This window comes from Lactuca serriola, chromosome 8 (genome assembly GCF_051521515.1).
Source record: "Lactuca serriola cultivar US96UC23 chromosome 8, Lser_US96UC23_V15, whole genome shotgun sequence".
NCBI classification, from domain to species: Eukaryota; Viridiplantae; Streptophyta; class Magnoliopsida; order Asterales; family Asteraceae; genus Lactuca; species Lactuca serriola.
Window position 1 is genome coordinate 6,608,581 of NC_136415.1, and position 72,089 is coordinate 6,680,669.

The window sequence follows — 72,089 nt, forward strand, 5'->3', positions numbered from 1 at the left end:
ATGATTATAGTTCACAATGAATTTAATGCTAATGGAATTGAAAATAGAACTTCCACATATTGTATTTAATTCTCACAAAGTTAACAAAATAGAATAATTTATCGGCGGTTGCAACAGCCCATAAGCAAAATTGGATTGACGACTATGAAGGGTTGAAGTGTCATGTGTTGTGAAACGACCTTGTTGATTTGTGGTTCACGTTTATTTTTATTATTTTTTAGTTTAACTTGTATTGGGCTATGAATATTGGATTATATCTTAAAAAATATTGGACTATTTAAGTTAGAATGTGAGCTTTAAAAATCGGATTTATATATTTTTTTTTGTCAAAAATATTAAGTTGGTTCATTAAAAAATTTTAGGTAGGTCACAAATTTTAAGTTTTATAACTTATTATTTTTTTTAAAAAAAAGTGGGTCAAGTTACCCACCATGGTATCAAATAGCCTCGCCTCTAGATGGTCTCCATGCCTCTCATGGGGTTTGTCTAACGGTGGACAGAGTCCATATCTCCATTAACTCTCCCAATGCATTTGTCATCGTCACATCAATTTTTTTCTATTCTTTCACATCCATCCCTTCCAACCCATAACACAAACAGTTCATATCTCTATCCTCCCTTAACTGATGGTCAAGGACAACAACCTTGGAATATATTTTCTGTGGACTAATTCCTTTATCAGGATCGACATTAAAAATGCGCCATGATCCGATTTTGTACGTGTTTTCTAAGCTTGGTCTTATTGGCAATTTTTGGTTAAACAACTAGTATCGTCTCTTGAATTTGTTTAACTTAATGATAGAAAGTAATATAGGTTATGTTTAGCGTACTAGCTGAAAAGCTAGCTGTTAAATAAAAAGCTAGCTGATAGCTGAAAAGTTAGCTGATAAAAAATAACGTTTGGTAAAACTAGCTGAAAAGCTAGCTGAAATATATAAAATTACATAAAAAGACAGGTAATAATATGTGTTTCTATAATAAATTAAGGGTGTATTTGGAAAATTTTAAAAAAGCTCTTAAAAAGCTAATCTAAGTAGCTTTTCAAAAAGCTAGTTTATAAGTTATTTTTTGGCTTACCAAACACGACAAGTAACAATTAACGGGTGGTATCTTTGACAAGCAACATGTCCCTTGCAACTCGATCAATAAATTAATAAACCTCGTATGTGAACAATTGTTATCCATAATAGACTTGTTTAACTCGAGATAAATAATGCATATTCTTGCCATCCTTTTCCATAAATAAGGTTGGAGCTTCTCATGGTAAGGTATTTGGTTCAGTTGGGTAAATCCTTTGTCACAACTCTTCAATTAAGTACTTAAACGATGCATGCATAATTTTTGCCAAATCCATTCTTAGATCAATATGAAACTCTACTTAATAATTGGGTTGCAAAATAGACGAAAATCCCCTCATAATACATAGGGTAGGTTCGAAGATTTTCTATGCCTTGCGCAAAAAGCTTAATGATGCATTATATATGTATTGAACAACTATAATAAACACATTATATGATACATTTGCAATGAACACATACAACATAAGAATATAAACTACTTGAATAAAGCATTTAAATATTTATCTAAAATACAAATATTCGTACAGAATAAACAAATTTCTAATGAAAAAGAAAACCTAAAACCATTACAAGCATAAGGAACTAAGGTGCTGACCAAAGTAAGTTGCATCAACAAAAAATTAAACCATAACAAGCCTATGCAACAAGTTTACTCAATTAGTCCTGCTACGAGCATAATAGATTGCCTCCAATAAAAATAAGTTGTCTCATCTAATCAGGATTTGTATAATAGACAAGCTTACAACTAAAAAAAATGGGTTTTTGCTATAAAAGCCCCTAATTTTACACAAATAAATCGGTTATGCTCAAAATCAGATTTTTGGTGCACTAATGTCTCAATTACCAGAAAATATGTTCAGTTTTTCCCCCTAAACGTTTTTTACCTTTAAAGGCCGGTTACCCCTTTGACTGGAAAGAGATGTTGAATTGGACAAGTCCATGTCAACATTGCTGATTTCAGAAAAATATAACACACAAAAAGGGGCTACAGGGATTCGAACCCACACCTCCTACCACAATAAATGCAACGCTCTTAACCACTAGGCTGAGATGAATTTCAATTATTACTGCCTAACGAAACGTATTTAATATGTATCACACCACAACAATTTAATAATATGTATTATTAACACTATTATTATTATTATTATTATTATTATTATTATTATTATTATATTTTTTTATGATTTTAAAAATACATTTTAAACATATAAAAAAATTATTTATATATTTTAAATCGTATTTGTATTATGAATAATATTTTATACATTTTTATGTATGTTTTATACAAAATAAATAATATTATGATATGTATTTTTATTTAAAAATATATAAAGTTTGTATTTATATATAAATACGTATATGTAAATGCGTTTTTATATGTATTTATATATAAAGACATTATTATTATTATTATTTATATATAAAAACGTTTTTTATGTGTATTTATATGTATAAATACATATACACATGTATTTATATATTATAATAATAATAATAATAATAATAATAATAATAATAATAATAATAACACATTTATATATGTATTATACACATAAATGTGTATAATAATAAGATTGTATTTATAAATAATAATAAAATCGTACGTAAAAAAATATTTATATTTAAACATATAAAAACGTTTTGAATACATATAAATACAAACACACACAATTTTAAATGTATAAATACATAAAAGTAAGCATACAAATTTATATTTACGCACTTTTAAAATGAATAAATGCGTATAATTATGTTTATAACTACGTTTTTTATATGCATAAAAATGTATGTATAAATTATATAAGAATAATAATAATAATTATGTATATAATTTTTTTATAATAATAATAACAATAATTACGTATATAACATTTTTATAAAATAATAATAACAATAATAATAATAATAATAATAATAATAATAATAAAACGTCATTTTACATAATAAGTAAAATATTTTCAGAAACTATTTCAAACATATTCTTGTAGTCCAATGGTATAGTGCTTGGTTTTGTGGGAAGGAGACCTAGGTTCGAAACCTGGCTCCTCCCATTTTCGCCTAGGCCTGGCAATCGTGTCGTGTTCGGGTTGGCGTGTCGCGAGTTGGCGGGTTGGCGTGTCAAAATGTGTCAACCTAAACACAACCCATTTAAATATACAGGTCACGGGTTGGTGGGTCACGGGTTGGCGGGTTTGGAACATAAACCCATATATGACCCACCAATCCATTTATTTAAACGGGTTCATAAGTTGGCAGGTTCGTGAGTCAGATTTGGGTTCATGGGTCCGAATTTTACATATTTAAGTCTTAAACATCCAAATGAAGATTAAAAACATTCATAGAAACATGTTACAAACTTAGCCTTATAGCTTACGACTTATGACATTAGACCATTCACCACGAGTCATAATGTCAAAACAGTCAAATGGTCTATGAATAAATGGTATATTTTTGTAATACTTATTAAATATCAATACTTGATACATAAATACATTTAAAAATATTTTTTTTTATTAAGAATATAAACGGGTTGGCGGGTCAACCCGTTTATTTTTTGAGAAACCCATATATGACTCGTTTAATAAACGGGTTGGCGGGTTAGCGGGTTGGCGGGTTGAAAAACTCAACCCAAACCCATTTATTTCGTGTCGTGTTGCGGGTCGTGTCGAGAATTGTCAGCCCTATTTTCGCCCATTTGTTTTTTCCTATAAAGTCAGCTATGCTGATGTGTCTGCCATGTCACATCCTACTCAACATTTCCTTCAATCAGCTTGGGGGTGACCGACCATTAAATGTGAAATTCGGCTAGGGGTAAAAAATGAACAGATATACCGGTATTTGAGGCATTTATGCACAAAAAAACTGACTTGGGACATAACCGGTTATTTTATGTAAAACTGAGGGTTTTTATGACAAAAACCCTAAAAAAATCATGCAAGGAGGAAGACTTAATGCAATGCCCCTTTTGAGAAAAAAAAATGTTCGTCTAGATGTCATTTATGAATTTGGAGACTATTTGGTAGAAACAAAATTATTCATGCTGAACCATTAAGAGATTAGAATGATTCATTACCATTTGGTAACGTGGTTGAATGTGTAAAATCACCATTTTAGCCTTCTAATAAAAACAAAACGTTTATTAGATTATAGATGAACATTTATTAAACACATTTCAACAAAAGATTTTAGCAAAACATTTATTAGATTTCATATGAACATTTCAGCACAAATCAACATCAACATCATAAACGAATAACATAAACCACCACTTTGTACTAATCAACCAACAATATGAAAAGAGAAAAAGAGAAGGGTTTTGGGAACTTTAGAAATGATTTTGAAAAGAGAGTATGGTGGTGGCTACGACGTCAAGGAAGGTGGCGATGATTATAGATGTTGTGGCGTCGAGTTTTTTTGTTTAGACTCTAGCACACATATAGCATCACTGTTTTATGTTCATATCCAACACAGACACATAGACATCAACATCAATGGTAGAGTTGGTCAATGGTGGAGTTGGTTAGAGTAACATCGATGGTGACCGAGTATAGTGGTGTGGGTGGTGGCTGATGGTTGAGGTGGGGAGGGTGGGGGTTGATGGTGGAATGATTGTTTTTAGAATTTGTAGAGAGTTTTGTTTAAAGAGAAAACGATAATTAGTTTCTCACCTCTTTGTTAATGGTGGAATGATTGTTTTTAGGGTTTGTAGAGAGTGTTGTTTAAAGAGAAAACAATAATTAGTTTCTCAGCTCTTTGCTAACGTTGAATTGTTCAGAATCTCTAACCGATTAAGAGGTTAAAATTTGATGAATCAAATTTTTAATGGTTGAACAATTCAATGGCTGCCACTTAATGGTTTCATTATGAAGCTATCAAACAAACCCTGGATATGTACAATCAATGAACCATTTTTGAAATTATAAATACAAATGCAATTTCTTTTTAACAAAAAAAAAATTAAAAAATTAAAATAAATTTTTTGTTGGTCAACGTTGCAGTTGTAAACCATCACTTGATGGCTCATATTTATGGGGCTCTCTATCTAACAAATATTATAAATTATTTCAGGTTGCGTGGATTTGTGCTTAAATGTGAAATACAAAAATACGCGAAAGATAGAATACGCAAAGACGTAAAATAGCCGCATATTTGGTCGTTTGAAGACAAAACAAATTAGGGCTAAAAAATGTCAAGACTTCAAAACTTCAAGGGACTATTATGGAAATTCAATTATCTTAATTGAATCAGAGAAGCAAAAAGAAACCCACACATCCTATGCAAAGAAAAAAACCCATGTATCTTTTCCCTACTACAACTTGCACTTCACACCTACAACTTCAAACCAACTCAAAATTAAGTGCAATAGATATTTTTCTTTTGTATACATATATGTATGTGTGTATGTAATATGAGAGTGTGTGTGTTCATTTGTTGTTTGTAATACTTCCTACAACATCACCAAATACTCCCCAAGAACATCACCATCTTCTTCAAGAACAAGCTTCATCCCTGGCGATAACCAAGAACATCAAGATCAACAACAACCAAAAATGAAGAACATCATCAACCATCTTCATCTTCTTCATTCAAACTCAAGGTATTCATCTTCAACCCATTAAACATCATCATCTTCATAAACTTTCACCACCATCACCACCTTATATCAACCTCCTTCCAACCTCAAAATACTCTCATAACACCCTCCAAATACCCTCCTTAAACCTCCTCTAAAAACCCTTTCAAATGACCACAACCATCACCACCTTGTTGTTTTTCGACATCAAAATCTTCAAGTCAGAAACGAAGAAAACTGGGCTCAGTACAAGCACAAAAAGACTATGGAGATTTTCACCATCAATTCTTCAGAACCTTACCTATATCTAGAAATTTTTATGGACGATTTTGAACACGGGAAACCCCAAAGAGACTCGAGAGAGAATTGGCTATCCAGAGAGATTTCTGTTTTCAAGTTCAGAATCTTCATGTCAGAAAACAAAAAATTGGGTACAACACAACCAAAATTCTACTAGGGGGATTTTCACCATCAATTTTTCAGAACTTTACCTACATCTAGAAATTTTCGTGGATGATTTTGACAACGGGAAACCCAAAGAGACGTGAGAGAGAATTGGCTATCCAAAGAGATTTACTGTGTAAATCTACATTAATCACCACCCTAAGCTCTTTCAACATCACCATCTTTGCTACCTTACACCACCAAAACTACAACATTATTACACTTCCTACCACCCTCCAAATACCCACTTCAATCTCATCAAATCTCCTCAAAACATCCAATACCCGTATACAAATACATGACTCGTGTACTTTGCACTGTTTTGTAAACAACCTGTTTTACATAAAAATGAACTTTGTGTTACTTATCAAATACCGGATTGATCTTAGAACAAATATCGACCAGTCGTTCCAAGAGTCCCAATATCGACCAGTCGTTCCAAGAGTCCAAATATCGACCAGCCGTTCCGTCAGTCCAGTTCAGTCAATTTATTGACGAACCTACTTGATATATATTTATATACTTTATTACAGCTTTATGTCATTTAAATACAATCATTTATATTATTTATAGCTTTACGTCATTTAAATACAGTCATTTATATTATTATAGCTTTTAGTCATTTATAGTTTTCATATTTATACTTATTCTGCAATTATATTTTGAAGATCTTTTCTTAAATACTTTAGATTTTGAAGTAGACGGACCATTTAAGGGCTGATAACCATATTGTTGGCAAAAATTTCCCAATTCATTTTTACTGTTAATTCTATCTTTTTTCAGTTTTTCTTTAAACCTAAGATCAGCACAAACTGCTAATCCCTCTTTATTAATATAGTTTATTAAATCTCCATAAGTTAAATTTTGATAAGGGATGGTATTATTAAAATTTTCTCTTAATTTTTGTCTAACTCTTTCCGCAAAGAGTTTTGGAAGGCCAGCAATAAAACGTTCTTTCCAATAGGACTCTTTACAATCAGGTCTTGAAAAAACTTTAACAAGATAATTATCTTTATACCATCTAAAATCAGTAAGTTTTCTACAATGTAAATTCATTAAAATTTCTGAAGTTTTTTCTTGAAAAGTAGTAGGATCTCCTACAAAGTTTTTGATAATAGCAAAAATTAAAGTGTTAACCATATCATCTTCAAACGTTTGTATTTGTTGATTATTTTCTTGTTTTATAATAGTTTTCTTAGCAGATAAAAGTCATTAGTGAGTTGATTAATGTCATCATTTGTATCAAATTGTTGAGCAAGAGTTTCAAAATTTGTTTCATTATTAATATCACTATTTTCAGATTCAGATAAGAAAAATTACCATCAATTAGTGAAACAAATTTTGAAACTCTTGCTCAACAATTTGATACAAATGATGACATTAATCAACTCACTAATGACTTTTCAAAACTTAATAAAATTCATCAATCAAAGCAAAGCACTTTCGGAAAAAATCCAAAACAAACCATAAGAAAATATTGGAATAGACCCTCTCTTCCAGATGTTCAACTTGAAGAACGAACTTTTCAATTTGATCGTTCTCAATATGATGGTAATTCTGTTTATGAATGGAATATTGATGGCCATTCTGAACATCAAATTATGAATATTGTACAAGAAATGACTATGGCTGCTAATGCTTATAAAGTTCATAATAATACTCAACTCCAAATTGTTAATATTATTACTTCTGGTTTTACTGACAGTCTTAAAGGCTGGTGGGATTTCTATATTTCACAAGAAAAGGATTATATTTTATCTGCTAAGAAAACTATTATAAAACAAGAAAATAATCAACAAATACAAACGTTTGAAGATGATATGGTTAACACTTTAATTTTTGCTATTATCAAAAACTTTGTAGGAGATCCTACTACTTTTCAAGAAAAAACTTCAGAAATTTTAATGAATTTACATTGTAGAAAACTTACTGATTTTAGATGGTATAAAGATAATTATCTTGTTAAAGTTTTTTCAAGACCTGATTGTAAAGAGTCCTATTGGAAAGAACGTTTTATTGCTGGCCTTCCAAAACTCTTTGCGGAAAGAGTTAGACAAAAATTAAGAGAAAATTTTAATAATACCATCCCTTATCAAAATTTAACTTATGGAGATTTAATAAACTATATTAATAAAGAGGGATTAGCAGTTTGTGCTGATCTTAGGTTTAAAGAAAAACTGAAAAAAGATAGAATTAACAGTAAAAATGAATTGGGAAATTTTTGCCAACAATATGGTTATCAGCCCTTAAATGGTCCGTCTACTTCAAAATCTAAAGTATTTAAGAAAAGATCTTCAAAATATTTCAGGAAAAAGAGATATAATCTTCCAGAAAATTATAAAAGGAGCAAAGATTACGCTTCAAAATCTAAAAAACCTTATAGACTAAATTATAAAAAATCTAAAAGAAAATCAAAAGATATTATTATTTGTCATAAATGTGGGCGTAATGGTCATACAGCTAATAATTGTTATGCTAAGACAAAAATAAATAAGTTAAATGTCTCTGAAGACTTGAAAGAACAAATAAGAAAAATTATTTTAAATACTGATTCAGATTCCGATGAAAGTATTTCTGACTTTCAAACAAATGATTTAAATATTCTCGAAAATACTACTTCAAGTTCTGAAGATTCTGATATTTGCGAGTGTATTGGTAAATGTCACTGTAACAATTTAATCAATGTAATTACTAGTAGCTCCATTAATGTTTTTTCACAAGATGATAAAGATCTTTTAAACTCTCTTGATTCTATAAAAGATAAAAATATCCAAGAATTGCTAATAAAACAGATGCTTAATAAAACTAATAATATAACTCCTGCTAATAATGAAAATTTTAATTTAAAAAATATATACGAAAGATTTACTGAAGCAAAACCAATTTCTATGCAAGAACTTCAAGAAGAATTAAAAATAGTAAAACAAGAAATAAAAGAAAAGAAAAAATAAAATTTTTATTTTAGAAAAGGAAAAACCTTCTACTTTTAAAAACAAAAATATAGAAATTAATAACGAAGAAGAAAATAAAATTGAAAATGTAACTATTGGTAAACTTATAAATAATCAAGTTTCTCAAAAATGGAACACTCAAATTACTTTAGTCAAGGATAATTTTAAAATCAACTTAACTGCTTTAATTGATAGTGGTGCTGATATGAATTGTATTCAAGAATGAATTTTTCCTACATAATTTTATGAAAAAACTACATCTAGACTTACTGGTGCCGGAGGTACAAAATTAATTGTAAATTATAAAGTTTCTGATGTTCATATTTGTAATGACCAAGATTACTGTTATAAAACTCACCTAATTTTAGTAAAAGATCTCTCTTCTCCTTTAATTCTAGGAACGCCTTTCATTACAAAACTATATCCTTTTATGGTTCATGATGATGGTATAAGAACCAATGTCTTTGGAAAGGAAATTATATTTAAATTTTGTGAACCTCCTCTATATTCAACGATTAATGTCCTTAATTATAAAACGCAACAAGCCAAATATCTTATTAACGAAATAAATAATGTTCGAATAACTAATCAATTAAATGATAATAATATTCAAAATAAAATAACAGGTTTAAAATTAAAATTTGAAAAAAATGTTTGTTCTAATATTCCTAATGCCTTTTGGAATAGAAAGCAACATATTGTAAAACTACCATATATAAATTTTTTTAATGAAAAGGATATTCCTTCAAAATCTAGAGCCATTCACATGAATAATGAATTAGAAAGTCATTGTAAAAATGAAATTCAGGATTTAATAAATAAAAAACTCATAAGACCTTCTAAATCACCATGGTCTTGTTCAGCATTTTATGTCATGAATGCCACAGAATTAGAAAGAGGATCACCAAGATTAGTTATCAATTATAAACCTTTAAACAAAGTTTTAGAATGGATTCGTTATCCTATTCCTAATAAACAAATTTTGCTAAAAAAGCTTTATGATTCAAAAATATTTTCAAAGTTTGATATGAAATCAGGATTTTGGCAAATACAACTTCATGAAGAAGATAAATACAAAACTGGTTTTAATGTTCCCTTTGGGCATTTTGAATGGAATGTAATGCCTTTTGGATTAAAAAATGCTCCTTCTGAATTCCAAAATATTATGAATGATATCATAAGTCCTATAAGTAGTTTTGTTATTGCTTATATTGACGATGTCCTAATTTTTTCAAAATCAATTGATCAACATTTTAAACATTTAAATCAATTTCATGACTTAATTTATCAAAATGGTTTAGCTGTCTCTGCAGCAAAAATGCATTTATTTAAAAATGAAATTCGTTTTTTAGGACATGATATTGTCAAAAACACTATTAGACCTATTACAAGAAGCTTGCAATTTTCTACTAAATTTCCTGATGAAATTAAAGATAAAAAGCAACTTCAAAGATTTTTAGGATGCTTAAATTATATCCATGATTTTTTCACAGATTTAGGGATCATATGTAAACCACTTTATAATCGATTAAAAGACAATCCTGAACCATGGACTCAAAAACATACAGATATAATTAGATATATAAAACAAAAGGTCCCTACTTTGCCATGTTTAAATTTACCTCATCCCGATGCCAAAATCATAGTTGAAACCGATGCTAGTGATATTGGATTCGGAGGAATTTTAAAACAAAAATTTGTTAACTCAACTGAAGAACAATTGGTTCGATATTACTCTGGTGCATGGAATGATACACAGAAAAACTATTCAACTGTCAAAAAGGAAATTTTAAGCATTGTTTTATGTATTAAGAAATTTGAAGATGATTTATTTATGAAAAGCTTTTTATTAAGAATAGATTGTCAATCTGCAAAAACTATTTTGGAAAAAGATGTAAAAAATATTATTTCCAAGCAAATTTTTGCTCGTTGGCAAGCCCTCTTAGGTAACTTTGATTTCGAAATAGAATTTATAAAGGGAGAAAATAATTCGCTTCCTGACTTTCTTTCTCGAGAATTTTTGCAGGGAAAATGAGTTCGTCGTCCTCTTCCAAACATGATGACAAGAAGCCAGTCTCTCAAAATCTTGTTCCAGTCTCTCAAAAGCTAGTTCCATTTCAAAATCAAAATCGTTTTTCTCCTTTAACTCCTACTTCTAAGAATTCACAACTTTATTCTAATATCCTTCAATCAAAGCTTGTTACTCCAAAAGTTACTTCAACCGACACAATAAGCCCTTTTGCAAAACCTATAACTCCTCAAACTCAAAAATCTATTACTCCTAGCCCTTCTACAAAAACTCCTTATGTTCTTAATCCAAATTTCCTAAGAGTTCAAATTCTTGAAGATTTTCAAATCCATAAGTTACACCAAGGTTTTCATGTTCTCACAAATCATCTCTTTGGACAAGGGAAAACCTTTTATGTTGATTCGTATAAAACCCGAGAATATTATCAAGCTATTCTGCAAGAATCTGGTTCAGTCAATTTTGTTCATCGTTCTAATTCTAAAGAGGGAAACATTGATTTTAGCAAAGCTCATATTATCAAAATCATTTCTCCAGAAAGTTGGGTTCCAAACCTTCACTCTGAAAAACCTCTTATAAGTTATCCTGCTTATCCCAGATTTTCTTACTATGATTATCAAGACGCCTGGACTAAGGCATTCTTTATTCGGAATTATTCACATTCATGGTTTATCTTCTTTGATTTGAACTTCAATTGTGAATATCCAAGATGGTTTATCAATTGGTACAAATATATGGGTATTCTTTCAAATTGTTTGCCAAAAGAAATTTACGCTGGATATCTCAAATTTAAAGAATTGTTTATTCAACAAATTCCAGAATTTGAATACATGTTACAATTCACCATGATATTTAAAGTTCCATGGATAATGTCTTGGACTTTTCATTATCAAGAAGCAAAGGATTCCTCTCCTCCTTGGCTTAATCCGCCAATTTCGCTCAAAATGGTGGGATAAAATGAAGATTTCTCATGCCAGTGAACAAGCAGTAATTAAACATTATCAAGAAATATATATTCAAACACCAGAAATTGAAGCCACTTTTATCAACAGTCTTCCCAAAAGTGATGTGGATTTAATTGCAAGAATTAAAGATGCTGCTACCTCTTCCCCTGAAGAACTTCAAAAATTACTTCAAGAAATTCGCCAAACTCCATCAGTTTCTGACGATTCTCCAAAATCCATAAAGAATGATTTATTTGAAGATGCTCAAGACCCTTTTGATGATCCTTATGAAGAATAAGAAATCATTATCCATAAATTTGATGTAATACTTTAAATGTAGGATATTTCGTTTCTTCTATTATCAAAATTTCGTTTTTCAAATACGTATGCATGTATACTATGTAGGTATTCATGTATTTATGTATAAACAATTTTTATCAAAATTATTATCAAATCTATGATCAATGATGATATGAAGACAAAAAACTTTAGAAGATGCTCTATAATGGCTTGCTTTATCAAAAGAAGATGGTCATTGATTACAAACGACAATTATTTCAAAAGATGAATGACAACCACTTTCAAGGACAACCACTTACAAGTAATTATTTCTATTGATTGGCCATGGGTTCTTACGGTGAAAAATATCACTAGATGATTTCAAGACTTTGAAAACTCTAAGATGATTATAAATAGAGACTATCCTTTAGTTGAAGACACAAGAAAAAATTCATTCTCTAAAAAATGTTCATCTCATGTCTAAAAAATCTTCAAGAGTCTCTCTTTCTACTAGTAGATGTTCAAAGTCTTTAGATTTTCAAATAATTCTTTCTCCAGAAGTATGTACTGATTGTAATTCAAGCCTAATTCAAGAAGGTATTATCTAAAATATTTTATCGTTGTGTTGTTTTTATTTCTCTATGATAATTTCATTTCGAGTTATTCTAACTATTAATTCTACAAGATTTGAAATTTTTGTTAAAATAGTACTCGTTTTTAATAATCAAATTAATCAAATTCATGCTTAAATCATTTAATTATGTCTAACAAAATCTTGATGAATTGTATTCCTAATAGAAATATTCTTTTAAAAATACAGCAAATCCAAGAATCTATAAAAAGCTCTGAGCAAAATCTTAAAGATTCTTATAAAACTACTAATCAAGGTACAAAATTAAACAATAATCATATTCATGATGTTAGACGGTTCATAAGAGCAAGTATAAAAATTCGTTACAAGCAGATACGTTATCTAAAAACAAAACTATTTGTTTTCTAATTGATAATTATCTCTAATATTTATTATTATCTCTAATCTCTAATTGATATTTTCGTAGAAATATATATATATATATATATATATATATATATATATATATATATATATATATATTTGTTGTAGTGATCATTCTTATAAAACTACTAATCAAGGTACAAAATTAAACAATAATCATATTCATGATGTTAGACGGTTCATAAGAGCAAGTATAAAAATTCGTTACAAGCAGATACGTTATCTAAAAACAAAACTATTTGTTTTCTAATTGATAATTATCTCTAATATTTATTATTATCTCTAATCTCTAATTGATATTTTCGTAGAAATGTATATATATATATATATATATATATATATATATATATATATATATATATATATATTGTTGTAGTGATCAGATTTTTATATTTCCAACAATTGGTATCAGAGTTTGTGTGATTTACTTTGAAATTCTTGTCGAAAAACTTATAGTTATAGCGTTTATAAACCTTCCATAAAAAAAATATATATATATATATATATATTTGTTGTAGTGAGCAGATTATCAACAACTGTGTGCATTGGTTGCATTCGTAGCTGGTGTTGATAATCTGCTTCATCATTCGAATCAGACTGGAAGGTTTGGTTTTGAAAAGATGTAGCCTGATTAAAGTTTTTATCATTGAAAGGTATTTGGTTTTGTGAAGTTGTGGACACAAGAGCAAGTGGTCCTCCAAAAGATGTAGTGGTTGGTGGGTCAATCGAGGATTCATACGATTGAAGTTCTCCATACAAATTATACAAAGTTTCTGTATGAATAGCTGGATTTCCCTGAATAATGAGTTTAACCATTTTCTAGCTTTCGAAAAGATTGTTTAAAAACTTGAGATGTATCTCGTGTTGTGTCTTTTTGATACCCAAATTGTTCATTTTGACCATAATAAGATTGAACCTATCGTGAGCATCATGGATGGTTTCTGATGAAAGCATTTTGAAATTATCGAATTCATTCAAAACAGATGTTCTTTTGTTTCCGATAATTCTTTTATTTCCACAAAAACGATTTTCCAAATTTGATTTGCGGTTAACAGTATAATGTCATCCATTTGACTTAGAATACTGTGAGGTATTCCAGACACAAGTTCCTTTTTGGCTTGGAGTTCCAACTTTCTTATGATTTCGGTTTGAGTGGCTTGATTTGTAGCAAGAGTAGCCATATTTTCTGAAGTAATATATGTTTCTTCTACACACTTCCAGATATCTTCATTTATAGCGTTAAGATGAAGATTCATACGGCCAACCCACGAATTATACTCTTCAGGAATAAGTATGGGTGCCCGTGAACCAGATCCTAAGCTATTTGCAATGGAGACAGAGTTCATGTTGGAGTAATTTGTCAAAAACATTTTTTTTTTGAAATTTTTGAAAGGATTTTTAACAATTGATATTAAAATGAAATTTTTAAAGAAAAACTTATGGAAGGTTTATAAACGCTATAACCATAAGTTTTTCGACAAGAATTTCAAGGTAAATCACACAAGCTCTGATACCAATTGTTGGAAAATATTCTTTTATATCAGCTCGATTATACCAATTGTTGGAAATATAAAAATCTGATCACTACAACAAAAGGCTCGGTTACCAATTACTGTGTGATAGATATATAAGTTTAAGATATAAGATGTATATATATATATATATATATATATATATATATATATATATATATATATATATATATATATATATATATATAAGAATAATAATTGCAGAATAAGTATAAATATGAAAGCTATAAATGACTGTATTTAAATGACGTAAAGCTATAAATAATATAAATGATTGTATTTAAATGACATAAAGCTGTAATAAATAGATATCAAGTAGGTTCGTCAATAAATTGACTGAACTTGACTCGTGGAGCGACTGGTCGATATTTGGACTCTTGGAACGACTGGTCGATATTGGGACTGAACTGGACTTGTGGAACGACTTGTCGATATTGGAACTCTTGGAACGACTGGTCGATATTTGTTCAAAGATCAATCTGGTATTTGATAAGTAACACAAAGTTCATTTTTATGTAAAACGGGTTGTTTACAAAACAGTGCAAAGTACACGGGTCATGTATTTTTATACGGGTATTGGATGTTTTGAGGAGATTTGATGAGGTTGGAGTGGGTATTTGGAGGGTGGTAGGAAGTGTAATAATGTTGTAGTTTTGGTGGTGTAAGGTAGCAAAGATGGTGATGTTGAAAGAGCTTTGGGTGGTGATGAATCTAGATTTTCGGAGTAAATCTCTCTGGATAGCCAATTCTCTCTCGCGTCTCTTTGGGGTTTCCCGTGGTCAAAATCGTCCACGAAAATTTCTAGATGTAGGTAAGGTTCTGAAGAATTGATGGTGAGAATCTCCCTAGTAGAATTTGGTTGTGTTGTGCCCAGTTTTTTTGTTTTCTAACATGAAGATTCTGAACTCGAAAACAGAAATCTCTCTGGATAGCCAATTCTCTCTCGCGTCTCTTTGGGGTTTCTAGTAGTTAAAATCGTCAACGAAAATTTCTAGATGTAGGTAAGGTTCTGAATAATTGATGGTGAAAATCTCCCTAGTAGTATTTTGGCTGTGTTGTGCTCGGTTTTTTTGTTTTCTAACATGCAAATTCTGATGTCGAAAAACAGCAAGGTGGTGATGGTTGTGGTGATTTGAAAGGGATTTTGGAGGAGGTTTAAGAAGGGTATTTGGAGGGTGTTTGGAGATTATTTTGAGGTTGTTTGGAGGTTGGAAGGAGGTTGATATAAGGTGGTGATGGTGATGAAAGTTTATGAAGATGATGATGTTTGATGGGTTGAAGATGAACACCTTGAGTTTGAATGAAGAAAATGAAGATGGTTGATGATGTTCTTCATTTTTGGTTGTTGTTGATCTTGATGTTCTTGGTTATCTCCAGGGATGAAGCTTGTTATTGAAGAAGATGGTGATGTTCTTGGGGAGTATTTGGTGATGTTGTAGGAAGTATTACAAACAACAAATGAACACACACACAACTCTTTACATACACAAGTACATATACATGGTGAAACAAATATCCAAAGCACTTAGGTTTAAGTTGGTTTTTGATGTAGAGTGGCTGCAAGTTGTAGTAGGATAGGAGCAAAATGACGTTGGTCTTGGGTTTGCTTTTAATTCTTTGACTATTCCACAAAAACTTACATAAGAGCTTTTAATTCTTTGACTATTCTAGAGAGATTTCTGTTTTCAAGTTCAGAATCTTCATGTCAGAAAACAAAAAATTGGGCACAACACAGCCAAAATTCTACTAGGGAGATTTTCACCATCAATTCTTCAGAACCTTACCTACATCTAGAAATTTTCGTGTACGATTTTGACCACGAGAAACCCCAAAGAGACGTGAGAGAGAATTGGTTATCCAGAGAGATTTACTCTGAAAATCTATATTAATCAGCACCCTAATCTCTTTCAACATCACCATCTTTGCTACCTTGCACCACCAAAACTACAACATTATTACACTTCCTACCACCCTCCAAATACCCACTCCAACCTCATCAAATCTCCTCAAAACATCCAATACCCGTATACAAATACATGACCCGTGTACTTTGCACTGTTTTGTAAACAACCCGTTTTACATAAAAATGAGCTTTGTGTTACTTATCAAATACCGGATTGATCTTTGAACAAATATCGACCGGTCGTTCCAAGAGTCCCAATATCGACCAATCGTTCCAAGAGTCTAAATATCGACTAGCCGTTCCATCAATCCAGTTCAGTTAATTTATTGACGAACCTACTTGATATATATTTATATACTTATATACTTATATACTTTAATATAGCTTTATGTCATTTAAATATAGTCATTTATATTATTTATAGCTTTACGTCATTTAAATACAGTCATTTATATTATTTATAGATTTATATCATTTAAATACAGTCATTTATATTATTATAGCTTTCAGTCATTTATAACTTTCATATTTATACTTATTCCGCAATTATTACTCTTTATATATATATATATATATATATATATATATATATATATATATATATATATATATATATATATATATATATATATATATATATATATATATACCTTTAACTCATATATATGTCACACAGTAACTGGTAACCGGGCCTTTTGTTGTGGTGATTAGATTTTTATATTTCCAAGAATCGATATCTGAGCTGATATAAAAGAATATTTTCCAACACCATGCTTTATAAGAAAATTCAAATTGGAATTAAACATTAAACATGATCCTATTTGGCTTGCTTTCACATCAGTTCTAACTGAACAAAAAAAATCGTAATACTCAAAACGTTTCAAATTAGAAGTCCAACACAGTAAAGGAAAGTATCTCTTATCAATTCTAATTGAAATCAAATCTCCACTATGCTTAACAGATATTGCAATCCGATTCGGATTGAAAGGGGATTAAAATCTTTTTAAAATTCAAAAACCCAAATTAAGAGTTTGAAGCCCAATTATGAGTTATTAATAAAATCCATTCTATCGTGCAACATCATCATTCAGCATACAATTAAATCCATTTTATCTTGCATCACCATTCATCAAATATCCGAATAACTCAAAGAATAGTATAACTGGATTGTAGGCCCAACTTACGCCCTCTAATTTTTGTTGCCTTGGTCGGTGGTTAATGTCACGATATATTTTTGTCTGTCGTTTGCCTTTCATGTCAATCTCGTTTGTTTCGGTTATTAAAAGTACGACGCCCTTATCTTATTAACTATTTATGGATATCCAATATTTTCTCATAAAGCTTATCAAGCATAATGCCTCGTACGAAATTTCTTTAAATTTTCCAACTGATAATCTAAGAATCCTCACAGCATTATTTATCATTATTTCATCGATCAATCTCCACTTGCATGCTTCATGTTATATCTAAGTTCGGAGTGATTCCATAAAAAAAAATTATATTTTTGCAAGATGAAAGTTATGTGTTAAAGTGAGAAACTGAGAGCAAAATCTTGTACACACTGTTTTAAAATTTACCTTTAAACATTTTTTTGTATCTTGTAATTGTTGGTTAAAATTTTGTATAAATTTTGCTTTGTGATTTGTTTCTTATTTCATGAGCATATTGTTTTAGAAGTTTAAGTGCACTTTTGCACATTGGCACCGTTGTGTTCATGGTTTTGGAGCATACCTTCATCTTTGTGATCTTCATGAAGCTTCATCAACAAACTTATTTTTCTTCTTCCCACATATTTGTAGTTTTGTTGCAAATGAAGATGGTTGGTCTAGAGTTGAGCATTTGATCAAGGACGAGCAATTTCAACTAGGAAGGTAGGAAGAGAAAGAAATGGAAAAAGGGGAAAGAGAGAAGGATTTGGTCCCACTTAAATTAATAAATAGTATATAAGAATAAACAAATAATATCAAATAAGGGCAGCATAGTTATTTTGTATCCGTTAGGGAGGGGCCTATGCTGAAACAAAAAGATACCTAAGAGTGAAAAATAATAATGACAACATACGCAATCTTGACCTACGCATATGAACGAAAATTGTAGTGGACCCAAGAAAAATAATCTTGAGACGATCAGATAAATATCAGATATGTGTACTTAAAGTCTAGGCAGAAGTCAACATAATAACTTAGGGTTAAAACCGTTAAATAGACTTCTTCAAACCAATGACAGAAGGATATGTTATGTTAACTTGACTTGACAACGTTAGATTCGAAAAGGATTGCAAAGTTTACCACTATTGTGTATGATGATGATGATGATGATGATGATGATGATGATGATGATGATGATGTAACATTGACTTTTGGTTAGATTAGGCCATGAAGTGTGTTCTGACTTTTGATTGTATAAATAAAACCGATGTTCAAAATGGTTTCTTAATATTTTAGATTAGAACTTTTTTACCAACTTGATATACTTGGACCTCATCTCTCTCTAGCTAGTATAGTAGCTACAGCCATCAAAAATATATTTCCATGGCATGTATGGCATTGCAGCTTCCTTTTTCATCCCAATTAAGAGCATGATTTGATGATTTCACATTTAGATTCTTTGTTGATTTGATTGAGATGGAAACAAAAACAAACATTTTTTCTTTTTATTTTTATATATATCAATCACCATCCAATCAAGAGAAAATATAGAAACAAAACAAATGGGGGACTTTTGATCCTCTATTGTCTTGATAAAAAAAAAAAAGCATCTTCTTCTATATTAGGTATAACGTGGTGCATGCAGTATTAGAATAAAACATAATATATTATATTACACACACACGAACAAAAGTGATGAATGAAGGAATCTGCGAGTGGCTCTTGATAGGATATCTGGAAATATATTAGGAATTTAAACATGGAAAAGCAAGACTTTTTCCACACAACATGACAAATGCTTCAACTACTTGCCATATGTTTCGTATTTCTTAAGGATCTCATCCTCCTCCCAAACAAACAAATCCAATATCCAAATGCAATATTTATGCCCAATTGGAAGAAGCTAATACGTTTTCCCATGAGGTTTAATTCAAGGGTATTATTATTATTATAATCTTAATAATTTAACTTGGCATATCAAGTATATAAGGGGGGGCTCTAAATCATACAAAAACCCCCCGCGAAAGAAGCTTGAAGCTTGAATTGAAAAACAAAGAAACAAAGAGGCATGATACTGGTGTGGCTCCTGTCCTGGTTTTGTAATGGGAGACGAGCCATGAGCCGAACCAATATCACACTTCCATGTTTCTTTGCATTTGTGTTTTATAGATTCCTCCCTCACAGTTGAATCCAGGTATGTAATCACTTCATTATTTATGGTTTACCTCTACCCCTACCATCTTCATAAGATTTTCACAGAGACTGAATGGGAAATTTTAGGCTTGCGTAAGTACAAATTAGCCTCTGAATGCACAGCACACTTGAATCTTGACTTGTATGGGCGAGCTTAATCACAGACACTGGTGAATGGGCGGGAAGCAAGCCAAAACCTAAACTGATTTAGGACTGCAAGGGTGATGTCGGGAGATGGATACAACTACCTATAACCAATGTTTTAAAAACCGGTTTTTATGTAATTTCTAGATTGGATCAAACCGGATGGTTTCTTCAAAAACTAGCTGAACAGGCGTGGTTTTGAATTGATTTGTTGTACTTGGATAGTGGGATTTCATTTAGTCCATTAAAAATACAGTTCATTTCCAAAGAAAAATGAATAGCACGATCGATCCGGATTGAAATACGATTTATGGTCACATATTTATTTTGGAAGCATACAGATAATATTATGAGAAAACCAATAAAACACACAAGTCAAACTCTAGACAACGAGTTCCCAAGGGATAATTAGTCGCATAACTTATAGATAAAAATGACAACATAAAATAAATAATATATGATCAAACATTTCTCTCTGGCATGAAACGAAATTTAATACCACATAACAAACATGTGTCGAAAGTCGAAAGTCGCAACCCGATTTTTCATCTGGCCCTAAGGAAACGAAACCGGAAACTCAAAAGGAGTGACGTATGTAAATGAACCGAACCGAACCGACTGCAACATGGACGCATGGATAGATAGATGGATCCTACATAATAGACGGGCCGTACCACAATTTAGCTGGATTTGATATTTGATCCGATATGTATGTTGCTTATTAAAATATCAAAGGTGTGACTGTTACTGTGACTGCGCGCATCATATTCATGGGTTTATTTATATATTAGAGGTATTATCACCTCACCTGTTACGTTACGCTAAAGCTGTCTGTCTGTGCATATTCAACGTCTTCCACGGTTCGCTCCACCACCCGGCTTCCCTCCGCCGCCACCTCCTGCCCTCACACCAGGGTAGCGAGCAAATTGCAGCCGTAAGCTCACCGACTCTCGGTCATGTTCGTCAAACTTATAACCTGCAAAATCCACTTTCCACTATTTTACACTACTCTACACGCATGACTCACCGCACTTCTAATGCTGCTGCTTTGGAGTTACCAATCTATTTGCCAAAAAGGGTTTTATCCTTTGACTGTTGGTTGGTGTTCAGCGAATGCGATTTACCTACCTCACACACACACACACACGTGACGGTTTTGGTCATGACGTGGGACTGCTAGTAATATGGGTGGGTTACTGAATTATTTTTTAGGGTTGTTGGAGATGGAAAAGGAGTCCCTAGTGTTAGGGGTATTTAAAAAGAATAAAAAATAGATATGCTCTTTAGCATTTGAGAATAGCTGCTCCCGATTTATCATATTCATATTCATATGACTATGAATGAATGCTCTCGAACTCGATACATAGCTGCAACTCTAAGCAGGTAACTTGTAGTGAAGACAAGTAGTAAAGCGGCGTATCGTTGGATATCTAGCATTTTCGCATCATTTGGATTGGGGGGGATTCAATAAATATAGTGAGTGCCTCTATCACAAGCACAACGAACCACCCTTTGAGGTTAAAATTGACGTATTTCTTTCAACTAGTAGATGCACTATCCAAATAATAAATGCAGATAGATAGATAGATAGATAGATAGATAGAAAGCAAAAATCATACCTTGTAAGGCATCTTTCGCAGTAGCTGCCTCAGCTGGACTTTTGAAATCAACAAAACAGAGTACCAATGGATCACCACTCGACTGTAAAAATGTAAAACACAAAACACTATTATATATATCTCAGCATATGTTATCATCACAATTCATTAATCTTCTTACATGTCTGGATTCCTTTGTCACGAGTCGGGCTTCTTTGTACCCCACAAAAGGGCGAAATATATCTGCAAAACTCGAGTCAAGGAACCAACCAAATATATATATATATATATATATATATATATATATATAATGTAAAAAAAAAGGAAATAATAGGATACGAGCCACTTCTCTTCGTGAACAATTTGAAGGCAAACCCTCTACAAACAATGTATTGCTGGCATCAGGAGGCAAAGGAATTTCATGCCTCCCACCTCCTAACAACCCTGCTGCATCCCGACCTTTTGCTGATGCAGGGGGGCCCATACCCATACCCATACCCATACCCATACCCATGCCCATACCCATACCCATCATGCGAGGATCTTCATGAAAACCACCACCACCAACTCCCATGCCCATGGGTCTACCAGACTCAATGCCACTGTATGGCGGTAATTGCTGATATCATAGAGATTGGCATGTAAGAACTTTATACATACATGCATACATACATACATACATACATACATACAAACATACCGTGCCACGCAGGTAACGATCGTAAGATGCACCGATTGAATCAGAATCTTTAACCACTAGTTGAGGCCCAGGTCCTCTCTCCCCCTCAGGATCAAAATATTTAGGCAACTCACGCCCACCAGGAACATCTATCAGTATCATGTCAATCAAATCACCATGTAATTAATACTACAACCAATTACAACTTAAACATAATGAAACAATCCATGCAACTGCTTCCTAAAATTTCTATCAATTTCATATTCATTAAAACGACTAGCTTTCAAAATTTCTGGCACAATAATTATGAAAAAGTAAGACCCTAGATGAGCTTCAAAAAAAAAAAAAAAAAAAAAAAAAAAAAAAAAAGACAGACGTATATCTTTGCATAACTTATGGAGTGCTGAAGAAGTCTGCTTAGATCATCAATAACTATTACTAGTCTTTATCCTATTAACTTAAATAGGAGGTGAGACCCACTTTAAATGGGATCCATAACCCCACTACAAATGGCTGTATCCGCCACTGCTAGTAGCTGATATGGATCCCTCTAAACAGCCATGTCAACTTGAACATGTTTTAAAAACTTAACCTATTATCTTTTCCTTAACATCAGATTTGGCTGATTAATGAAACCCTTAATAAAAAAGATTCAGATGCCTTATCCCCTTCAACACACCACAAGTTATCATGGTACTCAACAAGGCAACAACCTCCATTACTCTTTCTATAGAATCTTAAAATGAGTCATATCATGTGTCTCTCAGCCCTAATCATGATATTAAACAACAAACATCCAATAGTATTCTCCCACTCTTTGAGGAGAACCGAATTATGATACCAAACAAACAAACGGACAAATACAGATTCCAATGTAGTTTATCTCCTACACTGTCTTGTTGATTATCCCTTCAAGTAACTTCAGGAGCAAAATTCTATAAACTCATCAGCTTTATTACAATGCACAGAGTGGTGTTGGAGTTAAAAATGTTACAAAATGGATGTCCAATTTTGAATTTATTAAAGGAATTTCCTCATCACTATAAATTTCAGAAGTCAAAATGTATAGCTTCCAGGGCAGTGGTGGTACATTTCAATATTTCATAACAGAAGCATGACAATGTTGTAACTAGGGTTTTCTGACATCTGCACAAATCAATACGAAGCTGTACATCTATAACCATATTATGGCACAAATATAAGAAGAAATAGCATCGCAAGCTTTTCTGCTAACTAAAGATCTGAAACATCTGATTTGTTAACTGCTACGAAAAAAAACCCTAACATCTATCCGGCTAAAACACAGACTAAAATTAGAACTTATTCTAGATTTTATTTATCAAATAGACAAACAAAGGCAAAAACAAACGGGGAAAAGTGAGTGTACCGTAATCGGAGCGAGGGCGCTTCCCGATGAGTGGATGAAGTGGTGGCTGTTGCTGCCTACCTTCAGCGGCAGCGTATTTCCAATAAGAATCACCCATGTTGTGGATATCAGTGATCAAAAAATTGAATTCAGGTGACGATATTCAAGAGGAAAAAAGCAGTCGGATTACGGCGCTCTGATGCCCGGAAGGAGACGATTAGAGATTTGCAGCAACAAGCGTTCGCTTTATGTCTTCTTGTTTGTTGAGACCTCGTTTGGTGAGACGTGAAAACTTAGTTTTTTTCATTTTATAAAAACAAGAATATTTTGTTGCTTTGTATCCAAGGAAGGCGTGTAAGGCATGAAACTTTGACCTTTTAGTTTAAAAAAAACACAAAATTGCAAAAATGGTTTCTGTGTTATGTATTTTTTTAGAATTTTAGTCTAAATCATGATTTTTTTTATTAGTTGTATTTTGAAGTAGTTTTGTTGTATTTTTTGTTCCTCGGTAAACTAAAATGACAGTAATACCCTTCTGATTTTTTTATGTTTTTTTCTATTTAGTTTAAATGAAAAAGAAAATAAATTATTAAATTGGACCCCTCTCTCTTCTCTCTTCTCTCTCTCTCTCTCTCTCTCTCTCTCTCTCTCTCTCTCTCTCTCTCTCTCTCTCTCTCTCTCTCTCTCTCTCGCACGCGCGCGCGTATGTGTGTGTTTATCTACGATGAGGCCAATATAGCCCCAGGTATCTCCTCCCTCTTTCTGTTCTTCTTCTCGTCACAAAACCCTCATTCACAGACATCGCCAGCCCTCCTCAACCCCTCTTCTGTCGATGGCAACCTCCTCGGCACCCCTGATCGTTGCTGCTCTATCTTAGATCGGAAACAACCTCGGTGAAGGAGTTTCAGACAAGAAATAGCTCATCGGAACCACCGAATGCCACTTCCTTTCGTGATAAACTCCAGCCGCTTCAACCACCCTCTCGACCCTCCTACTTCATCATGATAGCCCCATGTATCTCCTCCCTCTTTCTATTCTTCTTCTCGTAACAAAACCCTAGCCTCCGCACCGGTAACCAGCAGCGGCTCTACAAACCCTAGTAGAGACGGCGACTTGTGGTTTTTTGCACCACCGTCGACAAACACTAACATTTCAGGTATGGTTTCAAACACCACCTCAGATCTGTGAGAGATAGAGAGAGAGGAAGAAGAAAAATGGTGTTTCATATCAATGTGAGTGTGTGTGTGTGTGTGTGAGAGAGAGAGAGAGAGAATCGGTTTTTGGGTTTTGTGTGTGTGTGTGGTGAACGGTGGTCGAAAACAGAAGAAGACAGGAGGGTATTTGGTGGACGGTTCTTCTTCACCATTGAACAAAGCCGACAAGGACTATTTGTGATATGGGATTGCTTCAGCTGGCAACGGTGGTGATCAAGAGGTGGTTGGGTCGTCTTGCCATCGAAATAAAGGGGATAAAGGGGGTGTAATCGAGGGAGGCAACAACTATGGTTGATTTTGCGTTTTTTCGGTGACCAAGAGAGAAAGAGAGGTGGGCCCCTTTTTTATTTTTTAGTTGTTAAAAAAAATATATATATATATTAAAATTTAAGAGAAATAAAATAAAATTGAAAAATAAATACCCCAAGGGTATTATAGTCATTTCAATTTTCGGATGGACCATTTTCACATATAACCACTCCAAAAGGACCATAAATCCAAAAAACTCGGGGTTTGAACTAAAACCCCCAAAATTTACATACTACAGTGGCCATTTTTGCAATTTTGTCTTAAAAAAATAAATAAATAAATTAAAACTTCTAATTTTTAGCTAACATAAAAAAAAAATCAAATCTAAATTATTCTTTTTGGACTCGGATTGTCCCTGTGGTTTGATTTTGTTGTTCGTCCCGTGCATACATAAAATTAGGGATCAAACATGTAGTTTTGACCAAACCATAGGGACAAAAAGCGCAACAAAATCAAACCACATGGACGATCCGAGTGCAGATGAAAAGGTAGGGACCAAACATATAATTTTGATCAAACCATATGGACGATTTCAGTAATTTACTTTTTTTTAATTCAATCATATGTTTGTAGATAAGTTATTTTATGTAATTTCAAATGTTTTAAAACTTTCATCAATTTTTTTCTGAACACTCATATATAAATAAAAGTTAAGTTTACAGATATTATCTACTTTTGCCAAACACTTCTTAGGCATGTAATATTCACAAAAAGAAAACATTATATAACATTAATAATCAATTTTTTGAGTGATCATTTTATCGACATAAAGTTTTTTTAGAATATGACACTAGAAAAAAAATGACTATTCCATGTATATTTTGGACATAAATATTGTACATTCAGGGCTCATGTAACGTCTGTTTTTCAGAATGGATCAGTTAAAGACTTAATGGGGGTCAAATATAAAATTTTGGGGGGAAAACCTTATGTCACGACATGGTTTGTTGATGACCACGACGTGGCATGACAATCGAAATGAAAAAGAGTGTTCGGATGGACACCACGATGTGACAAGAGGGATGCCACGACGTGGTGGCTATTACAGTCCAAGCGTAATATTTTAGGGTTTCTCTAGTATTTAAAGGCATTAACTCCAGATTTAGGGCATCCTCTTCAACATTTATTCCCCCTTGTTGAAACCCTAGCCTCCCTTTCATGGTTGCAAGCTTGGTGGCTTGGTTTTCAGCTTATCTCCTTGATTTTGTAAAGCTTGTGGAGGAAGAAACACCATCTTGGGGCAAGGAAGCAAAGAACAAACCTAGATCCAACATCTTATTTAAGTTTCTAGGTCATTTGAAGTGTAAAGATTGCACCTTGACCTTGTTCTTTTGATATCCATGTTTATGCTCCTTTTTTGTTGATTTTGGTCTCATTCATGGGTGCTCTTGGAGTTTGAGGAAATCCAGAGCTTATTATGACACTCTTGAGGTCATGGACTTCTGTTAAATGTGAAAAAGGTCATACTTTGGGTGTTCTTGATCCAAGACACAAAATTTAGTCGTGAAAGAGTTTATTTAGACCTAGGGTTTAAGATCTTGTGTAATACACATTTTTGTAAATTGTATTTTGATCTATAGTCATAACTTTAGTAAGATTTTTATGTGTTTTGTTGACTTAAATTGAGTATTAGAATGCAAAAGCACAAGTAAGTGTAACTTAGTGATCAAATATATATAGAAAAACACATTCCATCAAGTCCACTACGTGACATGATTGAAGCCACGTCATGGCCGAGAACGGAGATTCAAGTTATGTAAGTGAACAGTAACAATAATATACTTGCAAATATGTAACACCCATCTCCCATAATGGATTAGTGTATGGCATAAATGAGTCAAATACATGGTTTTTGAGGAAAATCATATGTTAGGACGTGACAAAGAAAGTTGTCATGACATGGCATACCAAATATGTGAGTGCGTTTTCAGATGGTTGTCACGACGTGACAAGAGTATGGTCATGACATAACGATATCTGAAACCCAATCCCATGATCTTTTAGGGTTTCCCTCATATTTAAACCTCTAACCTCAAATTTAATGCATCATTTCCAGCCTCCATCACCCTCAAGAACCTTGAAGCAAACCCTAATACCCTCTTCTCCATTTTTTAGATTACCTTTGGTGATTTTGGTGCATTTGGAAGGAAGAAAAAGGCCCTTGTGGTATAAAGAGCCTCTTGAAAAGCTTAGAGATTTCATTTGAGCCATTTCTGAACCATTGTAAGTGTTCGAGATCCAAGCTTTATGTTGCATGCTTTTAAATTTAGGCTCATTTTCCCTTTTTCTTCATGTTGTGGAAGTTTGTATGGAAGGATTCCATAAACTTGGCGACTTTATGGGTCCTCGAGGTCCCTTGAGGGTTATATATATTGGATATGAAGTTTGGCCAAGTTTTGAATCCATACATGTGATTTTGGTTCCATTTTTCATCATTTTGACATGAATGGGATCAAGACATGCAGTGGATATGCGTGCCTATAAAGCATCGAGTTTTAGAATGTTTTTGGAGTAAGAAGGCCCTCTGGAAAGTTAGAATGGATGGCTTAAAGTATTAAAGGTTGAATGCATTAATTTGCCCCAAATGCAATAGTCATGACGTGACCATATGAAGGTTATGACGTGACGATGAGGCTCGTTGACTGTTTTGGATGGATTATGTCATGACGTGGTCGCATGACCACTATGACATCCCCAAATTGACAGGCATTTTAAAAAAATTATTTATGCTTATTTGAAAAATCAAAGTATTCATTTTAAAGAATGATATTATGAAATTTGTTCCCAGAAAACATAATAAATATATTATCAAAACATTTCTGAAGAAATGTAATTTGTTTATATTAAAATTTGGGATGTCATCGTCAATACATAAACATAAGCATAAACAAACCTTACATTTATTTACACTAGTGATTTACATCTCCTTTAATCTCTCAGTGTAATGTAGCTTCGTATCGACACCTGTGATACAAATAAACTGAGTGGATCAGGTTGGGAAACCTGGTGAGTACATAGGGCTTTCAACCCACAATAATAAAGTTATTATGTTTCATCGTCAAACAATTAACCCAATTACGCATCCCCGTTATCTTCTTTATTTCTTAAGGATCTACCCTAAGAATCATATATCATTCACCCATTCGTTCCTAAAGATTGTACTAAGGAATAGGCACGAAGTCCATCGGTGCCAAGGTTTATATAACATGCACTAAGTCCATAGTTGCCGATGTTATTTGTTAGGCACTAAGTCCATAACTACCATAGTTTATCTCTTTTATTGACAATGTTATTTTAGGGAGTCCACCCACAATACATATCAATGGGTTTTTAGAGTACATCTGATGAACATATTGTTCACAACACCTATATATAGTGAGCCTACTAGTGTTCCACTGGACTGTCTAGACTAGTCTGTGGTTGTCATCTATACTTTGTTAGATGACTGGACCATCGTTTCTCATCATCTTTCACCTTTCATCGTCTATATCATCTGTCATCTCTCACCATTCATCTTATCTTTCATCTCTCATCTCATCTCATCTTTCATCTCTCATCTCATCTTTCATCTACCCATTTTTACTCATCATAATTATAGGTATAAAATATGTATACAGTTTAATTCGAATAAAACATGTATATTTTGTTCATCCAACATAGATATCAAGAACACAGATAATATGCACACATAGCACATAATTTATATTAAATACTTCATATCTACGTGTAAGATGAAAGTAACTATGCACTCACTTGTTAAAGTGATGATTCCAAACTCGGACAGCGCTTCGCTTCTAACAATTATATTTTCCTTCGGCGAAACCTAGTATTGTTACCGCTAGATTTTAGTCTAATATTTATTGTGACTATTTACAAGCGATGTTTTTTTATAAGTTTTAAACAATACTTTTCAACCACTATGTACAAACAGGGGCCAGACATGAAACACCGGAGGACAGGACCATTTTGGCATTATAGCACTTTTGAAATCCAACAACCTTATGCGGCCCTTCAAACCAGATTCCACGTACCGCGAGTAGTCAAAAAATATTATAATAACACTTTGTATATTATATTTTATAATATATCTATTGTTTATAAGTTCATAATAACGATATTGAACTTAAACATAAGCTATATTTAAAGTAGGGTAAGCATAACTCACTTACTAGGAGGTTTGGCTAAGAACCGGGCTCTGCGGGGGTAGAACTTCCGAGCTGAAAGCTTTAGGCGCACTCTTGGGTGTGTCCGAACTCAAACTGAGGAGTTAATAAAATCTTTTAAAAAGAAGAAAATGGTTTTCTAAAATGCTTTTTATAAAGAAAAAAGGGGTGTGATGTGTGCGATCAACCGAACTCAAGTAAGTGATTCCTAGAATACCCATACATGTTGATATGTTATAGTATGATATGCACGCTAGGAGTTAAAATAAGGATTTGCTCATGATTCCATGCTAGAATGCATGTTAGGAGAGATGCCTTTTGATGCTTTGATGCCTTTAGAGTTCTGTTCCTCGAATGTTTCTTGCTTTATGCTTTGTAGGGCTTATATTGATGTTGGTTAACTATTAAATGAATATGTTAAGTTACATGCCACAAAGGTTAAATAGTTTTAGAATGATTAATTTGGCCTTATTTCACAACTTTTTTTGATTCCAACCGTTGTAGTGTTGGATCTTTAAGTTGAAAAAATATTTAAGTTATGTTGCATGTAATAGTATTCATGAAGTATTAGTTGATGTTAGTAGGAGCTTTTTAGCAGTTAAGGGTAGGGTGAGGTGGGAACCCTAGGAGAGCCTATGAAGCACTTTAGTGTGATTGGTGTGTTATTTAGTGAGTTTTGAGGAGGTGATTTAGAGGATTTGGGATAATTCTTGAGTAAAGTATGGATAGGTGTGGAAGGTAGTATTGGGTCCGTACTACTAAAAGCACAATATCCGTACTCGAACTAAGGAAAAGTCACGAGCATTCTAAGAAGTCTGTAGAATGAAGAATTATTTGGGTATATTTTGATCATTTATATGGTTGCCTTTCAGTATGATGGTGAGCACTCGAGGATGAGGTTCTGGTTCAGGTTTAGGTTCATGCTCTGTTGCTGAGCCGATTTATGAGAGGACACGCGAGTTCGGTATGTCTGAAATCACTCATGGTATTATGGATGCGACTGTTGTAAAGTTTGGTACCATCAATGAAGGGATCATAAAGCTACTGGAGGATCGCTTAGGGCCTTTCACGTTGAGATTGCAATTGGTCAGTTAGGGCACATGCTCTCTCTTTTCATGAGTTCAAGGCTTGTGGAACCTTAGAGTTCTTTGGAAAAAAGACCCTATTTCCAGTAGATAGTGGATTGCTGACATGAAGAATGCTCAATGGATGAGTTTTTTCCATGAGGGGTCGAATGTAGGGTTTGCATCTTGACTTATGCAAATCCTGAATCTTGGTCCTCCTCACCTGTCCTACTACAATTTGAAATTGCTTTAACCTCCTCTTCTCGAGGTGCTCCAAATCAATCTCCTGCTTTCGGGCTCTAGCAATCATATCATTTAGGGTCTTGCACCATGACAGGCTCACAAACTCCCTAATGTTATCCCTTAAAATATCATGATACCTTTACTTATTCATCTCCTCGTCCTCCGTATACTGCGGAACCAACAAAGTTCTCTCCCGAATCTTGGCAGTGATCTCTGCCACAGTCTCAGTAGTCCGACGAAGGTACTGAAACTCCCTCGCCAGCTGTTGCACCTCTATCATTGGTGCAAACTCCTCTTGGAATTTCATAACAAGCTCATCCCAAGACATGGTCACTATGGTCACGGATCCTAAAACACTGCCGACCTCTTCCTACTAATAACGAGCTTAGTTCCTCAAAAGACAAGATGCAAATCCCACCTTCGCCCCCTCAAGGTAGAAACTCGTCAGCTGAGCATTCTCCATGTCAGCGATCCATCGGTGGATAGAAATAGGGTCCTTAGCCCCAATGAACTCTAGAGCTCTACAGACTTTGAACTCCTGAAAAGAAGGAGTTCGCGCTCCGAACTGTCCTGTCGTGATCTCAACCCGAAAGACCCCGAGTCTCTCCTCCAGTAACTCCATAATCCCAGAGCGGTATGCGTCCTAATGCTCCTCTATAATCTTCATGATCACCTCCTTGATTGTACCAAGATCACAGGAGTCCACTCCAATATACCGCGAGTGACCTCTGACGAGATGAACTCCCACATCCGCTCATCCACCGGCTCAATGCCAGTACCTGTGCCTAAACCAAATCCTCCTCCATGAGTGCTCATCACCATTATGAAAAGCAACCATACAATAATCAGAACATACTCATAAAATTCCTCATCCTACAGGTTTCCTAGAATCTTCGTGACCCTCCTGGTTCGAGTATGGATCATGTTATTTCAGTAGTACGAACCAAATACTACCTTCTACACCTATCCATTCTTTCATCAAGAGTTATCCCAAATCCTTTAATCACCTTCTCAAAATGGTATTCCTAATACCCGCTAAACAACACAACCAAACCCATTATTTAACCTTTACAACATGTCACTTAACGTATTCACTTAATAGTTAACTCACATCACTAAGGGTCCCACAAAGCACAAAGCAAACATAATTTGTGCAGTAACACTCCAAGCCACAAAGCAAACAAAAGACATCCCAAGCTCACTTACTACTACCATGCTAGGAACTTTTATTCTCACTTTCGGTTGATTTATGCATGCAAATTATACATAATATAAGATCAAATAGACTATCTAATAAAAGACCTTTACCAGAGGACCACAACCATATGATGAACAAGAAATAAGGCTAAATGAATCATTCTAGGGCTATATGATTCTAATCGTATATAATTTTTAAAACTTACACCTAGCAATTACTGTTACTAATACATATTCCAAATCTAGAATAACATCCAAATACTCCTAGGCTACAAGGCATCACATATCAGATAAATCTATCATGCAATTCTTGAAAGTATCCTTGGCCTTATCCTAGCATGCAAGCATTCATGTCATATAACATATCAACATGTATGGGTATTCTGGGAATCACTTACTTGAGTTCGGCTGATTGCACACATCACACCCCTTTTTTCTTTATAAAAATCTTTTTAGAAATTTGTTTTCTTTCAAAAGATTACCATTTCCTTAGTTTGAGTTTAGTCACACCCGATAGCATGCAAGGATCCCTCAAACCAAGGCTCTGATACCAATTTGTAACATCCCCTAAAATCATTTTAAAACAATAAACCATACAAACGATTTGTTCCAAAACAAATCAAATTGGATACATTTATTAAAACATTAGTGTAAAAATCATAAGCATCCACACGAAATAAAACTCTAGGGGATGTTGTGCAGTAATGTTGGGCCCTTCCCTTTCGAACTGGAAGTACCTGAAACCATAACCATAAAACTGTAAGCACAAAGCTTAGTGAGTCCCCCAAAAGACCACATACCATACATATCATTGGGCCTAGCCCATACATATCGTTGGGCCTAGACCATACATTGGGCCCCTCCCATGATAATGGGCCTATCTCTTCCTAATCAATGGGCCCCACCCATCATATATTTAGGCCTAGCCCGTCATACAATAGGACTAGCTCAACATATAATGGGTCAATCCCTCTCATGCAATGGGCCTAGCTCTACATGCATGCCCATGGGCCCAACCTAATATACAATGCAAGAGTCACAAAGACAGCTAGCATTCTACATAACACATTCCGGTGGGCCGACATTGGTACCTTCGACCCACAAATACAATGAATAGGCTCACCTCAAATTAGAGATAACCGATTCTTACACACACTGCTGCTACCAGGCTCCTCACACTAAATATATCCAAAATTATCCTTAATCAATAATTAAGGCGATCTCCCATAATCCAAGGTCCATTTCATATCTTACCCTACCTAGGGGTAAAAGACTATTTTACCATTCCTATACTTGTCCCAACAAAGCAAGGCCCAAACCCAAAACAACCTAAAGCCCAAAAATGGCCCAAGAGCCATTCTGGCAAGTATGCCCCGCGTACTACCCTAGTACGCCCTACGTACTATGTTGAAGCACAATCTTAAATCCAATCTTCTTAATGCTTAATACTTTAATCCCAACACTTGGATATGGTTCAAATGGACGTCTTAAGTCATAAAGTTTCTGACTTTATGACTTTACATGGCTTAATGGTGTCCAAAACCAAACCCTAACTTCTTATTAACACTTAATGGACAATAACTCATGCATGGTTGTACCATAACCATCAAGATTCGATTCTTATGCTACATGAACCTCATATCCAACAAGGAATGACAACGTTAAGCTTTGGAATAGCTTTTAATCACAAGAACCAAAACCATAGGACCAAAATATGAAAAATCATAACCCAAAACTAGATCTACATGAAAGAACCATCAAGATTGAAACTTTATACCACCAAAATCTTGCAAAGGGTAAAATAGTTTTGGATCTTCAAGCTCCTAGCCAACCAACACTCCTCCAATGAGTCCTTCTTTTTCCAAGCGCACAAAAACACACCAAAATCACTCAAAGGCTCAAAAATCTTTCTAATGTGGCTAGGATTTTGAATTTAGGGTTAAAGAATATGGATGATGAAGGTAAGAAGGGTTTGCAATAAGATAAGGCCTTTAAATAAGGTCTAAGATCCAAAAATTAGGGTTTGACTCTGACTGACGTACGCCCAACGTACTCCAGGTATGCCCTGTGTATAGGGAAGAAAGCTTATGATCACTTAATCCTAGTACGCCCAACGTACTCCCTGTACGCCAGCATACTAGCTTAAACCCAAAACCCTCCTAACTTCTAATGGCCATAACTCATGCATCCCAAATCCTCTTTCAGCATTCTTTATATGCTCATAAAGGTAAAGAAAACCCTATAATCCTATATAATATCCTTCGACTAATAACCTTCCGAACTTGAATTTTAAAATCAAGAAAGGCTCGAAGCATCCCTTATACCATTATACCATTAGATTCCAAAGCACAAACAAAAAGCTTGGATTAAATAACATGTAAATCCACGCCCCATTAGGTCTAGTATCCAAACCCTTGAAGTAAAAGTCCATCACTTGATTCATTCATGCCCATAATTATGGAAATAGGAAGCTTCTCGAAACTAAATGTTACATTTTTAAAAAGATTCTTACAAAAAAGGGTGTGATGCGTGTAATCATCTGAGCTCAAGTAAGTGATTCCTAATATACCCATACATGAGTATTATGTGTTTATATGAATTACATGATAGGATAGGGCTAAGGATACTTTTAAAAATTGCATGATAGAATTACCTAATTTGTGATGCCTGGTATCCTAGGAGGAGTTGGATGTTATGTATTACCTGGAAACTTTGTTGGTGAGGTTAATTGCGAGGTGGATGTTTAAAATTTTTTTGTCATTGGGATCATATAGCCCTAGAATGACTGATTTAACTTTATTTCCTATTCCGTCTGGTTATGGTCTTAGGGTAGAATCATTTATTCGACAATCTATTTGATCCCGCATTGTGTATAATTTACATGCATAAGGCAATTGGCGGTATTGGTAGAAGTTCCTAGTATCACAGAAGCAAGTGAGATAAGGATTCTTAAGAGAGTTTAGGGAATGTTATAGTGGGATATGTATGAAATTTAGCATAGGGGTTATGTGAGTTGTCATGGTAGATTGACTTAAAAGATTCAAGATGGTCCTCGAGGAAAGTATGGATATGTGTGGCAGATAGTATCAGGATCGTACTACTAAAAGCATACGATATGTACTTTAATCAAGGCAAATCACGGAGATCCTACAGAGACTAAAGTGTGAGAGTTTCCTCGACTATACTCTGATCATTTATATGTTTGTATTTCAGTATGGTGGTGAGCACTCGAGGAAGAGGTTCTGGTTCTAAATCTGGCTTTGGCTCTAGTGCGGAACCGAATGATGAGAGAATACATGAGTTTATCATGTCTAGGATCACTCATGGTATTTTGGATGCTCTCTTCAGGGCCTTTCGCGTCGAGATTACAACTGGTCAGTTTGGGGCACATACTATTTCTTTTGGGAGTTCAAGGCTTGTGGAGCCCTAGAGTTCTTCGGGAAGAAAGACCCTATTGCTATCCGATGATGGTTCGCTGATATGGAGAATGATCAATGAACGAGTTTCTACCCCAAGGGGTCGAAGGTAGGATTTGCATCTTTCCTAGTGAGGGATGGAGTCCACGATTGGTAGGAGGAGGTTGGGCACTCTTTTAGAGCTAAGGTCATGGCGGCCATGACTTGGGATGATTTTGTGACGAGTTTCAAAGCTGATTTGCACATGCTATTGAGGTGAAACAGTTGGTGAGGGAGTTCCAGGACCTTCACCAGATTACAGAGGTTGCGGTGGAGACAACCACCAAGTTCCGGGAGAGAGCATTGTTGGTTCCGCTTTCGCTTCCGCAGTACGCTACATATGAGGATATGAAGAAGCTGAGGTATCATGACATGCTTAAGGATGAAATTTGGGAGTTTGTAAGTATGTCAAGCTACAAGACCTTAGAATGCATGATAGCCAGAGCCCAAGAGCGGGAGATTGAGTTGCAGCTTTGGACGAAGCGTAAGCCAGAACAGGTACAGATAGCAGTGGGACAGGCAAAGAGGCCCAATACTTTTGATTCGCGATCGAGAGACCATCAGGGTCGGGTTCATTGTGCCAAATATAAGAGGTCTCACGTGGGGTGCTATCATGAGAAGGGAGGAGGCTGCTTCAATTACAACCACATTGGTCATTTTAGAAGGGATTGCACTCGGGGAGTACTCATATGCTTCTATTGAAATCAGACGGACCATATGAAGGCCGATTGCTCAAGATTGATAGGAGGAGCAGTGATGGCGCCCACACAAGCCATCTTAAGGATTCTCGATGGCTGTTAGGACAAGGAAGAGGCTTCGGTGGATAAGAGCAGGAGATTCTAGTTAACAGCCGAGGAGGTCCAAACAACATTAGATGTGTATACCGCTATAGGTACGTTTTTAGTCAATGGTATGACTGCTCACATTCTATTCAATTCGGGTGTTACCCGATCTTTTATGTCTCTTGCGCTTAGCAAGAAGTTTAGCGACACTACATGGACTTTGGATTATCCGTAGGAAGTGGAGATTGTCGATGATCGTTCAATGGGTGCTTCGAGAGTTCATCGGGGATATGTTTTGAATATGTTTAGTGAGTGATATTTGATTGATATGGTTTTGATTCCTCTCTGAGGATTGAAGGTATTATGGGTATGGACTGTTTTGGCCCCAATGGGGCTACGATTGATTTTGAGTACCAGTTGGTGAGATTTCAAATCTAAGTGGGGGAGAATTAGTTATTCATGGAGAGGGTGCTCAATGTGGACCAACTATTTGTTCAACATGCATGTCAGCCGTCGTCACGAGGTGACAGACATGTTGTGAGAGTTGTGATGAGGTAATAAGCATATTGGCACGAGGTGACAAACAGGCTGTCATGAGATGGTTGATAAGCACTACGTAGCCCAAGCCCATGAATTTTAGGGTTTTCAACGTAATTAAAGGTAAGGATTGATGTTATAGGGTGTTTTTAGCCTCCATCGCATATAGAACTCCTTGGGAGCAACCCTAACCTCTATCTTTAAGATTTGAGCTCATCCCCTCTCCCCTCTCCCCTCTCCTATTTTCAATGCTTTTGGTGATAATGTTATGAAGCTTGAAGATCAAGAAGGTTTTTTTGGTTTCAAGGAAGCTTGTTTCAAGTTTGGTTCATTTTATGGGTCATCTTGGAGTTTAGTAAAATCAAACGTATTTTGATCAGTTTTGAATGCTTATTGATGTGCACAAAAGTACCCACTAATTTTATAATTTATAACCTAACTAACTTAACTAACTAAAATGCACCTAGGCAGTGTACCTAGTCGAATTATAGAATAGTTGGGTAAGTCGGGTGTCGATCACAGGGAGCGGTGTTGACTAATTAATTTATCTACTACTAAATTAACCTAATTACTAACAAAGGAAGGGTTTGTTTTATCTAATTTTGCAAGTTTAGATGAACTTAATTCTTTAACACAAACTCAATCAATAAACAAAACACTTTTGTTAGTTTGAATCCGCTTTCACTCAATGATTATACATTAGCTATGACTATTACTGTTGGTTACCAATTAATGAAGTATTAGCAATTTAGTTCTAAATCTGCTAATTATTAATCAATTCATGTAAATCTATGCATGGTCACACAATAGTTAACACATAATCAATTATTAAATGAGATTGGAGCCATGTAAGATTGATTAATCAAAACACAATTACAGTCATAATATGAGTTCTATAGCACAACTTAATTCGATAATTCAATTACTTATCTAAGATTGGTTTGATCTTAGCTCTAATAAACTAGTGTTCACTGAATTATTAGGTATTCAAGTTCATGTAGATTTGTATTCACTAACTACACAGAACAAGAATTTAAAGCAATAGAATATTTAAATTAAACATGCTAGGTAAAATCAATCAACACAAGCATATTACCAACAAGTAAAGTCAAATCTAATGCATTAAAACCATGAGTTCCAGCTTCATCTAGCTAACAGAAGCAGCTACATTTAGCCAGACATACTAAAAACTAAACAAACAAAAACTATAATCAAAGACATGTTTAAGTGTACCAATCTATAAACCAATTTATGAACTTCTTATTCCTTGGTGTTAAAACCAACTTCCAGATCTTCTCTTCCTTTGAATTTCGTCTCTAGGAACCCTTCTAAGCCAGCCAAAAAGTCCTTTAAATCGTAATGGACAATGGAATTTATAGTTTTCTGATTTCCCGAGTTCACGTCGTGAACCATAAGGATTCACGTCGTGAATATGAGATAACCGTGTTCGGCAAGGACTCTTCCACCCGCATGCATATCTTCTAAAACTCTCCACTCACGTCGTGAACCATGAACTGTTCACGTCGTGAGTACGTCTTTTGGGTGATTTTATGTTCTTCTTTCCTCCAATCCTACAAAGTTCCATATTCTGTCAATTTCAGTCCCTATCTTCGAAGATGCTTCTATTTGGCTGCAAAATAACAATTTGAACTCATAAGTACCATTATTCTATGCAAATGACCAAAATATTAATAGAAATGTAAATAAATATCGCCTAAAAATATGTATAAATATGGCAATATCAAAATACCCTACACTTGTTCTTTGCTTGCCCTCAAGCAAATCTACTTATTTAAACTTAAACCTTCATCACTAGCATCACATAGAACAATCCAATTCCAGCTCAGCCATTATGCCAAGATCTCAAAACATGCATTTGTGTCTAAATTTTTCCTAAAGGACCCGCCCATACTTTAAATACTCACAATCTTCATAAACACTCGCCCACTTCTTCCGAACAATGCTCATTTTATGCAACCCTCCGAATCCATCCCCAAAAGTCTTATGTAACCTCAAAGTATTTTTGTAAAGCTACCCAAGCATACATAAACTAGAGAATTACAACTTTTTAGAAGATATCACATCTTGGAGCTCTTGAATTCTTCTTTTCTTTGATGTTTGATCTTTGATTTCTTTGAATTCACTTTTTTCATGATTTTTGGCATCTTCAACTTTCAACTTTTAGAATTTTGATCTTTTGATCTTCAAACTTTGATACTTTTATGCTCCAAAATTCTTCAATTTCTTTACTTTTCGGTAATTTCTCTTTTTTTACATGTATCTCACTTTTCTATATCACTCAAAAACCTACATGCTTAAGCAGGGGCGCTTAACTTCAACCTTTATTGGTTAAGAAACAACTTTCCTGGATAGATTTCTGGCTTCGGCTACTAAACTTTTTGCATTCCTCAAACTAAGCAGGGTTATGTTTTTGTTCCATGATTTCACTAAAATAAGGGAGGCCACAAATGCATTATAATGTATATCGGCTCAACTAAACATTTGAGATCTTATCGGATCATCCGATAGCAATACTAACAACTACAGCTCAAATTATTACTACTAGATCCAATTAGTAAAAAAATTAAATTTTTTAAAATTTACCAAATTATCTAGCAATTTTACTTCTTCTACCCCCTACCCCACACTTATTACATACAATGCCCTCATTGTATGCATAAAATATAATTCAAAAGCAATAAAAGGGAGAAAAAGGAACAAACTCCATTGGGATAGAAGTGGCAAGATCGAACTCCAAACATGTAGTGGACATGTGCATCTCAAATATTGAACTTCATCTAGAATAAGAACTTGGACTTGAACTTGCGAAACCAGCCATCAATCAAAACTTCAATCTTCAAAAAGAATGGTGCAAGCCTCCAAATCGTGTAGACAATGTGGGAAAGCATACGCCACATTGTATATTAGAGAAAACAACCCATCGAATCGTCACAAAAGTGTCATAAGGAATGGTAGTAATTCCATGTAATGAATAAGAACGGAACGGAATCAATGTGGTGGAAATTCAAAACTCACGACGTGAATCAGTATAGGCTCACGTCGTGAAGTCTGGGTGAACCAAAATTGAAATTGCCTTCTTCCTTGTAAATACATATACTCCTCTCAACGTCTTAACGGATTAAGACCCTTCTAAATTCAGTGTATTTTGAAGACTCTTCTAGCTATAACCTCTCTCTCGACTCACCCCACACTTATTTCCAATTGTGGGTTTCGACTTTCAATTTCTAGACTTGAACGACACTCGCCTAAACGAACACGACTCTTGACTCGACCTTACTCCTTCCCCAAGACTCCTTAGCAAGCTGAAAGTTAACAACCAAATAAGAGCAAAGTAACATAATATCTTAAAGTCTTACAATCCAAACAATTTTAAAAAACAAAATAAAAACAAACCAAATAAGTCTAAAACAAACAAAATAAAACTAAACGATCAATCATCTTCATCCTCCTCGTTTGCTCAACTAGTGCCTGCCCCATCTCCTCCTTGTCCTCGATACTCGCTCCATCGAGGGCATATCGGGTAACGATGTCCCAAATGAGGCGGGCGCTCCACCCCAAGGTGTCGAGCCACATTCTCCATGGTACCCCCAATCCAATTGACGCTCAATGATAACTGGTCAAAATACCCAGTCATATCACCCCCAAAAGGTGCTCCTCCAAATGGTGCAGTTTGTTGTACTGGCTGTCCTCTCTCTCCTCTTCCTCTCACGTTTCTTCTCTTAGGTCGTGTATGTGGTTGTTGTTTTGGTTGTGTATCAGGCTGCTAGTCACCCTCATTACCCTCATCATTTGAAGGTACTATTCCCTAATGCGACCCAAAGTTTCTGACAACCCGCATGGTCTCCGAATACCCCATGCCAAACTCATGCTCATCCGCACAAGTCATGGAACGAGTAATATCAGGGACAAGCAAACGATACGAGCGGGCCAAACGCATAATAAATTTCCCTCCACAGATGGGGCTCCCGTGTCATGAAATAGCAGCAGACCCAGCCAGAAAACGTGCCAAAAAATAAGGAATGTTGCAACACACTCCGGGCTGCAAGATACCCCATAAGAAGAATACATTTTGCTTTGTTACTTTATCTCCATGCCTCCTATGATTGATGGAGAACGTGATGAAATGGTGGAGTAAGCGGTGGATAGGGGACCGAATACTACTCTCGGGAGACATTCTGAAATTGAAAATCCCGGATGCAATAGTATGCCAGAAAGCATATCCATTGACACCATCCACGTACCCTCTAGCTGCCTCTCTCAAGAACATGCCAAATTCGGTAGTCATTGCCTCTTGACGATCATATATTCCAACCATCCAAGCGAATTCAACGAGGCTACATTCCCAATACTCACCCCCTAAGCAGAATACCAAAGTTTGCTGCCAATGTGGATCTAGGACAATCTCTTGGAATGTCACTGTTGAGAAAAACTCAACACAAAACTCCTTATACACCCGCTCTTGGATCCGAAAAAGGTTGAGCCATCCCGAGCAAGTGAACGAATATCCATATCTAATAAATATTTTGGTCAGAAACGGGGACAGCCTTTCTACGAGCTAGCCCGACTTCCATCAACCGCGTCCAATTGATTATAGGAGCAATGACAATCTCTCGGTTGTAGATCCACCCTAATTTGTTGTTCCATCGGGTCAAGACTTCTCGGGACATCGTTGCGGGAAAATTGTAGAACGGGTGTAAACCCGTAACTCCAATAGGTGCCTCCCTTCTAGGACCCATTTCTGCAAAAACAAACAGCAAACACAGCCAAAAGAAACAACCCACAAGATTAGAAATAAAAGAAACAGAAAACTGTCCACTACTCCAGAATTCACGTCGTGAATTCCTAGGTATTCACGTCGTGAGTTCGTCATCGATGTCACATTCTGTTTAGTTCTTGTACAAATCGGCCAATACAATGCTTGGGGTTTACTCCTATGTTACTTTCGACCATAAATCCAATGTTTTAAAACCCGGGTTTTTAGTTGACCCGGTGTGACGACCGGTTCACGGGTCAACTGGTTCAACCGGTTGAACCGCCGGGTCAACCCGGTTTATGACATTTTTTCTATTTTCATATATTTTTGCTTTCATGCATACTACATAGACATATAATACCAATAATTTGATGTCAAGAAAGTTTAATCTAAACACAACAAACAATATAAACACGACAAACAATGAAATAGAGTATTAATAGCATGTTATAGATCAATCTAAACACAACAAACAACCACATAAAGTATAAATAATAAAAGAAAAGATAGTTGTAGACAAATCCAAACATGTTACGACCAAACCAAATCATGGATCTTGAGAAATTGGAGTATTATAAGCATTGATCTTGCGGTCACTTAGCAACTGAAATTCACTATCAACTTCATGATCAACATGGTCACCTTGTGATTTAGAAGCCGGTTCATGCTCTTGCTCATCAAGGATATTTTCCAAATCATCATAATTAAGTTCTCCTTCCCGCTCTTCTTCAACCACCCAAAATTTCGTCTTATCAATATTTTCATAGTCAACAGGATCGTAAGACCTCATATCAACCTTCAATCTACAAAAACATTCAAAAAAATCTCAAATATAACTTGGTCATTTTATAGCATAGTATATCTTAGCAAAATACCATACCTATTTTGTAAACGCAAGTTGTAATGAACAAATACAAGATCATTTAGCCTTTGATGTTCCAACCTATTCCTCCGTTTCATGTGAATCCTTTCAAATACACTCCAATTACGTTCGCAACCGGAAGAAGATGCCGTTTGACTTTATATTCTAATAGCAAACTTTTGCAAAACCGGAATATCTCCGCCAAATAACTTCCACCACTCATCTACAAAAGATATAGTTAGCAAAAAAAATATATTAGAAAATATAATATTTTATATATAATAATGACACATCAAATTTAAATCATACCTGGACGAGTAAGATTACGAGAAACAACGACACTAGATCTACCAAAAGTACCTTCAGCATCACGAAACCTGCCTAAATTTAATGTAATATTTAACACGTCATCACCTTTAAAAGTCTTCTCAACCATTTCAAGAACGCCTTGAAACACCTCATTCTTCTTACAAAGATTTGCATGATCATATTGAAAAACGGGATTCAACCAATAAGCTGCACAATAAATACTTTTTCTTAACATCCTATCCCAACAACTATCAATTATGTTAGTGTAAGGCCTATATAATTCCTTCTTCTTCTTAAACAATTCCTTAATCCCTCTTCTTGCCCGATGCATTCCCTCGTAAACATAACCAACTGCAGATTTTTCATCCGAATCACACAACCGCAAAAGCTTTAATAAAGGAGTCATTACTTTCACTGTAATCAAACAATTCTTCCAAAAGATTTCATTCAAGACAATCTGTTTACATTCAACCGCATTTCCCACTTTCAACATCTTCTTAAACTCATTAGATATGACCATTGCTTGTAAATCTTCTTTATGGTCATACAAACTTTGCAATGCAATGAACACGGTACCAAACCGAGTAGCACCTGGACGGATAATTTCTTTCCAACCGGGTCTTTTTCTTAACCAATTCAAGGGCCACTTATGATTATAAACAAAAATAGTAACCCTTGATGCAAGATTGACCAAACTTTTCACATTATCCAATTCTAAAAGATCCTTTAATACAAGATTAAGACAATGCGTTGCACATGGAGACCAAGTAATAGAAGGATATCTTTCACATAACTTAGTACCAGCAAGCTTGTAATTAGCAGCATTATCAGTTACCATTTGCACCACATTTTTTTCTCCTACCATTTCAACAATCTCAGCAAACAAATTACACAAATTTGTAGCATTGCTCTCTATATCAGATGCATCAATAAATTTAAGAAATGATATCCCTTTCGAACAATAAACCAAGAAATTAATCAAATGTCGTTGTGAAACATCCCTCCACCCATCACTCATAATTGTGCAACCCGTATCAACCCATTGACTTCTTAACGAATCAATTATCAATGAAACTGACTTTTTTGCATCTGTCAATAAATTAACCCTCAGAGCATGATAATTAGGTGCTTTGTACCCATAACCAATACTTGCTATTTTATCTACCATAAGTTGAAAAAAAGGAGAGTTGCAAGCATTCGTAGGTATACATGCATCATAAAACCACATGGCAATAGCTAAATCCACATCATGTATTTTTGCCTTACTTTGCATTGCAGATTTGATAGTGGGTTGGGAAGGATCATTTATACCTTTGGTAAAAAATGGATGCAAGTTTGAAGTAGATTTCCTTTTTCCCTTTTTCACAGTTGAAGTTTCTGCTTCCTCCATCTCTTCATCATCATCCAAGATAGTAACACTAGAGGTACGTTTTTCTTTTTCTTTTTGAGCGGTCTCTTTCAATTTCCCTTGCATAGTAAACCACACTTCTGGACTAACTTTTGGGCATGCTGCTACCTCACCTTTAACACCAGCAAGATGTTTCTTAACCCTGTTTATTCCACCACCACCTATAACTTTTTGACAAAAGTTACATATCCATGCCTTTTTCCCATTCTCATCAACGACTTGAGTAACATGTTCCCATGGTATATCCGTCTTTGTTCGTACATTTGATTGAACCGAAGAATGGGATTGAGCTTGAGATTGTGCTTGTAATGGTTCTTCTTCCCTTGATTCTATATCTAACTGCATTGAAAAGTAATGTTACAATAAAAACCTTGAAACAATAAATGAACTATAATTGATAATTAACAATAAATAAACTAACAAAATAACAGGACCTATCACACTTGGTTAGCAGGAAGAATGGAAGCCATAGAAGAATTGATATATGATATGCATACAACCAAATCTATTCATATAACTCATATAGTGTTGTGAAATGGCCGAATTGATTTGATATAAATGGGACAAAGCTGACAGTGGGGTTCATTAAATCCTAAAATGCCATTGGAATGGAAAATATGATTACACGATAAGTATAGTTCTTTATTTTTTATCATATTATTTAATGAAGCCATTCTCATTTGTTGAATCAATTGTAACAAAACCTTAAATAACATAGAAAGAACAAAAAGAAAAAGAAAAAAAGATTATGTTTACTATGCCCCTGTACGTGAAATTAAAAGAAAAGAAAGAAAAGAAGGAAATAAATATAGCAGTTGGGCCATTCTCATTGGGAGAATAATGGGGATAGATTCAAGAGTTCTAAATCAAATTAAATAAAATTAAAAAGAAACAAAAAAAAAAAGAAGCAGAACAATGTTCATGTGTTTGTCATTGAGCAGTTGGGTCTCTAATCTATCACTTGATTTCGATGTAGCAGGAAAAAAAAGTCGTTTTCATAACAATCGCTGATTTCATAGCAATTAACAACAATTGCAGGAAAAAACTCACCTGGAGAAGAATGGAAGTCGTCGGAGAATAACCTTCGCAGTTGGAAGTTGCTGCCTTCTTTCAGTCGCCGGAGAATTGCAGCGGATGCCTTCTTTCAGTCGCCGGAGATTTGCAGCCGATGCCTTCCTTCGGTCGCTGCTTTCGTTTCCCAGAGAAAAGAAGAGAAGAACGGCGTTTGTTACTTTGTTTTGAGGCCTGGAGCAGCGATACCCACTTAATTATCCAAGCTCTAAAAAACGGGCCAATCCGGTTTTTTACCGGTTCAAATTACCCGGTTCAACCGCGGTTCGTGGTAAACCCAGCCGGTTCGCTCCGGTCAATATTTCTACAAAAAACCGGTCTTAATTGACCCGTCTTCTCACCCAGGTCACGGTCCAACCGGTTCAACCGGCCGGGTCGACCCGGGTTTTAGAACATTGCATAAATCATCTACATTCGAAGGCTATTTCACGAATTTTAGGGCGTATTTTCTACATTTCATCTAACTAACAAACCCTAAACCTAAGGTCAACTATTAGAGAAGAATTAAACTTAATAATTAAGAATCATTACCTTAGACGGAAGTATTACGTAAGCAACAAGGAAAATACAGTGGTTGTCGGCCAATATCGAACAGAGGGGACCAGTTGCCTCTTTCACTTCGTGAGGAATAAACAAAGTGGTATGTCAAACTGATTATGTATCCTTTAATCTATGGTCCCGAGTAATTTACTTCTCACGTCGTGAGTCCTGTATGGACTCTAAAATTGGGCCATTTAATTAAGTAGGAAGTGGGCTAAGACATATATTGGGTCATTACTGAAAGTGGGCAGGATTACAAAAAAATGGTTAACATATAAAATAATCATGCCCGTATTCCATCCGAATTCACGTCGTGAAGTACTTCTGATCATGAAATTTATTAATTTCTCCAAATTTAATTTTGTAAGACATTCAATAAGTTTTACCACTTGATTTTAATGACTCCTTACTTGGTAATTTATTATGCAGATAATAATTTGGATAACATGATCGACTTCCTAAGAACTAAAAATATGCTAAAAACTAAAAAGAAAAAGAAAGAAAACGCAAACCAAACTCAGGTTGCCTCCCAAGAAGCGCTTCTTTTTGAGGAGTCTTGAGCTGGACTCCGTGCCTCCTACGTTGAATCATCTGAAGAGTCCACCGCTAGGATATTTTGTTCCTTGAAACGCCTTTTGTAAGCTTGCACTCGACGAATATACGCCTTTTTAGAATTCTCCTTTTTAGCCTTGACGTTGTTTCCATCGAGCTTGCGTTTGATCCCTTGAATCCTCAATTTTTCATCATCTTTAAGCTCCATAGTATCCTTCTCCTCTCTCACCACTGGATTTGTTACTTTTGAAGTAACCTCCTCTTCATCAATCGACATCTCATCATCTTCCTTGCTTACCCAAGAAGTTGGATTCGTCTAGGCAATGAATTCAACTAAAAATGGAACAGATGCTCTCGGTTTTGTTCTTTTAACTTGTTGAATTGTTTTGATTTCTTCTTCCATGAGCTTCTCTAATTCTTCAAGTTCATTCTCTTCATCAATGTTGAAAACCTCTTCTTGAGCATGACTCCCTTGGAAACCATCTTCTATTCCAAAAATTTCCTTCTCATCCCCAACTCTCAAGGTGAGCTTGGACTCGCGTATATCAACCAGAGCTCCAGCAGTGTTAAGTAATGTCACACCCCAAAACCAAGAACGACGGAAACGTTCTGGGGCGGAGGACGTCATGTAAAGTATCACAACAATGCAAAGTAGTAAACAAGCAACAACATCATCCATTGCATTAATAGTATAATTTTAATTACAAGTGTGTTCTTTCATAGCATAAACAACATAATGAATGATCAAAATAAAAAACGAGTCTTGACTGCTCCGTCTTCACAAAACCTGGTTGTCGTACCTGTCTATTGGTGACCTGAGAATACGAGTTATTTTGAAAGTGAGTATCAGCAATAAAGCTGGTCAATTCATAAGCATTAATGTGTCTTTGATTTGTAAAACTATAAAGTAAAGACTTTGTACATTTGGAGAAAAGTTTGTATAAGTATGAAAATGTTTGTAAGTAATCGTAAACGTTTGAAAACCCTAGAAAATCCCATATTTCCTATTAGTATACAAGTAGTCTTCTACCAAGACCCGACAGTTTTGTAAGTAAGTATCACTGTAAATGTGACGGTTTTTCCCTGTTTAAACTATTAGTATAAAACTATAGCCTACCTCGTCGTTTATGTGTATGAGTCACAATATAAAGGTAATAAGGAAAATAGTTTACCTATATCAAGTATATCCTATCTCGTTTTTCATGTGAATGTGTCACAAAGTAAAGGAAGGAAAATAATATAATAACTAAAAGAAGGTATTCTTTTATACTAGGATATTCATGGCGTGGAAACTCGCTGAAAAGTACAACCTCGGACACCTGTCGATGCTCCTTTTCCCTACTGTAGCTAACAGTTTTGGGTGTGGAATGGTAAATCCCGAAACGTCTGTAATAGATTCTATGTAATAGTATCTATTAAACGTATTAATGTAAACGTGTCCATGTAAGTGTATCTATGTCAACGTACTCATGTAAGCGTATCCATGTAAGCGTATCTATGTAAACGTACTCATGTAAGCGTATCTATGTAAACGTACTATAATAGACTCACGAATGAACTGACTCTTGTGTGATTCTCGAACTTGGAATGGTAAGTAGTATTTCCTAACTATACCTATTGTAGTTACTAGTAACATACGAGTACAACCGGAAGTATACCTTTGCTACCCAAAGGTACCGAACTGACTAATGGAACCTTTATACCTATATATGTATACATGATATATAACTAATATTTAGACGACATTCGGATGAGCAACCGATGCCCTAAGGCCACATCCAAACGAGGAAAAGGAAATAAAGCGAGCTAACCGTCCTAAGTCCTTTAAACATTATTTATACAACTATACATATCTAGGCATGAATTTTACAATATAAAAGCATAAAAGAAGTTTTGTAAAACCTTTGAAAAGTTTAATACTAAGAACGATGACCTGATGTCAGATTATAAAGAAATTTGAAATTATTTTGTTTGATAAAACAGTTTAAGTATAAGGAAAACCTTTGTTTGAAAACAAATTTGTAAAGGAGTTTGAAAGGAAAATTATAGAATGTAAGACATCTTGATAAAGAGTTTTAAACATGTAAAAACGTTTAAGAAAATCATTTGAAGAAATCTGTTTGGTAAAACAGTTAACGTATAGTAAATCCGTTTGCGTGTTAGTTATTAATCACATGTGATTGATCTAATAACTAGCATGATTAAACTTGTATTCCCCCCCATAAGGAATTTAAAAACATTTAGAAACATTTAAAAGGTTAATTTAAGGGGGTGTGAACTCACATGCAGTGAGCGGATCGGATGGAAGTGTCGGATAAGTGCTTACCGCCAAGTGAAGACTTAGACACACACAATGATCCTAATAACATATGAAGACATATGTATATATATATATATATATATATATATATATATATATATATAATTAGTGATTATAACACTAATTTAAACATGTATAAACATCCTACTGTGAGGAAAACACTTTGGTCAAAAGTTAAGAGGCTATCGGGTTGCAACAAAGGAGTGCAAGGCCTTATACGGGAGTTTATGGTTTGAAGACCATACTTGTTGGAGTTTACGGCCCATGGGAGTTTACTCCTGGCAGTAAACTCTCAATTGGGTCTCTAAATGAGGCTCAAAGCTATAATGACTTAAGTGGTTAAGTGTTCCAAGGCTTAAACAAGAGGTTGGGTGGGTTTAAGGTCCAAGAATGGCCTTGTATGGTGTTTACGGCCCTGTGACCACTTCCCCATGAGTTTACGGCCGTAAAATCATGGTATGAAGTACCAAATCGTGTATTGAAGTCCCTAGTTCAATGGTGTAAGGTTATACACTAATATCCAAGGCTTACTAAGGTGTTAGGGGCATCAAAACACCCATAAAAGGGGTTTACGGCCCAAGAACATGTCTTGGCCGTAAACTCCTTGAATCATATGATTCCTATTTTCTAAGCCCTAAACATGTTAAACCTAGTGTACAATGAGTTAGAACAAGAGTACTTACGATCTAGGAGCTTGAATGGTCGTTTTTGGCCAAGAACACTAGTGTGTGTTCTTGGTGGAACTTGAAGATCTATAAAATGGAATGATTTCACGGATGAAATCATGTAAGATTACTAGTTCATGCAAGATATCAACTAGTTAAGACAATAAGCTTACGAGATTTGAAGATCGGGGACGAAGATCGGGATGATACTTGAGAGGATTTCAGCCAAAGGGAAGGAAGGAATGAACAAATGACCAACATATCATCTTATGAGTAAGAGTTTATGGCTCACATGGAGTTTACGGCCGTAAACTCCCATGTGTTGGCCGTGAACTCCTTGCAGGGGTGTTTGAGGTCATTTCTTTGAGCTATAACTTCAGCCGATAAACCCCGACACTTATCCCTTAAGTGTACAAGGCTCAAAACGCTCAAATAAACTCCTAATTGAGTTAAAAGACAATAGCATTGAGTTTGACTTTTAATGAAGTGTTAGACTGAACTGGATGGAAAATTTTGGGTTGTCACAAGTAACGGGCGACCAAGAATAATTGGTACATTGGGATCTTCTTTCATATCCAGAACCACAAAGTCTATTGGAAAAACGAATTTCCCAGTTTTCACGAGAATATCTTCCACAATGCCCTGAGGCTGTGTCACCGAACGGTTCGCCATGTGAATAGTCATCTTTGTAGCCTTCAACTTCTGAATATTCAATTTTTGAAAAAACGAATAAGGCATCAAATTTATGCTAGCCCCAAAATCTGCTAAAGCATAAACCTTCATATTATTCCCACACTCACATGGGAGAGTGAGTCGTCCAGGATCCCCCATCTTCTTACGTATTTCTCCTAACACAGCTTTTGAGCTTTGCTCACTTAGAATTACCATAGAATTCTCCTTTAATTGCTGACGAGCTTCTAACAAGTCTTGTAGGAACTTAGCATATTCTGGAATTTTTGCAAGTGAATCAATAAAAGGAGTATTGATAGGAATACCCTTCAATTGCTTGATAAACTCTAGAGTTCTCTCTCCAATTGACTGAGATTAGCTTAGGGCTGTGCATGGGTCGGTTTTGGACCCAAACCCAACCCATAAGTGGTCGGTTTCTGGTTTTTAGAACCCAATAGGATCGGTTTCTGGTTGGTTCGGTTTCTCGAGTTCTAAGGTCGGTTTGGGCGGTTTTTCGGTTTCTTGGGTTCAACCCATACCTTCACGGGTTCTGGGTTTAAACCCATGGGTTTTGGGTTTTAACCCATTTTCCATAAATGAAGCAACAAGTTAAATACTTCAACAAACACCAAATTTAAGTTAAATACTTCAAAAAACATGAGTCTTACAACAAATAGTCTATTACAAGTTACAACCAAAGCCCGAAATAGTCTATTACAACCAAAAAACAATCAACTATGGGTCGGTTTCTTGGGTTGGATGGGTCGGTTTCTTGGGGTGGTTTGTCGGTTTTAAGTATGGGTCGGTTTCTCGGGTTGAATGGGTCGCTTTCTGAGTAAAAACCGAAACCGAACCTGATTTTTCGGTATTTAAAAAATTCAAACCCGAACCGTCGGTTTTGGTTTCGTTGGTTTTAGTGGGTTTCTCGGTTTCTTGGTTTGGGTTTGCTCACCCCTAGATTAGCTCTAGATGGGAATGAAAAATGTGGTTTATAAGTTGGAACAGATACAATTTTTTTTGTTCAGACCGAGCCCACGACGTGAGCATAGCGGGCTCACGACGTGAACTGGGTATTCTAGCAGATTCTTCAATTTCGAGCTTCGGCTTCTTTGGCTTTGGACCGGGCTGCTGTGGCTCCACTTCTAAGGCTTTTAGGAACTCATAAATCGCCTCTTCTTCAATATCTATGGCCATTACAAGAGATTGGGTATCCTTTTCAGGATTTTTCGGGAACATCTTCTCATTAACCAAAGTGGTAAGTTGACCAAGTTGTACTTCAAGGTTATTGATGGAGGCTTGCTGATATATCATCATTGTGTGATGATTCTTCATTATAGTTCTTTATTCTCCCATTGTAGTATCAGTATCATCATGCCTTTTTTCTGAAGCTTCCATAAATTTCATCAACATGGTCTCTAATTCTGATTTCTTCTCAGCTAGTGGTTGCCCTCTTTGGTAGAAACCTTTGTCAGTTTGTCTATATTTTTCTTCCTTTTGCTTCTTGTATTCATCATAAGGCAGCCACTCTTTCTTTGATTTCCTCCAGTCTTCATCATACTTGTCCCCACTCGAATTGCAAACTTAAGCTTTCTTGTTTCCATATTCATCCAAGTTGTAATCTTTTGTCAAATGTGGGCCACTACATCTCTCGCAACCAACTCGAATTGCATGAATTGATTGGTCCATTTGGGTCAATCTCCTATTCATAGTGTTCATCATTGCCATCACAGCAACCATCTCTTCAGTTTGTGCACCCCCAAATCCTTTCATGCTTTCATTCCTTGGATTGTGGTATTCACGAGAATGTTTTGCAAATTCTTCAACTAATTCCTTGACTTTGCCCAGATTTTTCTTTGTAAGTGGTCCTGAAGAATCAAGAAGTTGTCTTGTTATCACATTGACCCCGTCATAGAATATGGACACTTCTTGTTGAATGTTAAGGTCATGTTGAGGACAATTCCTTAACAACCCTTTGTAACGCTCCCATGCTTCGTAAAGTGACTCCCCTGGGTTTTGCTCAAAATTGGCTATTGCTTTCTTGAGTTTAGCTATCTTGGATGGTGGACAAAATTAGACTAGAAACTGCTCACACATTTGAGCCCAAGTAGTTATTGTACCAGGTGGAAGTGCTTTTAACCAATCCTTTGTAGCTCCTTTAAAGGTAACGGGATGCATCCTTAGCCAGACAGTGTCTCTGTTAACATTCGGGACATTGAAGTAATCAACAATGTCGTTCACTTCATCTAAGTGCTTGAACGCATCCTCGCGATCTTTTCCACAGTATGCGATATCCTTTAGTGCGGAAAGGATATGTCCTTTCAGCTCGAATATGGCAGTAGCAGGAATGGCAAGTTGTACTAAGCCTGGACCAACGTCATCTCGAATTCTTTTTCTGTAAGCTCCCATAGACATTTCTTCAATATTCGCCATCTCGTTCCTCGGCTCGTTCTCGGGTTCACTTGTATGTAATTCAAATTCAGGCTCGATATCGTATTCAGACTCGGTTTAGACGGGTATTTGATCTAAGTGTTCAACCTTGCTCTTGTTCTTTGAAGATGAACTTGACTCCTCCGTTTTCTTCCCTGACTTCTTTGAGAACACTGATTTGAATTCTTGTAAAGGTGGATTCTTTGGTGTTTGATCTTCTTTCATGCTCTTATCCTTCTTTTTGTGAATTGCAGACTCGGGATCTTCAAGTGGTGGTACCAAAGGTGTGTTAGAGCCTCTGGTCATGAACTCCTTAAATAAGACAAAAAGATAAAACATAAAATTGAACTAAGAAAAACGAACTGAACTAAACAAAACTAAGGACTTCAGTTCTCACATCGTGAATATTAAAGGTTTACGTCGTGAGTCCTGTAATGCAGAAAAAAAAATTAAAACAGAAAAGTAACTTCTTGCAGGTTTTACCCTACAAAAAGGATCGATTAATTTAATGCAAACAAACTAATAATTAACTAAGTCGTTCCCCAGCAACGACACCAAAAACTTGATGTGCAAAGTACCCACTAATTTTATAATTTATAACCTAACTAACTTAACTAACTAAAATGCACCTAGACAATGTACCTAGTCGAATTATAGAATAGTTGGGTAAGTCGGGTGTCGATCACAGGGAACAGTGTTGACTAATTAATTTATCTACTACTAAATTAACCTAATTACTAACAAAGGAAGGGTTTGTTTTATCTAATTTTGCAAGTTTAGATGAACTTAATTCTTTAACACACACTCAATCAATAAACAAAACACTTCTGTTAGTTTGAATCCGCTTTCACTCAATGGTTATACATTAGCTATGACTATTACTGTTGGTTACCAATTAATGAAGTATTAGCAATTTAGTTCTAAATCTACTAATTATTAATCAATTCATTTAAATCTATGTATGGTCACACAATAGTTAACACATAATCAATTATTAAATGAGATTGGAGCCATGTAAGATTGATTAATCAAAACACAATTACAGTCATAATATGAGTTCTATAGCACAACTTAATTCGATAATTCAATTACTTATCTAAGATTGGTTTGATCTTAGCTCTAATAAACTAGTGTTTAGTGAATTATTAGGTATTCAAGTTCATGTAGATTTGTATTCACTAACCACACATAACAAGAATTTAAAGCAATCAAATATTTAAATTAAACATGCTAGGTAAAATCAGTCAACACAAGCATATTACCAACAAGTAAAGTCAAATCTAATGCATTAAAACCATGAGTTCCAGCTTCATCTAGCTAACAGAAGCAACTAGATTTAGCTAGACATACTAACAACTAAACAAACAAAAACTATAATCAAAGACATGTTTAAGTGTACCAATCTATAAACCAATTTATGAACTTCTTATTCCTTGGTGTTAAAACCAACTTCCAGATCTTCTCTTCCTCTGAATTTCGTCTCTAGGAACCCTTCTAAGCCAGCCAAAAAGTCCTTTAAATCGTAATGGACTAGGGAATTTATAGTTTTCTGATTTCTCGAGTTCACATCGTGAACCATAAGGATTCACATCGTGAATATGAGATAACCGTGTTCGGCAAGGACTCTTCCACCCGCATGCATATCTTCTAAAACTCTCCACTCACGTTGTGAACCATGAACTGTTCATGTCGTGAGTACATCTTTTGGGTGATTTTCCGCTCTTCTTTCCTCCAATCCTCCAAAGTTCCATATTCTGTCAATTTCAGTCCCTATCTTCGAAGATGCTTCTATTTGGCTGCAAAATAACAATTTAAACTCATAAGTACCATTATTCTATGCAAATGACCAAAATATTAATAGAAAAGTAAATAAATATCGCCTAAAAATATGCATGAATATGGCAATATCACTTCTTTGACCTCATTGACTAGGAAAGTTATGATCTTTTGCCTCCCTTTTTAGCGATGCAAGTTATCTTGGTCCTTTAGGTCATTTTAGTGTATTAATGTTTATTTATTCAAAGTTTGGGACATTATTATGGATAAATTTTAAAATTTTATCCATCTAAACATCATGTTAATTCAGATGTGCAGGTTGGAGACTTGGACTTAATGGATTAAGTTGAGAATGATGCATTATTGGTCCTTTGAGACTTAAAGACTAGATGTTGGTTTTTTGGATCATCCTAATGGATAAAGTTGGAAACTTTATTCATTATGAAGCTGTTTAGGAATTAGATATGAGGTTATGGGCCATGTTCTGAAGATATTAAGCACTTAATGAAGAATTTGGCTTTCTAACCAAAAGTCATGACATGACATGGGATGTGTCATGACGTGATGGTGCCCGGAATCATGATTGTTTTGTCTTTTCATCACTACGAAATGACCAAGGAATGATCATGACATGACGTTGACTTTTACTAAGTTGATCGTTGTCCTTGTGGACCTTTGACCTTTAACTTTTGACCAATTTGACCTTGGGTCAAACTTGGAGGAAATTGGGTGTTACTTAAGGATTTATCTGTTATGGGAGTTAGTCGGTTCGAGGGATTGATCAGTGCAAGCATCTAGAGCGCTGGTGTGCTTCTTCGGTTCTGCTAGGTAAGTTTCTTACTGTAGTTATGGGTCGAAGGCACCAATGTCGACCCACTAGATTTTGTTATGTATCCTTGTGTACAAGATGTTGTTATGCTATAGTTATCTATCAGATTTGTAGATCTATATGATTACCTGTACTTGTTGGTTATTGATTATTGTTTGAATATGTCGACATTGTGCAATTAGGTTGAGGCAATGTTGCTATGTGTTGTAAGCCAACAAACCCGAAAGGAATCTAGTCATAAGCTGTGGGCTGGGAGGGAAATCCAGTCTTATGTTGTTGGCTCGGTAACAATCCAGTCATAAGTTGCGGTCCAGGAGGGGCATCCAGTCTTATGATGTGGGCTCAAGAGTTATCCAATAACAAGTTGATGGTCAGGAGGGGAATCCAGTCTTATGATGTGGGCTCAGGAGCAATCCAGTAATAAGTTGATGTCCATGAGGGTAATTCAGTCTTATGATGTGGGCTCTGGGACAATCTAGTCTTATCTTATGAGCCCGACGTGCATGAATTATTTTTGTATTGTTGTGTAGAGTATTTTGGGGAACTCACTAAGCTTTGGGTTACAGTTGTTGATTTTAATGTTTCAAGTACTTTTGATGATCGGGGTGAGCCAAAGGCGTAATCGTACACGTCCTCCTATGGTTTTATGTTTTGAGAGATTGACTTGATACTCTGATTTTCTTGGATATGATTTGAAAAAAAATTGTTGTTTATCTATGGATTCTTGTGGAAATGTTTTTACAAAAATAAAAAAAACGTTATCATGATTTATGGGATGTTATAAGTTGGTATCAGTCGGAGCTTAACTAATATTTATTTCCCAAGTTACCTACACTTGTTATATGTGTATTAGCGAAATGTTAGAAGTAGATGTTAGTTATAGGCTAAGGATCGTCAGGACTTGCATGATTGCTTGATTTATGATTCCTGATAGCCTAGGGGATTTCGTGTTATGCTATATGAAACTAACATTATTATTGTAGTTGTTTAGTGTATGCATCTTGGTTTTATATATGTAACGACCGTCCATTGAGGTAATAATTATTAAATATTTCTTAATTAATTGTTGGGCTAAGTGTTAATAGAAGGACTAGTTGAGTGGACTTTTAGCGAGTGGGCCGAGGACTTGGGCCGCCCATAAGACGTATGTCGGGTGTAGCCTTGGTGTACGCGAGGCGTAGAGAAGCATTGGATGCGGGGGACGCATGCATGTACGCGCAGCGTACCAAGAAGTATGCGCAACGTACGTGAGCAGATTCCGAACCCTAATTTTTAGGGTTTAAGCCATATAATACACCACATGATGACAGAAACCCTAGCTTCCTTAGTATCCCCTCATCCTCGGAAACCCTAGCTAGCCTCCCTTTCTCATTCTTGTGTGTGTTTTGGCCTTGTGAAGCTTGTTTGGAGATTTGAAGCTTGAAAGAAGGAAGGAGAAGATAGTGAAGAGGAACTTGAGTATCTTGAGCTCATAGATCCATGATAACATCAACTTTTGGGACTCATTGGAGGTATAAAGCTTTCAACTTTCTCTTTGAATACTTAGATCTAGTGTAGTGTTGTTTTGGGGGTCTTTTTAGTTCCAAGAATGGGCCTTAATGACTCAAGTTCGTTTCTAGGCCAAGAGGTGCCACTCTCGGTGATATTCATGTCCCATAAGCAGTAATTAAGGTACTTTTATGTCCATGCATGAGTTTGGAGTCCATCCATGGAAGTTAGTTGCTATATTCCAAGTCTGGTCTTACTTGGTGGGTTGCAAGCCATCAAATAATCGACTTTATGGGTTAGGACGGGTTATTGGACTAAAATCTATAATTTGGACTTAGTGTCTTAAGGGATTACGCAGTTTTGAAGAAAATGGCTTAACAGAGTAGTACGTTGGGCGTACACGCCAGTACGCGCAACATACAAGCCGTGCAAGCTGTACGTGTAGCGTACAGAGGAGTACGCTCAGTGTACTCTCAGATTTTGGGCTTTGCTACAATTAGGCCTCGGTTTGGGTCAGCCTTTGCGCTTAGTAGATGTTGGGCTAAAATGGGCCATCAAAAGTCAGATAATGGACCAAGGACATGTTTAGGCTTAGGGGAAGGCCCATTTGAGGAATTGGGCCCAATTTAGAAAATTGGGCCATTAGTGGGCCTTTAGTGGGCCATTAGTGAGTTTGGAAAGATTAGAAGGAATTGGGCCTAGGTCATGGTCCAAATTAGATCAGGGGGTAAAATGGTCATTTTACCCTTAGAAGGATTCTCAGTTTTTGACTAAGTGTTTATTGTGACAATGATAGTCGGGGAGTCGTTGGAGCAGCCATCAGAGATTCCCTCACACGAGTTTTCAGCAGTCAGCTTGAGAGGTGAGTCCTCTTCCAATAAGAACGAGTCTAAGGCACCAAGGTCGGCCCTTTTATGTATGTTAGCAATGTCGGGGTTAACCCGATGTAGTTATATGTTTCCGGACTCCAGTCCGATGCTGGGGCAAGCCCGAGGAATGTTTGTATGCTTGATGTCTTCGTGATTCTTACATGTGTTTGCTTATGTGTTCTGGACTTCGGTCTGATGTCAGGGCAAGCCCGAGGAATGTTTAGCTTAATGATATATCTATGTGTACTGGGCTACGGTCTGATGTCGGGACAAGCCCGAGGAATGCTTAAATGTTTATGTTATATGTTTGTTGATTGATATATGTATACCAGACTTAGGTCTAATGTCGGGCGGGGCCCGATGTAGTGGGTAAGACCCAATGTATGTTATTATGTGATTATGTGTATGGTATGTGGTAGTTTGGGGAGACTCACTAAGCTTCGTGCTTATAGTTTTCAGTTTTGGTTTCAGGTACTTCTGCTAGCAAGGGGAAGAGCTCAGGATGACTGCATGGCACACACCACAACTTTTAGCCTGAGATGTTTAGACTCTAATATTTGGCACATGATTTTTTTATGATGATTTGAGATATATTATTCATGTCTTTGTGAAATGACAAACGGTATTTATGGTTTTTATAAATAATCAAAACGAATTTTTTGGACCGTATTTTTGGGATGTTACAATATAAATAAGATTTTATAGCCTGTGAATGCTTGATTTATCCTTATTTCCTGTTCCTTGTCTGATTGTGGGTTAGGGTAGAATCAATTATTCGACCGTCTATCGAATCTAATGTTATGTATGATTAGCATACACAAGGAGACTGTGGAGTTATTGAAGGTTTCATGAGTTGGGTGTGGATTGTTAGAAGGCCAACGATGGTGACGATCTGATAGTTACTCTTGAGAGAGTGAGTATATGAAGTATGTGTACCCTAGTAGCCTAAGAAATTGTGTTGATCCTTCAAGATAAATATGGGTAGGTGTGGAAGGTAGTATGAGCCTGTACTACTAGAAGAACATGACCTATACGCATATAAACGAAGTCTTGAGTTCTGAGGGATGAGTGGTTGAGTAGTGATGTGTTGAGGTATAATGTGATTTTCAAACGTGTTTCGGTTTAATTTATATACGGTGTAACACTAGGGTTAGTTATAGCCCGACCTCATGGTGTCGGTCTTTTGGTTATGGTTACCCTGGATGAGGGTGAAGTTGGTTCTTGTTCGGTTCTAAGTGGCCATAACAGTTTAGGCCTGAAAGGGTATAGATTTGTACGATTTTGTTGATCTTAAGCCGTCGAAGAACTTGTTAGAAGTAGTGTCAGTATGAGTCGCGAGACTCTTGTAGGAAGCGAATATGATTATCGACCCGAAAATTGTATCCTGAGGATGAGTGGTCAGCCGATGGTTGGGATGTCATTCTCTATGACAGAGTTATGTTCTTCCAGCACCTCGTGTTTGTTGGAGAAGGGATTAGATGTGTGTCAGTCGATAGATGGAATAATGGTAGGGTGTTCTCTACTTCAGTTTATGCTACAAGGGAGTATTGTTTGGTTCGTGGTGAATAGTTTCCATCTTCGAATAAAGTAATATTCGAGGCTTAACTATTTTTTTGGTATGGTGGCCTAGGTTAAGGCTATGTCGCAAGTCGGATAAGTGACGTAGTTTTTAGAAATCGGGTGTATCCTAGAAGGTTTGAGATGTTCTTGATTCAGAAAGGAGAGTTCTGTTATATGTTGAGTTTTTTTAGAGATATTACTTTAGCTTATGAAAGGAGTTCTTGAAGCTTCATAGGAGAATAAGGTTGTGGGGAAATTCTTCAAATGAAAGTTTTGGTTGCGTGAAGTTCAGTTCGTAAAGTGCCTCATCAATCCAATGGTATTCTGATCAGTGTCACTAAGATTTGAGAAGACATTGCTAAGGGAAGTGTTTGAGGTCTGCATCTGAGCTTCAAAGCTTCCTTAATATTGTCTTAATTTTATTTGAAGACCATATTGAGTTTTGTTATGCATTCTGAGAGTCAAGATTGGTATGTACCTGGTTGAGTCAGTCTGAGGCTTTGATGTTGAAGATGTCAGACAATGATGGTTCGAACCCTAAGTGAGGGAGAACTGGGTGTTCTGCTTGGACGATCATTAGCCATTACGATTTTATGGTTTAACCATACTGGATTAAGGGAATCTCCGATTCAAGTGGGCGACGTTTTTGGTTTATGGTTACTGTTGCAGGAAAGAAGGAAGTAGGCTACCATTTAAAAGGTCGTGGTTAGGAAGTCTTCTCATTACGAGGGCGAGGGTCCGTTGGAATCCTTCCTAGTTAGGAAGAATTAGATGATTTTTTCTGATCGAGTGTAGATTAAGTTTCCGTCAAGTTTATGTCTTCTAAGACGCATGTGTTGTCTTCAAAATAGAAAGATGTTGGGTAAGGAACTCGTTGTGATCAATATTTTCTTCTGGAAACACCAAGGATCTTGAGATAAGAACGTTTAAGTCGCTCAAGTTGGGCATCATATACAAAGGATAGGGCTAGCTCGTAGTATGGGTTTGTCATTTATGGTCATGGTTGGGCAGCTGTTGATCTGTTGACTAGCTTCATAGTACGGTATATGTATTTTCACATTGGATTTGTTCTTTAGTGCATGGGATCATTGGGTTCAATCTTCGATCCATTTCAATCATGGCTAATTCATTACTCATCAATAATTAAGGTTATTTGGAGGCTTCAAGTTGTATCAATTGAAGGGGCAATTGATGCGTCAACCATTCGTCAAGTTTTAAAATGTGTATATCTTGGTCTTTGTGTATGTGTGTTCTTCATGGTTTGGTTGTGGAATCATTGTCTCTAGTAGGCTCTAGTTTGGCAGATGCCCTTGGTTGTCGGAAGTACAAAAGTCAAAGCGACGTTGTTCAAGTTTTTTAGGTGTGACCATGGAGCTACATTGAGTTTGATTTAGGCAGGATTGGTATTCGGGTTGATCCGATTAGGTTTCTGACAACATTTTTAGATAATTTTTGAATTTTCTATGAATTTAGATAATTTTAGGATGTGGCATTCCCGGCCTGTTGGTATTGTCGTCGGTCTGTTATAGTGTATATCTGATTTTGAATCCTACTTCAACCCCAATTTTATCATCGGCAGCAACCCTGACGATCGACGATCATTTCCACAGCTAGCCAACCATCTCCAATTGCCAACCACCGGTCACCTTCAACGAGTGACGCAAGACAACAATGCCATCGGACCGCCACCCAGATCAAGGGCTCCTGCTTTCACGATTCGCTGCTGCCAGACGACCACCCCCACAAGGCCAACATCGACATAACCAAAGCACCACATGATCACCCACAACAACGGCCTAGTAGCTCCAACCACCGTTCTCCTACAGCAAAGTCTTCCCTTACTAGTCTCCATAACCAGCAACTCAACACATAGACAAAAAATTGACCTGGCCTCCAACAGGAAATCGCAAATACTATTCCAATCTCCTTTTCTGGTCAACGAATCTCATTAGAAAATCCCCTACATCTGAAAAACCATCTCCGATTGATAAACATACCATGGCCCCTGCGTAAACCACCTGTCAATCGCCATCTTCAAGAAACGAGTCAACGAACCATCATCACCACTAAGCGAAAAACCAGCAGGTGACGAAGAGTTTTCAGTGTTGACCAAGCAGTGTCCGTCGGGCCCTGTTCCTCGATCACCGGCGGTAAATAAAACAAGCATCACCACCTAGGCCTTCATAGATCTTCAACTGCCGCGCCCCTGTATCCAATTAACCATCGCACCCGCTGGCCGGTCGAAGAACCTCAGTCGCTAAGAGCTGCTCCCTCTACCAAATCACAGTCGCTATTTTCTCTTTGGGGGCTCACCTGAAACGAATCGTGGAAAAAGGGAAAACGTAGTCGTTCATGTCAAATGGCGATCACACAAATGCCATCTGGGCTCCCACACACATACAACATAAAAGAGAATTGGGCTTATGGTGCAAGTGGGCTCCGTACATTGGGCTTCTATATTACACTGGACTACATCAACATTAATTAAATGGGTTGTTCATTTAATCAAACTTAAACAGCCACTTAAGGTTCATTTGCTACAATACCAGAACCAAACCCGACTTCAAAAGACAAGTTGCATTCAAGAACACTCGACATTTCCTGTATTAATCTGGCCGAATCAGATCCTACTTACGAATCAATAAGAAGCAAAAAAAACAACCCCTAGCAACATTCAAAGTCCGATTGCACGTATTAACAAGTCTGAATCACGATGGACTCCAATTTCGATTCTGAATGATTGCTATGGAATTCAGATTTTGTTTGTCAATCCCATTTTCCATTTCGATTTTGTTTTTGAAATCCAATTTTGATGTTCGAGTGCTGGATCTCATTCGTGTTTATACAATAACCATCCAAGGGTTTTCCATGATTTTTCTGCATTGTATCTTTCAAACCCGATTCTTAGCATGTCCTTAACAGAATATGTAATAAAGTCATCAGCTTTCGCAAATGTGTAAGCGCTGAAAGTTCCACCTCGTTATGCTGCTATATATACCTCTAGTGTACAATCAAAAAGACAAAAAAATGGTGAATTAATTTGATACCAGTGCATTGTTGGTGGGTTTAAGTAAGGCATGCTTTGAGGATTATCTTCATTCAAATAGAGATTTTGGGCTGATGTTTCAGTGGAAGAAGATGAAATTCTAAGAAGCCAATTTTGCTGCCCACCAAGTGTTTGATATAATGTCTAAACCAGTTTTTCTCGTGTTGCAGCTTTGTTGTTCAAGATAATGTAGTTTACTTAGTTTGGATGCTTCTTGTGCACACGAACATTGTGTTGGTGTGCCATTTCCTTCCCTTCCTTGTTTAATATTGCTTCATAGTTTTAGCTTCATCTTGAGGCTTGTTCTCTTATATGGCTTCTTCTTCCACAAGTTCGAGTGATATTTGTCTGTGCCCGTTCAGAAGCTTCCATTGTTGCCCAAATGGTGAAGTGGGAAGTAAAGGGATTGGCCGTATGATTTCACACATCAAAAGACATCATTTACCTACCGAAGACCGTAAAATTGTGTTACGTGAAGCTCTTTCTAGTGATGTTGGTCTATTTATGGCAGTTGAAGAAACTTTGAAGGCCTTTGGTCAATGGATGTGTGGGGAGTGTATGACTTTACAGGCTCTTAGCTGTTATTGTCATCACCCGGATGGCCGTGTGAGGTTTGTTACAAGGAATGACGGCTCGAGTCATTATATTGTCGGTATTCTAAAGCCGTCAAATAAAGAGTCGGTGAAAAATGCTCTTGGAGGTTTGGTTTTTGATGTTGCGCTCCTTGATCATGTTTTTAAAGAGCCTATCACTACTGTCAAGAGTATCCCCCATAGTTGTCGTCTTGCTTTCTCTCAGGATTTGAAGACCGCTCTTTACAAGGTGATTGCCCAACCTGGCTCGGTTGAGGCATGGATGTGTTTGTTACTTCTCCCTCGGTGCACACTGTAGGTGTTTAGACCCAAAAATAGACAAGAATGAAGGCCTGGGAATAGAAAATCTTTACAACAAAGCTCCATCCTGAAGTCCTTGGATACATAGGGGAAAGAGGGGGTATCACGAAGTTAGTTCAAAATATGTTAGACAATCCTGAGGTTGGAGCTATGAGACAGGGTGGAGGCATCCTTTAGAAGGAGGCTACATCAAGTAACACCAACATCAGACAGTGTCTTCGTAAGGTTACAGATGGTCATTTTACCACAACAGTGAAAGTGATATGCTCATCGGGTGTTGCACCATATAATGGTGATACTATTAAAGCTTTGGAGGACAAACACCCTTTCAGACCACCCCCATCCATGCCGAGCCCCATAATTTCTGAACCTCCCCTTGTAGCAGACTTTGACTGTGTATTTGGTTGCATCAAATCCTTCCCTAAAGGAACTTCTTGCGGGAGAGATGGCTTGAGGACTCAACACTTACTAGACGCCCTTTGTGGAGAAGGGTCTGCTATTGCCACATATCTCATACATGCTATCACTTCAGTTGTTAATTTATGGTTAGCGGGAAGATGTCCAACCATTTTGGCAGAGTTTATTGCATCCGCTCCTCTCACGCCTCTACTTAACCCTGACAACGGGATCCGTACGATTGCAGTAGGCACTATATGGAGACGTCTGGTTTCCAAGGTGGCCATGAAAGGTGTGGGTAAAGAAATGGCCAAGTACCTTAATGATTTTTAGTTCAGGGTTGGTGTATCTTGCGATGCTGAGGCTGTCTTACACAGTACCAATAGGGTGTTGAGTGAACACCATGCTGATGAGTCTCTTGTAATGCTGATTGTGGATTTTTCAAATGTATTTAACCTGGTGGATCGTTTAGCATTGCTCCACGAGGTTAAGAAGATGTTCCCTTCCATTTCTTTGTGGGTGAATTTCTTGTACGGGCAAGCAGCGAGACTTTATATCGGAGACCAACATATATGGTCTGCCACTGGGGTGCAGCAAGGTGACCCCTTGGGCCCTCTTCTTTTTGCCCTCGTTTTGCACTGGCTTGTGCACAAGATTAGAGACAATTGTAAGCTCCTTCTCCATGCTTGGTACCTAGATGATGGGACTGTCATCAGGGATTTAGAGGAGGTGGCTAGAGTGTTGAACATAATTCGGTTGCATGGTCCAGGTTTGGGTCTTGAGTTGAACATCAAGAAAACACATATTTTTTGGCCCTCATGTGATGGTAGGAAGCTTCGTGCTGATTTATTCCCTACGGAGATAGGGAGACATTCTTTGGGGGTGAAGCTCCTTGGGGGGGCTGTTAGCAGAGACGCTGGGTTTATTAGCGGGCTGGCCATGAAGAGAGCGGTCAATGCTGTTGATTTGATGGGCCTTCTTCCACAACTATTTGACCCATAAAGTGAGCTCCTTTTGCTTCGATCATGTATGGGCATTGCAAAACTTTTCTTTGGTTTAAGGACATGCCAACCGGTACACATAGAAGAGGCAGCGTTATTCTTTGACAAAGGATTGCGCAGGTCTATCGAGGATATATTGGTATGTGGAGGCCCCTTCTTTGGAGACATTCAGTGGCACTTGGCTTCCTTACCTATTTGTTTCGGTGGTTTGGGTTTTTACTCAGCCTACAAGGTTTCCTCCTACGCATTTGTAGCCTCGAGGGCCCAATCTTGGGCACTACAAGACCACATCTTACGTGACAGTGGCATATGTGGTATGGACTCGGATTACCTATATGATATGACTCGTCTCCGCGATACGATTATGGGATTTGACTGTAGCGGTTTCACTAATAAGGACACCGCCCACTCTAAATCCCAAAAAGCTTTAGCGTGTGCCCTTTTTAGCAAAATCGTCCAAGATAAGGAAGTCGACTTCGACATGACTGTCAGACAGAAAGAAGTCTTTGAGTGTCTGCGGGCGCCTCATGCTCAGGATTTTTTGCTAACTATCCCTATTGATGGTCTTGGCCAGCATATGTCTCCTGTGGAATACCGAACTATCCTTCATTACCACTTCATGATTCCTATATTCCCAACTGACGAGATATGTCCAGTTTGTCGCAAGGCATGTTTGGATACCTTCGGGGAACACGCGGTTCATTGTAGAGAGCTCCCTGGTTTTAAGTATAGACATGATGTGGTTCGGGATGTTCTCTTTGATGCTTGTCGGCGTGCTGCTATTTCTGTGAAGAAAGAAGCGTCAGTGAACTTTTTGACGGACCCGCAAGATGGCAGGTCCACACTTAGACCGGCTGGCATTTTGGTCTTTGGATGGATAGGAGGGAAGCATGCGTGCGTGGATCTTACTGGGGTCTTTCCTCTCGTTGGTTTGGGGAGCGGGGGTTTCGCAGCTGGGAATGCCGCTTTGAAAGTCGCTGCGTGTAAAGTGGTAAAACACGAGAATGCATGTAGAGAAAATCAACATGTGTTTGTTCCTTTTGCATTCGATACATTTGGTTTTCTCGCACCAGAGGCGGTGGAGCTCCTTAATAGAGTCCAACGGGTCATGCATTCTAATGTCATATCTCCTAGATCCACAAATGTTGTTTTCAAAAGAATTGGTTTTGCCATCCAGAAAGAGCTGGCGGCGCAGCTTGTTGCCCGTTTGCCTTCAATCGATATGTATTGAACTTTGAAATTTGCATTTTGTAAAGAACCAATATAATAATTGGGCATTGGTGGGATCTGTTTAGATTCAATTAAGGTGCTAGATCTTGTTTTGGTTATTAAGAGGACATTTCTGTTAGTGGATAAAGTTCTTTGTTTCACCCGATCCGCTGGTACTTCACCCTTTGGGTAAGGTTATGATAAAGAAGGAACATTATCGAAATGGGGAGTGTTGTGATGGGAAGTGTGAGTTGTTGACAGTCCAATAGATAAGGTCTTGTGGAGTGTAGGGGGATTGTGTGTGATAGCCTGAGTACACACTTTCTGGCCTTATGGAATAGTTCTTATTGGATTTATTTCTTTTGAGTTGGGGAAAATGTTTAATAGTTTATCTCTTTTCCTAGTTACATACATGCATGTTTTGTACGATGATGTGTTAGTAGCATTTTAGACCGTGGAAGGGTTGCATGTTATATAATGGTATGGCTTCTGCGGTTGTTGGTAAGTGCAAGGTGGGATATTGATAGCGTTACTATAGGTTAGTTGGATGATGGATGTGTGCCTATAGGCACACCGGGTGTTGGTCGGGAGTCTTCATGTATGTGATTGGGTGATGGGAAGAATGGCAAGGAACCATAAGATTCTCATTCCATTGGTTGGATTATGTCACGACATGCTGTGAACCATCGTGGATTTCACTTGTGTATGTTGGGTTGGCAATTATGTCGTGGAGATCTGTATGTATGATTTGTTGGTATTTGGCATAGTTTTGCATTTTGAGGAGTATGTAAATACTACTGATGGCTCAGTATCCGCCGGGTTTGGGTAAGAATTTGGTAGGATTTTGACTTGTTAGAGAGTCATGGTTATTATCGACAGTTCCTCATGGAGTTTTCATAGTGGATCTTTATGTGTGGTTGCGAGAACAGTTTTGAGTAAGTTGAGTTTCCAATGAAGAAGTTTGGTGTAGGAATCTTGGATGATTTGTTAAGTGGTTGTACCTTGAGTGTATGGGAGTATGGATGTCGTTAATATTTTCTTATAGATTGACACTGTTACACTCGTGGGAGCGGTGGGATAATGATGACTTGTCAGGAAGTCATGTGTGTCTTTGATAACTTTAAGGTGAATTCTGAATTTAGGGTGGGCTGAAATTCTTGATCGTAATGTTTTAGCATTGACATGTACGGTTTAGTGGTGATCATGGTCAAATATTTGGGATAAGTATGACGAGTAGATGATCATCAGCCATTTGGTATGTCTCTAGAGTTTAGATTGTTGGGTTTTTAATTTTATGAAGTATATTGATGGAAATGGTTAGTAGATCTAGTTTGGAAGTTCTCGTTTGAGTGGGTTTTGCTATGTGTAGGGTTCTGAATGGTCTCTTGAGTTTGATATGGATGTTCTGATTCTATGGAGTGGTTGGAAGGAGCTTTTGGAGTGTGTTAGTACAGTTTGTAAAATTTCGAAGATGAAATCCAGTTTAAGTCGGGGAGAATTTTAACACCTAGTTTTCGGATGTTTCTAATACTAGGATAGCGGGCTGCAAATGGATCAAGTAAAGGTCTTGGGCTTCAAGAGAATAGATTCTAGACCATTTCGTATGTTAATAACGTTCGATTGAATGATTTAAGCCCTCGATTCCTGTTTTGAAGCAAAGGGTTGTTGAGTCTATTTGTGTTGCATCATGGACCTCATGTTTTGTATCCGGATTGGGCTTGTCCATCCGTGATTTTCTAGTAGGGTTATAATATAAATATGCATGCATGTATGCATAATAAAAAGTTAATCTTTACGTTCATTGTTTGTAACCCTAAACACCTCTACAGTCGAAGTTCTTAATCGAGTTCTTCTGAGGTGTTGAAGTATTAATCATTCGACACATTCAAAGCCATACTCGTGTTCTTATTTACTTTCATAATTGTTTGCTTGCATAGAATCTAACGATCCTCAGAGAACTTTTGTTCTAACAATTGGTATTAGAGCAGGAGACTGTGTGATCAATACACATTCCTTCTGTGTTCAGAATTCCTTAGGGTTTCCGCTTTTATCGTATAAATAGAAGTCGTCTTCTTTGTTTCGATGGCAACTCTGTTTCAGATAAAACCCTAATCTCAAGTTTACAGGTTTGATTCTAGAGGCTCACCATGTCTCACGAATATTCGCAAACAAATCCCATCAACATCTCAAACAACATTATATCTACTACCAGGATACCCATACTCTACACTCAAGACTATGAAGTATGCGCGCATCACTTTGAAGACTACGTGGTTGGATCTGAAGATAATGGCTATCTCATATGGGAAGCCATCATACTTGGACCTTTTGTTCATTCGGGAACGAACACGAGAGTTAAGACCCAAAAGGAACATAACAAGCTGGTGGCAGACGAACAGAAGATGCCACAGGATGAGAAAGACAAGCTATTGTGTAACGTGAAGGCCATGAGAATGATAAGATTCGCCTTGAAATCTGACACGTTTCGTCTAGTTAGTTCATCCACGATGGCCAAAAAAATCTGGGATAAGTTGAAAGAACTCTATTCAGCTAATGAAGACTTGGAACACTCCATTCAAACCTTGCTTCTGTCAGAATTTCGAGTTTTCGAATAGAAACCAGAGGATAAACTCATACAAACTTTTGCTCGGTTCAATCATCTCCTAAGAAAGATGATCAAACACGGTATAGAAAGAAAGTTGATTGAGCAGAAGGTGACTTTCATGAACGGGTTGAGACCGGAATGGATGGCTGTGGTTTCTACTGTGACAGCGCATGAACAGTTTAAGTCTTACTCGCTTGCGAAACTTGTGGGAATACTTAAGTCCCATGAAAGTGTAGTAACCAAAGAAGCGAAAGTGGTTTCTGGTGTGGGATCGCTGGCTCTTGTCTCAAAAGGAAAAAGTATTGCAAAAGAAGAGGAAGAATCTGATATGTCTGAGTGTGACCTTACATGCGAGGAGTATGCTATGATGGTCACCAATCCAAAGAAGTTTGCAAGGAGAAAATTTCCCATCAACAAGAACCGAAACTGGCAGGGAAGTTATAGCTCTGAGAAGGTGAAGGATGAAACGAAAATCTCCTCTAAAAAGGATGAAGATAAGAAAGAGAGCAAACTTGCAGGAGACTCAGGATACGACTACAATTACTGTCACGGCAAGAACCACTTTGCCAAGGATTGCATGCTAACGAAAATGGCTGAGAAAAGAGATGATGAAGATGACGAGGTGTACTATATGTGCAATTTGGAAGTGATCAAGAAAAAGAAGGTGACTAACAGTTCTATGAATGCCTTGATTGTACAGGAGAATGCTGATGAAGACGAGTTCGGTGGCGTCGAAGTTTGGTCAACCGAATCTAAAGATGAAGAGGTGAGAAAGCCCACTCATGGAAAGGCTTATGTGGCAAAGGAAGTAGGTCCGTCCGGAAAGTGCTCGATTGTCACAGCTAGTTCATCAACTGAAAGTGCAAGTGAGGAACCGAACCTGACTGAAAACAAATGTTTTGCAGCAAATCCAGTTAGTGTGCAGATCAACGAACCGAACCTGACTGAAAACAAATATAGCTCAATTGCATTTAAGTTGTGAGATAGGAAAGAAAATTCATAAGATGATTTTGCCCTTTCTTGAATTTAAGGAAGATGAGGTCATAGCAGAATGTGAATCAGAAGTGTCATCAGAAGAGACATCCATGTCCTACAAAATTGGACTTGACAAAATAGAAACCTTCATTGATTCTAAGGAACACAAATGTATGCTAAAAAATATTTTAGATGAAAATGATAGGTTGAAAATTAAGTCAGACACTATTCAATCATTTGTCCAATCCAATGCCAAATTAACTTCTGATAATAAAATGGACATATAAAATACGTCTGAATTTGATGAGGAAAGTGAGATGAGTGAGATCTCAGTAGAAGACGTGGTTGATTGCTCTGAGTTTATGAAGAGCGAAATCGAGAATGAGAAACCCCTATTTTCAGAAAATTCAGTTGAATTCGCTCCCCTGTCAAAAGATAAGAAACATAATTGAGGTTTCGGCTCCAACGACGCAAAGGGGGAGATTGTTGAGTCTATTTGTGTTGCGTCATGGGTCTCATGTTTTGTATCCGGATTGGGCCTGTCCATCCGTGATTATCTAGTAGGGTTATAATACAAATAAGCATGCATGTATGCATAATAAAAAGTTAATCTTTACGTTCATTGTTTGTAACCCTAAACACCTCTACAATCGAAGTTCTTAATCGAGCTGTTATGAGGTGTTGAAGTATTAATCATTCGACACATTCAAAGCCATACTCGTGTTCTTATTTACTTTCATAACTATTTGCTTGCATAGAATCTAACGAACCTCAAAGAACTTTTGTTCTAACAAGGGTAAAATAGGAAAAGTAATATTTGGGTTTCTTGAATGAAATATGGTTTTAGATTGACATGTATTAAGTTAAAATAAATTATATATAGGCGTGGGGCTCATCAGTACCTTTTTGTGCGTATAAAGATCACCAAAACAGAGTTGAAACAAAGAAGTTATGACTGTTTGAAGTTGGAGTGGAATTTGGTGAAAACCCATCGTCATGAGGTGACATGCATCTTTTCACGATGTAAAAGCTGTCACGATGTGACAAGCATGTTGTCACGACGTGAGAGTTGTCACGATGTGACAAACAGGTTGTCACGAGGTGAGCGATGTGCAGCCCAAACCCATGGATTTTAGGGTTTTCAACATATTTAAAGGTAAGGATTGATGTTTTAGGGTATTTGTTTTAGCCTCCATCACATCTAGAACTCCTTAGGAGTAACCCTATCCTCCCTCTTCAAGATTTGAGCTCCTCTCTTATCCTATCTCCTCTTTTGAATGTTGTTGGTGATATTTTGATAAAGCTTGAAGATCAAGAAGGTTTTTTGGTTGCAAGGAATGTTGTTTCAAGTTTGGATCCATCAAAGTCACTCCATTTCTAGACTATTATGTGTATAAAGTTCATATCTTTCTCTTTAGTTCTTTAGATCTCAAAATTTGTGGTTTTTGGCACTTTTGGTCCATTTTATGGGTAATCTTGGAGTTGAGTAAAATCAAACATATTTTGATCAGTTTTGAATGCTTCTTGGACCTCATGGACTAGGAAAGTTATGAACTTTTGCCTCCCCTTTTAGCGATTCAAGTTATCTTGGTCCTTTAGGTCATTTTGGTGTATTAAAGTTTAGATCTTGAAAGTTTGGGACATTATTATGGATAAAGTTGGAAACTTTATCCATCTAAACATCATGTTTATTAAAATGTGAAGGTTGGAGACTTGGACTTAATGGATTAAGTTGAGAAAGATGCATTCTTGGTCCCTTTGAGACTTAAAGACTAGATCTTGGTTGTTTGGACCATCCTAATGGATAAGGTTGGAAACTTTATCCATTATGAAGCTATTTAGGAATTAGATATGAGGTTATGGTCCTTGTTTTGAAGAGATTAAGAACTTAATGAAGATTTTGCCTTTCTGATCAAAAGTCACGACGTGACATTGGATGTGTCACGATGTGATGACGCTCGAAATCACGACTGTTTTGTCTTTGCATCCATACAACGTAACCAAGGAATGGTTGCGATGTGCCGTTGACTTTGATTAAGTTGACCATTGACCTTGTGGACCTTTGATCGTTGACTTTTGACTAGTTTGAATTTGGGTCAAACTTGGAGGAAATTAGGTGTTAATTGAGAATTTATATGTTCTGGATGTTAGTGGGTTCTATGGATTGATCAGTACAAGGAGATAGAGCGATGTTATGCTTTTCTGATTTTGCAAGGTGAGTTTCCTCATTGTACTCATGCGTTGAAGGCACCAACGTCGGCCCACTATATTATGTTGTGTATCCTCGTGTATAAGATGTTGCTATGTAGTAGTTATATGTTAGATTTGTAGATCCGTATGATTACCTATACATGTTGGTTATTGATTATTGTTTGCATATGTCGACACGGTGCAGTTGGGTTGAGGCAATACTGCTCTGTGCTGTAAGCCAACAAACCCGGGAGCAATCGAATCGTAAGTTGTGGGCCGGGAGGTAAATCCAATATTATGTTGTAGGTTCGGGAGCAATCCAGTCATAATCTGTGGACCGGGAGGGAAATCCGGTAATATGTTGTGGGCTCGAGAGCAATCCAGTCATAAGCTGAATGCCAATAGGGTAATCTAGCCTTATGTTGTGGGCTCGGGGGCAATCCAGTCTTATGTTGTGGACTCAGGTGCAATCCAGTATTATGTTATGGTCTCGGTGTGTATGTATTGTTGTGTGGAGTATTTTAGGAGAACTCACTAAGCTTTGGCTTAAAATTATTGATTTCAATGTTTTAAGTACTTTAGATAATCAAGGCAAGGCGAAGGCGTGATCGTGTACATCCTCTTATGGTTTTATGTTTTGAGAGATTGACTTGATACTATGATTTTCTTGGATATGATTTAGAAACAATGGTTGTTTATCTATGGATTCTTGTGGAAACGATTTTACAAAAATGAAAAATTTTATCATGCTTTTTTGGGATGTTACAGTTTTTGAGATGTAATCCGATTTAAAAGAAAGTACCTGAAGTGATTC

General features: G+C 36.3%; 2 protein-coding genes, 1 non-coding gene and 1 pseudogene across 5 annotated transcripts in view; 2 read left to right on the top strand and 2 right to left on the bottom strand.

Moving 5' to 3' along the window:
- LOC145066440 (uncharacterized) overlaps positions 1-5,509 on the top strand; it is a 9,927-nt gene extending 4,418 nt beyond the window's left edge. Inside the window, exon 8 of the mRNA XM_079013690.1 lies at positions 5,151-5,509. The gene's annotated coding sequence lies outside the window, so the exon portion shown is untranslated. The remainder of the gene's footprint in view (positions 1-5,150) is intronic.
- Positions 5,510-11,857: 6,348 nt separating this feature from the next.
- Positions 11,858-24,182, bottom strand: LOC145069628 (nuclear speckle RNA-binding protein A-like). 3 transcript variants are annotated; one of them, XM_079016577.1, is made up of 7 exons: positions 23,899-24,179; positions 22,533-22,660; positions 22,172-22,451; positions 22,014-22,075; positions 21,854-21,935; positions 21,043-21,210; positions 20,629-20,886 (listed from the first exon to the last, which is right to left on the bottom strand). In XM_079016577.1, exons 1-6 carry the CDS (start codon positions 23,993-23,995, stop codon positions 21,080-21,082), a joined length of 780 nt encoding a protein of 259 aa, XP_078872703.1. In that variant the 5' UTR covers positions 23,996-24,179; the 3' UTR covers positions 20,629-20,886; positions 21,043-21,079. The 3 variants fall into 3 exon arrangements, with proteins under 3 accessions (XP_078872705.1, XP_078872704.1, XP_078872703.1); XM_079016579.1 differs by lacking the exons at positions 20,629-20,886; positions 21,043-21,210 and adding an exon at positions 11,858-12,292 and having other exon boundaries at positions 23,899-24,182; XM_079016578.1 differs by lacking the exons at positions 20,629-20,886; positions 21,043-21,210 and adding an exon at positions 11,858-12,304 and having other exon boundaries at positions 23,899-24,182.
- A 17,980-nt stretch (positions 24,183-42,162) lies between these two features.
- On the bottom strand, positions 42,163-51,343 carry LOC145066609 (uncharacterized; annotated as a pseudogene).
- Positions 51,344-51,950: 607 nt separating this feature from the next.
- On the top strand, positions 51,951-52,057 carry LOC145071895 (small nucleolar RNA R71). Its single transcript, XR_013690857.1, has one exon. It is a non-coding gene; the product is annotated as a small nucleolar RNA R71 (small nucleolar RNA).
- The last annotated feature ends 20,032 nt before the right edge of the window (positions 52,058-72,089 follow it).

Excerpts from the sequence above, each read along its gene's own strand:
- LOC145069628 (XM_079016577.1), bottom strand. The coding sequence starts at position 23,995 with ATGGGTGATTCTTATTGGAAATACGCTGCCGCTGAAGGTAGGCAGCAA. Across the intron at positions 22,452-22,532 it reads ATCGTTACCTGCGTGGCACG|CAATTACCGCCATACAGTGG; the intron begins GTATGTTTGTAT and ends CTATGATATCAG. Across the intron at positions 21,211-21,853 it reads TGCGAAAGATGCCTTACAAG|GTTATAAGTTTGACGAACAT; the intron begins GTATGATTTTTG and ends TGGATTTTGCAG.